We start from the raw sequence: 71,567 nt of genomic DNA on the forward strand, positions 1-71,567 counted from the left end.
TATTTGATCTCAGGTATACATTAATTGCACTAAGATGACTCGAGATTAATAAATCACAAAGAAGATATAAATTTTATATATAATATAAATATATATATATTAATTGAGACCGAGTTGGGTTAAATAAAAAATTTTATATTATATATTATTAATATGGATGGGATAGTCAGAATTGTCGGATTATTTGGATTATTTTATGGGATTTAACTCAAATAGCCTAATTTGGCCTATAATTTTACACAATGGGCCTAATTTGCTTATATATTATACTAAGGTCCTAATTGAGTTAATATTTTATAAAAAAATTTGGCCCAAATTATTATACTACCCATATTAAATGATTTACGAATTAAAAAAAAAAAAAGGTAAGTGATACGTTAATGGCATGAAAATGGGGGATTTTTGAACCACGCAAGGAAAGAGCAACGAATAATTGTGGATCCATTATACTATCTTTCGTGCGCTGAAATTTTTCTTCAACCGATCTTTAAGGTTTTGAAAATGGAAGACGAAACGAGGTGGAATCGAGATGGAAGACGAAACGGTTGTAAAAATGGACGAGATTTTGAAATTTGTATTGATCGATGACGGCAACCACTGGAGAATCCAAATTAGTTGTTGAGTTAATTAATCGATGGTGGAGGGAACTGGAGTCTGACGGCAATGCGACGTTGTTTTCGTACTTGGACACGCTTTTCGATTTTAAAATCGACGGGCGTGGCAGAGGAGGGAATTCGTTGGCGACGGACACAACGGAGACAGTGATAGAGTGGGGGATGGCGGAATTGATAGTGAATGAGGAAGTTCAGAGGAAGATTGTGGAAGAAATTAAAGAGTCGGTTGGTGAGATAAAAGTAGAGGTATATATTAAATAAAATAGTGTATATTACAATAATGCATTTTTCCAGTTATTGAAATTGAAAGCAATGTGATAATATACTTTTCGACTGAGATAGTATATATTAAATAAAATAGTGTATATCAGGATATTATACATTATAATTTGAAGTTAACTGTACAATATTAAATACAATATTGTAACGTTCTGAATTGCAAAGTTTGGCTTAAAAAACTAAGGCAAATAATGTATACATTATGGTTGAAAGAATATCATGTGGTTGAAAAATAGAAAAATAATACATAGTATATTTTCAATATTATGAAATATATACGAACATAAAAAAAATGAAAACTTAGGAAACGTTTATAATTGAAATTAAAATTTTAACAATATTACAATATAAAAATTTTAATTATAAGTAAAAAAACATAATAAATGAAGAATAATATAGTTAAATAAGGAAAACTTGCATCGCTTACGGTTATGACCAACACGTTCACATGTATTATGGTAAATAATAAGAGGTATATATATAATTAAAAATACTGCAATATTGTCCATCCGGACGAATGTACGTACTATGTTAATATGAAGGGGTATATATTTACATACACATAGAGTATAAATAACTATGTAGCAGAACCTCAAAATCTAAAATACAATAGATTGAGTATATATTTACATAAACAGAAAAGATAAATAGCTACTGTAATGAAAATTCTAAATCTAAAAAAACGACGATGAAGTCCTGTAATGTAAAGTAAAGTTTCCGGCGGTTGAGAATTTTCGACGATGGAAGAAAGATCCGGTTGTGTAATAAATTTCTAGCAGAAAAAAAGTATAATAATGGTTGAGGACTTTCGAGGGTGAAGAAATTAAATAGGGAAGAAATATCCTGCGAAAGGTAAAAAAATTGATTGACGAATTGTAATGATGAGTCAGCAAATGTGAGCAGAAGAGGCAGAGGAAAAAATGGGAAAAAGATAAATGAAGATATATATTTTTGAATGATATTTCCATATTAAAACATATATTATTTGATTGTAAGGAAATTACATTTATACAAGAAGAAAAAAATGGAAAATGTTTTTTATTTATTTAATTATTGTATATTAATTAAAAATATAAATAAAAAAATTATAATGTATACAATTATGATAAAAATAATGTTATTAAGAAAATAAATAATTCTTAAATTCGAAAATGACATATATTAAATGTTAATTATAATGATAAAATAATCCTAAATTGAAAATTTAAGATATTTTCGAAATTGAGTTGGGCCGTGAAGTCGGAGTCCTATAACGAGCTAATTGGGCTTGAGGCCCAAATAGCCAACGCGCGCGATTTCGAAATTTGAGGGAAAGAAATTGAAACAGATAGGAAGGCTCTCTTTGTTGTTCTTTTCTTCTGTTTCTTTTTCCTCTCCCGCACGGTGTGGTTTTTCATGGAGTCAATTGCAGCAGCCGTAGCCACAGTCTCTCTAGAAGAAGACGATTGGGAGCTTTGCAACGACGATGGATTCGTCTACAAGCGGAAGAGACGCCGACTCCACCCCGCGGAAGCCGTCGCAGCTCGCTCATCGGCGGCTCAGGCCGTGGACCTTGAGGCGGACGAGAATCGGCGGCGAGAGCGCAGGAGGAAGACGTTGTTGAAGGTTAGAGCGAAGTACCAGAGAGAGATTGAGCAGTGGGAGGTTTTGTCGGGAAACTTGCGGGAGATGGAGGAGAGGGCTCGGAAGCTTCAGGAACAGTACCGACAGCATGGGGAACAAGGAGCGGCGTCGCTACTTGAGGCTTCATCGTTGACTGCTATTCGAGAGAAGGAGCTTTCTTATGCGTCAATGGTGGACGATCTTCTCTCTCAGGTAAATTGGTGTTCTGGTATTGTGTCGTAATGTAGGATAAAGGTTCAAGGAATAGAAATTTTACGGATTCATTCGTTGAGTTGCTTATGAATTTCCTCAAACTGCACATAATTCATCATTCGTTGGTTAGATTTCGTGTCGAGAGGGATGATTTTTGCCGTTCTGTTTCACCTTTGTTTGTGATTGGGTGGAACTGTGTGTCGAACTAATTATTTCTTCACTTGCTTGAGAAATTCATCGGATATATGGCTTTAGTCTTTCAGTGTAAGGTCTAGGCTTGGCAAATAAATCGAAATGCTCACTATTAACAATGTCGAAGATCTTAGTACACAAACCTGATATTGCTATCATTGCATTGTCAAGTTTTCCCCAACTGCTATGCTACTTTACCATCCAATTTGTTACTCTTACCGAGAGATCAGGAGAGAAAATCGTCATTTTCGACAAATGTTAGTATTTCTGAACCATTTTTCTCCAGACTGCTAAAAAATCTCAACCATTCTACTCATGATCCAGAGCCCTATAGTTTCAGTTTCAAGGTAAGGGCTCGAGAGTTGAGGGATGGTAGACATATCCGCAAACTGAAACTATAGGGCTCTAGATTATGAGTAGAAACTTCATAATTAAAAATTTTAGAACCTTGTCTCGAGGAATTGGGCGGTTGAATAGGAAAATTGAAGGTGTCTTGTTGTGGGCAAAACCTCTTTTCAACCTTTTCGCTGGTCAGTGTCTACTTTTTTCGCCTTTGGCTGCTGAAGTGGTAGCAATGTCTGAAGTGTAAACTATGCAGGTGGAAGCTCAGGACGCCCTCATTAGCAACGTTTCAAAGTTTTGTGATATAGCTGAAGCATTGTGCCAGACAGAAGAAGACCAGTTGAAGCAGCGTCTAATCGATCTTCCCATTTGGGGTTCACCCCGTGAGCTGATGGCCTCATTGTGCGATGAGTAATGATACTGGCAATGAAGAGAAACAGGAACTGAGGACCTTCCATTTGTAAGATCTTACTATGTAAAAACTAATGTGAATCTTATGAAATCACCAAAATAGCTTACTCGTGGAGATCACATTCTTTGTTACAATAGATGGTGAACTCTTATGAACTCTTCCTCATCATGCTCGATGACTTAGTTCACTGTTGATATTGCAAGGAATTTAGTCGATGAAAATATTGGCATGTTGTGAATATTTTATTTTGTGGGTGTTATTGGTGTTCCTTGTTCCTCCTTTCTCTGATTCTTGATCTACTTTTAAGTAGGAAATGTAGGGTTTCAGTAGACAGGCATCAAGATTTATTTACAACCATTATGATTAGTGAATTTCTCATTATCTAATTCCCAACAGAATTCATAAATATTACATGCCAAGATTTTCTTGATTATTGGAAAGGTGGGAGCCATCACTCAATGATCCTACACATCTGTTAAAAAAAGCTTAAGATTCTCAAGCTTCTGAGCCGAAAGCAATCCCAAATTCTGTTACATTTCTCGGTTTGGCTTATTGGGTATTCTTATAGAACTACAACTAAAGTTAAAACTGTGCCTTTTAGGATTTTCTTGCATTGGATCAGTAACATTTGTTAAAGCAGAAGAAGGAGCTTGTTGGGGTTTCTTCGATCATGCTGTGCGAGGCTTCCCCTGAGCCATGTCTAACAGCCATCAAGGAATTTGTACCGGGAGATTCAGGTGGCATGACAACGTTTTCAGAAGCACATATCCGAGGTGGGATCACAGGTGATCGTGGTGATATTCTAGAGAGGGACTGCAATAGCATTTGTATAATCTGGCTGAAGTTTGGTCTTGTATTTGGATCTTCTCTCCAGCATGATGTCACTATTAAAGCTAAGTCCTCTGGAAGGTTTTCAGCACTGGGCCTCATGTTCTGAAATAACAAAGCTATTACTCATAACAGGAAAGGCTACAAATTTTGAATCACTTACATGTTTCTAATGGCTACAACTATAAGTACTTGATTAGCCATATGTTTTCTATAGAAAGCCATACGGCATCTCCAAGTTTATTGTCGTTTTTTTGTGGTTTTTTGTTCTAGATGATGCAGTTTTTACATTCAAGAATATGGTTTGAAAAAGTTAGGACTTTAGTTCCTATGGTTTTAGAAGTTGGAATTTAGTTCTTATGGTATGGTATCATAAAAGCTCATAAATAGCCCTTGATAAAATTTTCATACATGAAACCTACTTATGAACTATTCATGGGAGTTCTATCAAATTATAGAAGTTATATTATTCTAACTTTCTTCGAACATTGGTACTGAATGAACAAAAAAAGTTGTTTTAGAAACAGATCTTCAATCATATTACTAGTTTTGTTGGATAGTTGGACGACATTACATTTTATAACTACATGCTTAGCTTACCTTAAAAGCAGCTGCATACGCCGCCTGCAAATTCGACATGCCTTCAAAAGGCAACCTGTTAAGGATGAGCTCCCACAATACAATGGCAAAGCTGTAGGCATCAACTTTGTGATTATAATGCTTCTTATCTCCATGTTTTAAAGTGACCGTACTATAGAGCTGCCAACAAATGAAAATGAAAGTTGTTTAAGACCCAGCAAGGAAATGCTTAAGAACTCTATAATCAATCAAATATTCGGCAATAAAGAAAAGAGGGGTGAGGAATAAAAAAAAAAAAGAACCTCTGGAGCCATCCATCTATATGTTCCTGTTTCTGCAGTCATCATCTCTGTTACTGATTCTTCTCTTGCCAAACCAAAATCAGCAAGCTTAATTGTTTTATGGTCTGCAGTCAATATCAAGTTTTCTGCAATACAAGAGTCTCGTTACCCTAGAAAATTTAAATTTCTTCACTTGCATGTTCAAGGTTCAAAAGGTAAATATATATATATATGTATGTATGTATCGGTAAGTGTCCGGATTAGTTTATGCACACCTCGACTAATCTCACGGGATAACCCACCTAATTCTTATCTCCGCATACATAGATTGGGAGACGATATAAATACTACATTCAATTTTGAACCTCTCATGGAGGTAATAAAGTGCCATGTTGAATCCACACACAACAAATGTTTTAGATTCCTACATTACAAATCCTCGATTGCTTTCTTCAAGGATGTCTCTACTCTCTAATTCAACCCAAACTAGACAAAGAAAGCTAATATACTGATGAATGGCTGGCGACTCTTAAGATGAATCCCATGGAATTATGGGTGAAAAGAACAATTGAAGCTTAAGAACTCATTTCGAACAGCAAAAACCAGTTCAAACTATTATATCAGAAGTTCATTTGTTTTACAGAGGAATAAGGCAGTTTTCAGGGGAAAAGGAAATGAAAATTTTACCAAATGGATTCTATATCATACACAAACAGCGAGTGCCATCTACCAGGATCGAAAGAGTAAAGTATATGCTTGTACCTGGTTTAAGGTCACGATGAATAATTCCATGGGAGTGTAAACACTCCATTGCACGAGCAATATCAAGCGCAAACCCAATTGCCACATCAAGTTCCAAGCTCCTTGGCCTCAAATTCAAGAGAAATTTGCGCAATGTGCCACCTGTGAGTAATTCAGTCACAATAACCATCATAGGTTCCTTGCAAGCGCCAATAAACTGGAAACAAGAACAATACCAACCGAGAATCACAGTTAGAACTTGAGAGACACTATAAAAAGTATCTCAACAACAATTTCCAGAAAAGCATGAAATTCAGATACAGAAGCAAGAGTTCTGAATGTAGAATTGATCATTGCCTTCACTAAGTTCTTGTGTCGCACTTTGGATAACATTGCAACCTCTCTTGCAAACCGGGCTTCTCTTCTGGCCATCCTCTCGGGAGTATCTCCTTTACCCACCATTTTGATAGCCACAATCTGATTTTTGTATCTGAGAAAAGGGGGAAAGAGAGAGAGAGTTTAAAAAGAGAGACAGAGTGACAGAAAGGTCTGATTTGAGACAGACCAAGAAAAAACAGGAAAAAAAAAAAACCAATTGACATCAAAAAAAAGAACGTACTTTCCCTCGTACACCTTGGCATGGGCACCTTCCCCAATCTTTGGCCCAACAAAAAGATGCTTAGGATCAATCAACCATTTGGCATCCAAATTGAATTCACTAGTGGAATAAAAACCATTACCAGAACCCATCTCTTCACTCAGGACTTTTATCAAACACCTTGAGTACACTTCCTTACTTCCTTGTTCTCTCGATTCACACAAAAAAACCCATCAGAGATTCAAAGGGTACGGACGAAGTACTAAACCAAAGACAAAAAACTAAAAAAACCCATGTTTGATACAGAGCAGACCCATCCCTAAAATCCCGGTAGCCGATCCAGAAATTGAACGGATTCTTGTGCTTGGTGGGAAAATAATATACTGCCACCACATGTAGGAAAACGCAAATCCAGCAGCCCCAGAATATAAAAAAAATGGCAACAATATAAAAAAACAATAGAAATCAGAAAAAAAGTTAGTGTCAGAAGCAGAGGAGGCAAATAAATAATTGAATGTATGAAGGGAATGGGAGGAAAGCAATGAAAATGAAAGTGAAGGGACAAAATTGAGGTGTGAAATTGATGCTTCTCCGCGTATGGAAGTGAATGCGGTTGCCATCTGCAATTTAAAGCTGCAAAAGAGAGTTTTTTTTCCCTTTTTTCTTTTTTCCTTTGTGAGTCGTTGTCACTGTACAGCGGCTCGTGATTTGACTTTGAATGCCAAAAGAAAAAAAAGAGAGAGAGAGAGAGAGAGAGAGAGAATAAAAACAAAGAGAGGGAGAGGGGGAGGGAGAGAGAAGAGACGATGGGTTTGAGAATGGGAAATCCAAATGCACGGATAAGGACAAAGTTCGCCATAGCATGAAAATTGGTATTTAAGAAAACAAAAAACCATCCCTTTGTTTTTGTGTAGAGTGAGAGAGACAAGTTTTATAGTGTCTTCTTGGATAATGGAAGGTCAACTTTTTTTGTATTCTCACAATGAATTCATCTAATTCTTTTCTTTGTAAGTGGGGATAAATAGGTTTCTACAATTCCCATTTTCAAATATATGAAAATAAATCTAAATATTTTTAAAAATCTTTCATTTAAAATTATTTCACTTGCATTTACTTAAAATTTGACTAACATAACAATTTTGTCTAATCTTTATTTTTTAAATTTTTTAAGACTTTAGTATGCTAACTTTAATTCTAAGAAATAATGGTTTAGTCTTTGTTTTTTTTGTAATGATGTAATTATCCTATTATAATAAGATATTAGAATTGTTTAACATAATTTCTTACACGAGTAAATACATAAATAGTCGAGAATTAGATTTATTTATAAACTATAAAAATCAAATCATTAACTAACAGAATTTGACACTTAATTTTGATTAAAAAAAAAAAAATTCTATCTTCCAAATGGTAAAATACAAGATATCATTACGTTATCCAACCAATGAATTTAAGAAATTAAGAAGTAAAATTTAGTTGTGTTAATTAGAATATATAATATATATTTAAAAAATAAAACTTAATTTTTTAAAAGATAAAAAGTGAAAGTTGAATATAATTGGTAGATAGTTACTTTATAGTAATATTTTCCATCCCTGCTTAATTAAGGTCTATTTAAGGATAATTATTATAGGTAGTAATTTTAGGAATAACAATGAAATATAGTAGTAAGATTTTTTTTAAAAAAAGTGTAAATATAGTAATGTCTATCGCTAATAGACTTTTATGGTTTATCTGATAAACTAATATTTGTATCATGATTTATGACTTTGACAAATTTTACTATATTTATAATTTTTAAATATGTTGTTATATATTTAATTGTTTTAAATTCGATTATTATATTTACAACTATCCCGGTAATAGACTCTATATATATAAATAAATAAATAAATAAATAAATATAGAGGGAGGGTTTGTGAGACCATGTGATTATGTTTTTTTTTTCTTCTCTTAAATTGTTGAGAGAAGACCTATAAGATTTTGTTTTTTTCTTATGAGGAAAGCATTTAAACCCAATTATGTTTATTATTTATTTATTTATTATTATTATTATTATTTAAAAATACACCAAAACAAATAGGGTGGAGAATTCAAAAACCTAATATGACTTTGACAAACATTTTACTTTTGTTATAGTTAAAATTTTAATGCACAATGTTTATTAGTAGTTCCCACTAAAATACAAAATTTACTGCAATCATTGTAAACATCTTCTCAATTTTTATAATTTTGATATTTTTTTTTAAACGTAAAAAAAATGAATCAAAATATCTATAAATACAATAAAATATCACATTTTTTTTTTTATATTTATTTATTGTATGACGATGTTATAATGTTAAATTATAAGAGAAGAGGAGGTAGGAGGAAAGTGCTTTTTATAAAATAAAAGTATTATAATGTTATGCAATAAAATATTTGTATTTGAATTAAAAGTTAGAATTTAAAAACCGTAATTTTACATAATATTTTTGTGTAGAAATTGGATATTTAATATTCTCTAACTTCCTCTCTCCAATCAGTTTCTTTTCTTTCATTATTTCTTTTTAAAATAAAATTTGGTACACCAAACACTCTCTCTCTCTCTCTCTCTCTTTTATTTAAATTCATAAGAATATATAATACTAATAATCTAAATTGTTTTTATTTACACATATTAGTTTATAATAAAATTCAATCATAATTTATTACAAAGATTATTACTTTGTACTATGTTGAATATTATTGTATGTTTGTATTAATTTATCTGCTTTGTAATAAACGTAAGATATTAGATTTTGATTTAAATACTATTTTGGTTCCTAAACGCTTGTGTTTTATAACATTTTAGTTTCTGATAAAAAGAGTATAACTTGGTTCTTGCCATTGAAGTATTTCATTAACTCTAATAGAATGATCGTGTGACTTCTATATTTGGATGGATGAGTAGGTATCCAAATAAGATAATCATTTTTAATAGTCTAGGGTTTTATTTTTGTTTAAAGGCTAGATGTTAAATTGATGTTTTATCCGATAACTTAACAAGTCACTTTGTCTTAAAAGATTTTGATATCACCATTTACCGTATTATCATTCTATTTCGTATTTTCAACTCATATGCTAGATACAATTTATCCACATACAAACTTTTTAGTACCACAAATTCATATTTTGTGATTCATTGAAACATTTTTTTTCCTTTTCCTCTGAATTTTTTCTTCTTAGTATGAGAGTATTTATTTGCAATTCTATAGAGTTTATTTTATACATGTGTTGAACGTATTTTATTTTTCTAATTTATTTTACCTTGTCGTAGATGTTAAGACCAATATATTAGTTTTGTTTTGTTTTTCTTTTATTCACTCAATGTCATTCTTCTTATTTGCTTCAAAATTTTAATTTTTTTTTTTTAAAAAAGATGAGGAGTAGGAAAGGGGATGTGAGAGATTTAAGTTTCTTGGAGAAAAAAAAATTAGTTTTAAATTTGGGTATTATTTGTTTCAAGTTTGGTGTTGACATAGAAAATTTAGAGAATAAATTAATAAGATTTCTTAGTTATTTAGCAATTTATTTAATAAGATGAATCTAGAGTTTAATCATCAAAATATTGAAGTCACATATTATTATTCCGTTCAAGAGTTAATGGAATTCTAATGACATGAACCAAACTAAACTTTTTTCAAAAGTTCGAAGATCATAACATACACTTTTAAAAGTTTAAGAACCAAAATAGAATAAGATATAATGCTTAGGGACCAAAATAAGATTTTAACCTTAAATTTGTACTTGCATGTTTTTTAGATTGGATGTTGACATGGTAAATGATCATCTCTACTGAATCCTAAAAATTTATAAAAGTTTACAAAAACATAAAAAAAAAATAAGTAATAAAATATTCATTAATATAAATATAGCAAAAATAACAAAGTAGTCTTTTAAAAAATATAACAAAACGGGATAATATTTACACTGTATAGAATAATTCTAAAAACGAAAAAAATCCACAAGCCCACCATGAAAAATACCAAAATTGCCCTGTTAACCACGTTGTCAACAGCGCACACATAATATATTTGGTATACGATTGTTTAAATTTGGTTACTGTTTGGTACACGATCGATTAGATTTAACCACAACTTATTTTTTCAATTTTGTCGTTTAATTTTGTTACACAATCGTTTAGATTTGTCTACACATTTATTTTTTTTTACACTATCGTTTACTTTTTTTACCCGATATATCGTTTACATTTGGCTACTCCAATCTAAATGATTTTTTTCAATATTTTTTATATACGATCTTTTAGATTTTGCTATTTTTTGTACATGGTCATAAAAAAGTAATGGAAAAGAAGAAAGATATGGAAAGAAATCACAGAGGAAAAAAAGGAGGAGGAAGACATGAAAAGAAATTGCAGCGAAAAAAAAGAAGAGGAGGAAACGAGGAAAGAAATCGCGAGAAGAAAGATGAAAGGGAAAATATGGAATATTTAAAAAATGACTAACTTCATACGATTTGTTACACAACCTGTAAATAGTTTGGTGGTTTGTTACATTTATAAAAATTCCTCGACAATAAACCTATTAACATGTTTAAAGCATAAAAGAGTTATCTATTGATTTAAATATTTTATTATTTTTATCATTTTTTCACCATGACTAAATGCAATAATTTTTCATATAATATGGTTTCTATCTCCAACTATGATCATAAAATTAGAACATGTTGCAACTTAAATACTACGAATTTAACACTCTACACTTAAATAATTCTTTTTACTTTCATTTAGCTTAGATTAATTCAAGAATTAAAATTAAATGTGTGTTAATATTCATAAAGTTTATAGTTCAAATCTTCCTATCATCTTATTTTAAGAAAAAATGAAATAATTAAAGGTCGATCGAAAAAAAGAAAATAAAGATCAAAATTGACAAAAGAAAATATAATCAAATCTAATCAAGGCAGAAAATGAACAATTCTCTTAGAACTAAAACAAATTTAGAAACGAAACAATTCTCATATCAAACGTCTGAAGTGAATAAGAATTGAATTGATAAACTTCCAATAAAAAAAAAAATAGAACTTCTATTAATACTATGGTTTTTAAATTGAAAAAATCCAAAAAAAAAAAAAAAGAAAAGAAAAAGGCATTGTTAGGGCACGTGTGATAAAGGGTGGCGTTGGATTGAGGATGTGGGGGCGATGGTAATGTTGACCGGAGACACCGACACGCTTACAACATTGGACGACATATTATCTGAAAATACAACTTCGTTGAACCACATTACGTCATGTCGGTTCTTAAACTTTAGGGCTTCCAAACTAAATTCCAAATTATTACCCATTCTCCTAACCTAACCTTTCTCACCTCTCTCTCCTTAATTTTCTTTTTCCTCTTTCTAAATTTTCCCATTTTTTCAAAATCATCTCATTTTAAAACTCCACTTATTTCAAAGTTTGAGAATGTAGCATTCTCCATGGTCTTTGTAAGATTCAAATTTCTAATATATATATATATATAAATTTGAAACCACCTAAAAATATAAACGGAAAACTTATAGTTTTATCTAAATATATAATTCCAACATGTTTGAATTATTTTAAGTTAAATTATAAGGTAAGGTCTCTCTCATCTTTTTCAATTTTGTGTTAAATAGGTTTTAATTTTACAATCTTAGAAGTGTTTATGGATTTCTTAAAATTGTTTTGAATCCGAAAAATCTTTGAGTTTTCAAATAAAAAACACAAACTTATTTTATGTCTAATGTCTTAAAATGTCCAATTTTGTGTCCAATTTGCTTTGTTTTAAAACAAAGTTGCCAGCTTATTTGACAAAAAATTAAAAATTTAATGTTTTATCGACGACCGAAATATATTCACTAATTAATTTTAAAAAATGTTGAATATATTAGAGATCTATTTGATATAAATTTGAAATCCTAAAAACTTATTTTTATATTTTTAAAGTTTATGAACACATATATATGTATAAAAACTAGTACTAAAGTTATATAAAAACTAGAACTAAAGTTAAAAGAACTAAGGAATATTTTTTAGAAATATTATAAAATTTCAAGAACTAAACTTGTAATTTAATCAAATATTACCGTTTTCTTTTAACTACGTTGAAAGTCCCTAAACTTCGTACCATCTTTCAAAGGGTGTTTAATTTAAGGAGTTTGTATCGTCCGTGACTAAAAGATATCAAATTTTCTCACTTTTGAAAATATATTAGAAATATACTTAACCTATGAAAATTTTGAAAAAATACATTATATTTGTTTTTGTTTGGTCAAAGAAAATTTTATAAAAGTAAAAAAGATCCAAACATAGCTTTGACAACACTCAACTTTTTCCCATTAAATGTAGAATACTATGATTAATGACTTTTGCACTTCAACTTGCCCTTCAATCATTAATAATAACAACAATTATTATTATAATGAACTCCAAAAAATCAAAATTAACATTTTCAACTCTAATATTTTAATCCAATATTAATTATTTAACCACCTCCTCTCTATCTATCTATCCCTCCCTAAGAATTTCAATCTTACACAAACTTTTGTGAAGAATTTCCCTTTTGACTTTTCTTTGTATGGTTTGAGTTTGAAGAAATCAAAATACAATCTCCATGGAGAAGAGAAGAAATTAAATTGATCTCTTCAACCTTGAAATAGTTTATACAGAAGAGTTTTAAAATATTATTTTAGTCCTCCACTATTTATATATTTATTCTTTCATGTTTTTAATAAAATTTATAACACCAAAAAAGATCTCAAAATCTTTTAGAGATAACTATAACGCTACGATAGTATAAACTATCACTGATATATTGTGTTATATTTATAATTTTTTTTTAAAAAAGTTATCTATTACAGTTACTCGTTATTTTATGGTGAACTCATTTAAAAAAGATAGTCTCTATCGACTACCTTCGCTTAAAACTTTTAGAAAGATATTCATATTATCATTATTAATTTGCAAAATATGATAAAATCAAACTTCAAAATTACAAAAAAATAAAATAAAATAAAGGTTTGTATATATATATATATATATATATGTATAATTATATATAATTATATGAATAATTGAATAAAAAGAGAGAGAGGAAAGGGGACCATAAAAATGTTTGAGTACGAAGACTTTAGTGGTTGTGTAAAGGTGACATAGGAATGGAAATGGAAATGGAAAGGAAAAAGGTAGAAATAGTGTTTAGTATTTGTTCTTTTCGTATTGTTTAGTCAAAAAGGAAACAGTTTGCTTTTTGTTATGTGAAAATGAGCGTCGGTGAATTAGTGATTTTGACCATTTTTCTACATTTTCCCAACCCTCACCAATCATCCTAATTATTGTGCTAACACTTCGTCAAACTTTTCAACTTCAACTTTTAGTAATTATTGGAGCATGCAAACCCACGTCGAATCACCCCATCACAAAACTCGTCGTGGATAATTAGTTCGAGCAAGCAATTGTTATAGTATTTACTATTCATTACAGTAATTTATATTTACCATTTTTTAAATTCTTTTTGCTACAGCGTTTACTATTTTCTTCTCAAACTAAAATAATTTTCACTTCAAACTAAAAAATCTACACTCCAAAGTCCAAACACAAACTATAATAACTTAAGTAAATTGAGTTTGTATTTGTCTGTCAACATAATCCTTAACTACAAAACAACGATAAAGGACGCTAACTCATCTTAGACGTATGCAATATCTTCACCCTAGCTTTACTCAATCAACACTTTCTCAATCTACAAGCCGAAGAACATTAATTAGTATAGGTGAAACGATAACTTGAACTAGTAATAAATTTAAGATATGATTCTCATCTTAAATTATCATTAAGAAATTCAAACGTCTTAATCAAATCCACGTGCCTTGACGAAATGAACAATACTCAAAGTTAAATGCTTTTCAATCAAATTGGAGATAATTTCACCACCCATCAGTAATGGCTTTGATCCTCAGAAAAACTTCAAATCAGAACATTACCAACAAAACATTACACCACCAATATCCAACTTCAATTCAATCCCAATGGTTTTTTCACTTAAACTAAGTACAATTTTGGTCACTGTACTCTAGATTTCATTATATTTTTAATCCATATATCTTCGTAGATGGTGTCCCTTTGCAGCTTGTTTAAGCTTCGAACAAACTATATTGTGTGCTCCTTCATAATTTCGAGCCAGAAAGGATAACGCTAACCTGATCGGCCAATCCGTAACGAAGCTTGATAGTTATGCAGCTCACACATCATACACATGAAAAGCGAGTGGCAGCTTGAAATTGTTTGAGAAATGTAGCAATTGCAAAATCTTGGCACAATTGCAATGGCAAACACTCAAAAGCTGGGGAATACACCACTCTCCTGCAAGTACACAAGATGTTAGAAGAAACGTCGAGCCAAACAATACTCTTCCCAGAGCTATTGCAAAGATAATTAGATAAATTGTCAAAAATAAAGCAAACAGTTTAATCTTTCACAATTTACACCATTTTTGGCAATTTTATACTATAGTTTTCCTCGGTACTTCCCGGTCGAGATTGACCTAAAGATTTGAACAAAATTTTAATTTCTTTTCATCATACATCTAAACTATCAGTTTCTTTGGGCTTTCTCGATGAAATTTTGGCTGGGATAAAGACTGGGATCGTATATAATATTTCTCCGATTTTCTTTTTAAACTGCAGCACAATCACTTGAAGGAGGAAACAACAAGAAATTCATAAATCAATTGGGAAATTCCCAATTAGACCATTGTGGAAACAGAAATTGGACATAAGATTTGGAAATTTGATAAGACTTGAGAAATACGTAAGATTTGGAAAAGATTACATAGAATCTCGATCTTCGTCCTAGTAGAGATTCCATCTATAATACCCAAAAAACCGATATTTAGATGTACGATGAGAAGAAATTAAATTTTTGTTCAAATTTTTGAGTCCATCTTGACCAGGAAGTACCGAAAAAAACTATAGCAATAAGTTCTCCAAAAGGGAAAGTTATGAGAGATGAAAAAACATTTTAGGAATATTTCTGACAATTTTCTCGAAAATTAATGGGGACGGATTTTATATCTCTTTGACACGGTAATATGGTATAGTATCTCATGAAATTACAAAGGGGAAACTGGATAATGTCACTGTTTCTATAGTTTTGAAGGTGCAGAGGGTTGTACGCATTTGCATTTGGAAAGACAGTTCATGTGTTCGTAAAGAAAAATGAGAAAACTGACCTTGACACGGTTGTTGAGGCTCTGTTGATCGAACTATACTTGACATGCGGAATAATTGCACGAGCCACTCCATGTTTATTGAGATTTGCTCAACCAGACGTGATTTTGTGGACTTCAATGATAACTGGGTATGAGCTAATAGTGATCATGCATCTAAACCCCGACCCTACCACACCTGATAGCTTAGTATTGTTAGTCAAGTGTCAAATCAAGTGTTAGAAGTAGCATAAATGGTTTTATAACTAGAGGAAATCTAGATTATGACTTAGAATTGGCCAATCCATTGAATCTACATGCTGATATAGGCTCCATAAAGCTGCAGCCAACTAGTTTGACAAAATGCTGGCAAAACATGTAATTTCATGGAGAATTATTAATAGGAAAAGCAAATTAAATCTACCCACAGTGATTGGTGCATAACAGACGTGTGCAATTTCATGTAACTCGGAAAGAAAGAGGATCCATCAACTTGTTACCAGCAAAGGTCTGGAGTTGGATATTTCAATTTCCACAGCTCTGATTAATATGACACAAAATGCTTCACCTGAAGAACTCCTTGACGTGCTTTAGAAAAAGCCCTGGTTACTTGGGCTGCTTTGATGTTGAACAACATAAATCCTGGTGTTGTTCCCTTGGTGAAAAATGAAAATTCTTGCTTCTTGGTCAGCTTTGAGCATTCCCAACAAGCACTTTGCCTCCATGACATGCTATGTTGTCAATACTGGCTTCGCAGATAACGATTTTGTGCAAGCTTCGCTAATATAGCAGTGATCGAAAAGTGGCAGCATAGTTAATCCTATGAAAGTATTTAGAGAACTGAAACTAAAAGAAATAGTTACCTTTGCGAGCATGGCAGGTTGTAGAATCCAGGGACAAGGAAGACAAGATTTGAAACTGTTTGACAAAATGATAGAGACAATGCCCAACCAAGTAACGTTTCTCTTGTTGTTATCAGCTTGTAGCCATGCCGGTTTGATTGAAGAAGGGATAAAGATATTCAATATGATGTTGCATGAATACAGAATAAATCCCAACACAGAGCGTTACAACATCATTGTCGAACTTCTTTGTTGAACAGAAGAACTCAACAGAGCAGTAAATTTCGTTTCAGAAAACTGCAATCCATCAGTTGTCTGTTAGGTGTCGCTCGTGGTCATCACAAATCTGAGAAGGGAGGGCTTGCAGCAAAAATCTCTCCAAGTCAGATCCTAATCATGTTGAGTTCAGTATACTGCTATCCAATCTAACATTTATGCTGTGATGAAAATTGACCAATCTGGCAGAACTTAGAAATATGATAAAGGAAAAAGAGTATGAAGAAGCTGTTTGTGGAAAGTGTGAATGAAGCAGGAACGGAGGTTCACAGTTTCGTAATTATTGACAGATTACACTCAGAATCTGACCACATTAATATGCTGCTAGGAAATTTGAATGTTACTATAAGAGATGAAGATTGTAGCCCAAATTCAAAATCTTATTTGCAGGGCATTGAGGAAATCATATAGTAAACATTCAATTGAAGGTGTCATGCAAGTTAAGGAAACTATGCAGTGGTCAACACCTTTAGCCGGTGATATGATTAGACCATTTACCGAAATATAATCCATTGCTTTAATACAAGATGTGCGCTTAGCTTTGAGAATGTCAAAACCACAACTAACAATCAGCAGTGGAGCAGAAAAAAATAATTCCATTTATTTGCGTTTTCACAATTCATAAATTCCTGGTAGAAGGACAATATCAATATCATTTCCCTAAGGTACCACTATTTTTTTAATTCCCAAATGCCACTATCCGTTCCTAGAGAATATTGGTGCATGGATTGGAAATATAAACATGATCTAAGAATATACTTTTAGTGGACCTCTGTTGCCAGAGCTCATACATTATACAACTACAAGAGCAGCAAGAAATAAGAATATCAAATTGTTCCGAAGTTCTGATCCAGCAGGAGAATGTGCCCTGCCCACTTCTCTAATTGTTAACTTGTCTGCCATCGTCTCAAGGCTTGTTTGTAGTTTCCTTGTAAATTTCAGCGCTAGTAAGTTTACTTTCACCTTCTTTTTTACCTTTCTCATCACAGGTCCTCTCCATTCGACCCCTGCAATTGTCGATCCCAAATCACATAGTTTTCAACTTATAGGATAACGAGAAAAGAAAGGTTCCAAGCTCTACTGTCATGTAACCAAATAATTTTGGTTCCTTTATGTTATCTGGACTTGAAAACTCTATACATCCATCCTGCAGCATGGACTATCCCGTCTAGTCCTGTACATGTTGGAGCTCATGAAAGTTTTTTTTATTCTAATCATATAATATATCGATCATTCTATGTTCAACGCTTGTAATTCACAGGTCTTGATTAGAGACCCAATTTTTTTTTCTATAAGAAACTGAGAATTTCTGTTCCTTTTATGTTATCTAGATTTCAAAACACTATAGATCTACCCTGAAGCATAAATTGTCCCGTCTAATCCCATACACGTTGGAGCTCATGATAGTGTGTTTTTTATTCTAATTATATATTATACTGATCATTCTATGTTTAGTTTGTAATTCTCAGATCATCAACTACGTGATTAGATTTTTTATAAGAAATTGAAAATTTCTATTCCTTTATGTTATCTAGATTTGAAAACTCTATATACAAACTATCCATCTAATCCCATATATGTTGGAGCTCATGATAGTGTCTTTTTTATTATAATTAACATATTATCATTCTATTCTATCATTTATGTTTACACTTGTAATTCAGATCACCTACATGATTAGAAACCCATATTTTTCTGAGAAACTGAGAAGTATACATTCAAAAGGACAAAAAGGAAGACAACCTAAGGCCAAAGGGTAGAGAGAACCCCTTCCAAAAAAAAAGAGCCAACGGAAAAAGGACTTCCAATTTTTAATACTCACGGCAACCATCACGGTTTGGCCCAGTGGTAAAAAGGAAGATTTAGTCTCAATAACTAAGAGGTCATGGGTTCAATCCATGGTGGCCACCTACCTAGGAATTAATTTCCTATGAGTTTCCTTGACACCCAAATGTTGTAGGGTCAGCCTGGACACTCACGGATATAAAAAAAGAAAAAAAGATTTTAATACTCACAACAAGGCTGAGGTACTCCAAAATTCTTTATGACTTGAGCTCCCCCAAGAAGCCAAGTGCTGTATGTTATAAACAAAAGAACTCAACCTACCCTCGAAGATTCTAAACTCAAGTTTCGTTCCTTCCAAGTTATCCATAAGGTTGCTTTCACTTCACCACACCACAGAATCTTTGCTTTGCCTCTAAACAAGTTCCCAACAAAGCCTTGAGCAACCAGTCTTGAACCTTCTTGGGCAAACAAATCGACAGACAGGATTCTTTTAAAAAGAAGGTCCAGCCCTTAGCCACTGAAAAGCAGTAAAGCAGCAGATGATATCATCCCCTTTGAACAAAGACAACATAATGGAGGGGGGAGAGTTCAAAAAGCAAAACATCTTTGTCACCTCTTGCCCATTTTTGACCCAATTTGAAAATAAGGGATGAAGTTAGGACTAGGCCCCTACCTACTGAATGGTTCATCATAGCATTAGGGCTGAAATGTTTATGAATGTTTTTGCAGTAGTTTTAAAAGTTTCATTATTAATACTAGTTCTGTTTTCCACAGGTTCTTGTCATAGACTCACACACTTGTAGCAAAACTTGCACAATTTTTTAAAGAGACAAATATCTTTATTAAATGTATTAATAAAAAGCAAAACTTGCTTATTAAAGCGTTTTGATAACGCTCGAGAAAGATTTGCAAAAAAACTGTTAGAATTAGTGGGCTTAACCCATTGGGAAGATTTACCCTAAATATTCTTTCTTTTTTATCTCTTTGTACTTTTCTATTTATTCCCTCTTGTACCTACTGTATGATCATCAGAAAATAATAAAACTAAAAACATCATGGTTTTTCTCCCGGTTCTCGGGTTTCCACGTAAGTCAATTTCGTGTTTATTGCTTTCAATATGGTATCAGAGCGAAACAACAACGAAACTCTAGGAAAAAATTTAGGAAACACCCAGACCAAAACAGAAGCCGCCGCCGCCGCTGCGTGGACACTACCATGGAAAAACTACTCCAACGGATTCAAACGCCGCCGATCTATCCAATGGGCCAACCCTCGCTGTCGTCCGTGCAACCTTCTGGCCAGAAACCACTTCACACCACCTCTGTCAGGCATGTGGGCCCACGCGCCGCCGTCCGTTAATCTCACCGTCCATTCCATCAGCTTCTACGCGTTGTCGCCTGTCCAACCGTCTCACCCTTCCAATCATCCGCCGCCCATCGCCGCCGAACAGCAACCTTCAAAACTGTCAAATCTGTACAACAGTGCAAATCTGTCCATCGACCCTTAACAACAACCTTTCTTCTATAAGAACAGGGCTGACCAACACCATAACAGATCGGGGATTGAAGCGGGCGAGTCATCGGCACCTTCCGATTATGGACAGCTATATATTTATGGTCTCGGGATTAACCAAACCTACAGGAGAGCTGTTTTTGAAGTTGGTGCATCCTTGGCACAAACCGATCTACTGATGTATTCCAAGAACCTCGTAATTTCACTTCCTAACATGCCTTCAAATTATATAACTAACTCTATTGCCTTTAGTGCTTGATCCTTGACCCATGATAAAGGGAAACCAATTTTCGTTTGTGAGTATTGCAAGAAACAACAACATACCAAGGATCAGTGTTGGGAACTCCACGGTTTGCCCCCAAGAGGTAACAAACGCTCCTCCGACAAGCAATAGAACTCAGGGCGTACCGATGTTAGGGAGACTGTCAGCACCTCTCAGCCAACTGGCCCTACTGCTAGCCAGACCAGCTCTCCTACTCTAAGCGCCATTACTCAGTCAGGTATGTCTCAGTCCCTTGGCCTTATTAGTGTTGATGGGAAGAATCCCTGGATTTTGGACTCGGGAGCCACAGATCACTTGATAGGTTTCTCGGAGCACTTTGTCTCTTATACCCCCTGTGCCAGTAATGAGAAAATCCGGATAGCCGATGGCTCTTTAGCCCCGATTGCTGGGAAAGGACAAATAGTCCTCTTTGACGGTTTCTCCCTCCAAAATGTTTTGCATGTGCCTAAGCTTTCTTACAATTTGTTATCTATCAGTAAGATCACCCGTGAGCTGCACTGTAAAGCTACTTTCTTACTTGAGTCTGTTTGCTTTTAGGACTTGAGTTCAGGGAGGACGATTGGCATTGCTCGACATAGCAAAGGACTTTACATCCTTAATGATGATACCTCCGGTAGTAGTATCTCTACGACTAGTTTACTGTCTTTCTATTTTAGCACCTCTGAACATGACTTTATGTTGTGGCATTTTCGGTTAGGTTACCCGAACTTTACGTATATGAAATATTTGTTTCCCCATCTCTTTCCTAAAATAGATGTCTCCCCGTTATCTAATGATGTGTGCATTTGAGCAAAACAACACCGGGTTTCTTTTCCTTCACAACCATATAAACCCACACAATCGTTTACCCTTATCCATAGTGACGTTTGGGGTCCCTCCAAGGTCACCACCTCATCTGGTTAAAGGTGGTTTGTAACTTTCATTAATGATCATACCCGTCTTACCTGGGTCTACCTTATCACCGATAAATCTGAGGTTCCCGCTATTTTCCTAAACTTCTATCACACCATTGAAACACACTTCCATAAAAAATTGCTATTCTTTAAAGTGATAATGGTCGAGAATTCCAAAACCATAACCTTAGTGAGTTTCTAACCTTCAAGGGGATTGTTCACCAAAACTTGTGCGCCTACACTCCTTAACAAAATGGAGTGGCCGAGCGAAAAAATCGTCACCTTCTGGAAGTAGCTTGTTCCCTTATGCTTTCCACCTCCCTTCCTTCATACCTGTGGGGAGATGCTATTCTTACAACAATTCATTTAATCAATAGAATGTCTTCTCATATCCTCCACCTTTAGACTCCCTTAAAATGTCTTAAGGAGTCCTACCCCTCTATTTGTCTTGTTTCAAAGATTCCTCTTCGTGTGTTTGGATGTATCACTGATGTTCATAATTTTGGCCCTAATCAGACCAAATTTACCCCTCGGGCTCAGGCTTGTGTGTTTGTTGGGTATCCCCTTCACCAACGAGGTTATAAATGTTTTCACCCACCGTCCAAGAAATACTTTGTCACTACGGATGTTACTTTCTGTAAGGACCGACCCTATTTTCCCGTTAGCCATCTTCATGGGGAGAGTGTGAGTGAAGAGTCTAACAACACCTTTGAATTTATTGAACCTACTCCTAGTACCGTGTCTAACATTGATCCTCACCCTATAATCATATCTACAAACCAAGTTCCTTGGAAAAGATATTACAGGAGGAATCTCAGAAAAGAAGTCGGGTCCCCTACTAGTCAGCCGCCGGCTCCAGTCCAAGACTCCGAACCTCCTCAAGATCAAGGTGTGGAAAACCCTACTGAACCTTGTACTAATAATACAATGAATGAGAATGACAGGTTTGATGTTGTTCTTCTTGAAAATGTGGAAGAAAAGAACAGTGGTGATGAGACTGAGGTCAGAACAGAAACTAGTAACAATGAATCTGAACAGGTCATACAGGGAAACTTGATGAGTATGATCCTTCTCTTGATCTTCCTATACACTGAGAAAAGGTACTAGGTCCTGTACAAAGCACTCCATATCTGATTATATGTCATACGAGAATCTCTCACCTCAGTTCAGAGCTTTTACTGTCAGCTTTGACTCTACCACAATATCGAAAAATATTCATATTGCTTTAGAGTGTCCTGAATGAAAGAATGTTGTCATGGAAGAAATGAAAGCTCTTGAAAAGAATAACACTTGGGAGATCTGTGCTCTACCCAAGGGACACAAGCCTGTGGGATGCAAATGGGTGTTCACTCTAAAATACAAAGCAGATGAAACGCTTGACAGACAAGGCAAAGTTAGTTGCAAAAGGATTTACTCAGACTTATGGTGTTGATTATTCAGAAACTTTTTCTCCTGTTGCTAAATTGAATACTGTTAGAGTCCTTCTTTCTATTGTCGTAAACAAATATTGGCCTTTATATCAGCTGGATGTTAAAAATGCTTTTCTGAATGGAGATCTAGTAGAGGAGGTCTACATGAGCCCCCGCCTAACTTTGAAACCCAGTTTAGTCAACATGTTTGTAAACTCCAGAAATCTTTATATGATCTGAAACAGTCACCTAAAGCATGGTTTGACAGATTCACTACTTTTGTCAAGTCCCAAGGATACAGTCAAGGACACTCTGATCATACTTTATTTACAAAAGTTTTCAAGATAGGGAAGATTGTAATTCTGATAGTTTATGTGGATGACATCGTTTTGTCTGGAGATGATCAGGCAGAAATCAGTCAACTTAAGCAGAGAATGGGTAATGAATTTGAAATCAAGAATTTGGAAAATCTGAAATATTTCCTTGGAATAGAGGTGGCCAGATCTAAAGAAGGCATCTCCGTGTCTCAAAGAAAATACACCCTTGATCTGCTAACCGAGACAGATATGTTGGGATGTCGTCTCACTGACACTCCTATTGAATTCAATTGCAAACTAGGAAACTCTGATGATCAAGTTCTAGTTGATAATGAACTATATCAGCACCTTGTAGGTAAATTGATTTACTTATCTCATACTTGTCCTGATATTTCCTTTGTTGTGAGTGTTGTCAACCAGTTTATGCAGGCTCCCTATAGGAACACATGGAAGCTGTCAAAAGAATTCTGAGATACTTAAAAACGACACCTAGTAAAGGGTCGATGTTTATAAAGATGTTAGACCACCAATTATTCATCAATACCAGAGGAGGAATAGAAATGTTAACAAAAAGCAGTAAAGAATATGCAGGAGTCGGTTGTTATAGGAGGACCATATTATGTCAGAATTGTTTGTTATAGGGGGGACCACCTGGAAGTTATAAATAGGGAGAGGAGAGAGGGAGTGGGCAGAGAATGTTTTCATTGAGTAGTGGACACTGTAGCTCCAGAGAGAGTCTTCAACGATAGTCTTTTACGTATATGAATTACATATCGTAATTCATTTAGTTCTTTCTTTCATATTGTAATCAACACTTTTTCATTACAATAAAGTTGCTCATTCTATTCTGAGAATTCTGTGTTGGATTGTGATCCAACATATTGGTATCAGGGCCGACAATCCTGGGGAAACCAAAGAAAATGGAAAAGAAGCATAAGGAACGGTTTGAAGCATTGGAACAGGAAGTTTCAGAGATGAAGAAGGATCTACAGAAGTTGCCGGCGGTAGAAGAAAAGTTGTCGACAATCATGAAGACAATCGAACGTGTGAACGTGCAAAACGAAAAGCAACAACAACAGAATCAAGCACTGATGAAGAACCTGGATAAGTTGAGTTCGAAAGCCGATACACAGCAACAACAATACCAGGTAATTATGAAATATATGGATAGCATTGTTAACGAAAAGTCTGGTACCACTTCCGATATGGAAGGATCGTCGAGTAAAATGAAAGGAATAGTAAGTAGCGAAGAAACAAATGACGAAACCAAGAAAGAAGCGAAAGACGAAGAAGAAGATAAAATTGACGAACGGAATAAATTTAAAAAAGTAGAAATGCCGGTGTTTACGGGAAATGATCCGGACTCGTGGTTATTCCGAGCCGGTCGTTATTTTCAGATCCACAAGTTAACCAATTCTAAGAAGATGACTATTTCGGTTATAAGTTTCGAGGCCCGACATTTTATTGGTTTCGCTCTCAGGAGCAACGAAATAAGTTCACTGATTGGTCGAATTTAAAAAGCAAGTCGTTAGAGAGATTTCGGTCAATTCGTGAGATCTTTATATGGCAGATTTTTCGCCATTAAACAAACGATGACAGTTGAGGAATATCATAACTTATTTGATCGGCTTGTGGCACCACTTTCCGATTTATCCGATAAGGTTTTAGAGGAAACCTTTATGAACGGCCTCTTTCCGTGGATACGAGCAAAAGTTGAGTACTCTGAACCGGTTGGTTTACCTCAGACGATGCGACTGGCATTAAAGGCCGAGATCAGAGAGATTATTCAAAGAGAAGCCAATTTGTATGGGTACGCCGGAGGAAGGTACCTTTATAATCCAGCTTACTACAACAAACCAAATACTGCTGTAACAGGGAACGATGGAAAGAATAATCAATCAACCCCAATGAGAACCATTACTTTGCGAAGCACTGCAAATGGTGAAGCAAGAAAGGAAGGTCTGAACAAACACCTATCTGATGCAAAGAACCTGAAGTAAGAGAGTTGAGAATGTTTGTGGTGCATGAAAACAATGTGGAGGAAGAAATCATAGAAGAAGAATGTGCACAGCCAAAAGAGTTGAATATGTTCGAGATGGAGGGAGAAGTTAACGCAGTGGTAGAGTTATCCATCAACTCAGTAGTCGGCCTAACCAATCTAGGAACTATAAAAGAGGAAAATTGAAAGGAGAAGAAATAGTAGTACTGATTGACTGTGAGGCAACTCACAATTTCATTTCAAAAAAGTTGGTGAATGAGATGAAATTGCATACCAAGGAAACATCCCATTATGGTGTGATCCCCGACTCTGGGACTGCCATTAAAAGGAAGGGAGTCTGTGAGAATGTTGAACGAATGGAAAGTGATAGCAGATTTTTTACCCTTGGAGTTAGGAGGGGTGGATGCAATTTTAGGGATGCAGTGGCTATATTCTCTGGGTGTTAGTGAGACAGATTGAAGGAATTTGACTATGACTTTCTTTCATGAAGATAAGAAAATCATCATCAAGGGAGATCCGAGTTTGACAAAAACTAGAGTTGGGTTGAAGTCACTGATGAAAGCATGGACCGATTTTGATCAGGGTTACTTGGTTGAGTGTAGAGCACTAGAAGGAGGAGTAATGTTGACGGAAGAAAGTGCCGAAACGGAAACTAATGTGGTGCCTACTAACATGCAGAACGTAGTGGGAAAATTCAACGATGTCTTTGAATGGTCAGAATTATTGCCCCCAAGGAGATCAATTGAGCATCAGATTCATTTGAAAACAGGAACAAATCTAGTGAACGTCAGGCCACATAGATATGCTTTTCATCAAAAGGCAGAGATGGAGAAGCTGGTTGATGAGATGTTGTCATCTGGCATCATACAGCCGAGTTCTAGCCCTTATTCCAGCCTAGTACTACTTGTCAAGAAAAAAAATGGAAGCTGGAGATTTTGTGTGGATTACCATGCACTCAATAACGTTACCATACCAGATAAGTTTCCTATTCCAATTATAGAGGAGTTGTTTGATGAATTGAATGGTGCAAATCTGTTTTCTAAAATTGATTTAAAGGCTGGATACCATCAAATTAGAATGCATAAGGAGGATGTAGAAAAAACTGCATTTAGGACACATGAGGGGCATTATGAATTTTTAGTGATGTCTTTCGGTTTAACAAATGCACCAGCCACATTCGAGTCACTTATGAACTCTATTTTTTGAGCTTATCTGAGGAAATTCGTTCGGGTATTTTTTGATGACATTTTGATATATAGTAGAGGTATGGAGGAGCATATATATCATTTAGAATTGGTATTTGAAGTATTACGTGAACATAAGATCTATGCTAATAAGAAGAAGTGCAATTTCGCATTTCAGAGAGTGGAGTACCTTGGCTATATCGTTTCAAGTCAAGGAGTAGGGGCTGACCCGGAGAAGATCAAATCCATTAAACAGTGGCTAGTGCCTTCAAATGTGAGAGAATTTAGGGGATTTTTGGGGCTCACTGGTTACAATCGAAGGTTTGTACAAAATTATGGGTCCGTTACTGCTCCATTAACTCAGTTGTTGAAATTAGGGGCTTTTAGGTGGAGTGAAGAAGCTCAATTGGCTTTTGAAAGACTGAAGGAAGCCATGATGACATTACCGGTGTTGCTTTACCAGATTTTAATCTTCCATTTGAAGTGGAAACTGATGCATTTGGCCATGGTATTGGAGCGGTTTTAATGCAGAAGAAAAGACCGATTGCTTTTTTCAGCCACACTTTGGCTTTGAGGGACCGAGCCAAACCTGTATATGAGAGAGAACTGATGGCGGTAGTCTTGGTTGTCCAGCGTTGGCGACCTTATTTGGAAGACAATTTGTCGTTAAAACTATCAGAGATCCTTAAAATTCTTACTTGAACAGTGGGTAATCCAACCTCAGTACCAGAAATGGATTGCGAAATTGTTAGGATACTCTTTGGAAGTCATATACAAGCCCGGTCTGGAAAATAAAGCAGCTGATGCCTTATCAAAAGTACCTCCTGTGGTGCATCTAAACCAATTAACAGCTCCGTCATTGATTGATTTAAAGATCATCAAAGAAGAGAATGATCACTTGAGTCAGATTATTAAAAGAATTAAAGAAGGGGAAGAAGTACAGAAGTACACATTGCAGCATGATATGCTTTAATATAAGGGAAGGTTAGTTATTGCTAAGAAGTCATCGTTGATTCCCACTATTCTTCATACATACCATGATTCGGTGTTTGGGGGTCACTCCGGCTTCTTGCGAACATATAAACGATTAACAGGTGAGTTATTTTGGCAAGGAATGAAGGGAGATGTACAGAAATATTGCGAAGAATGTGCTGTGTGTCAACTGAATAAATCATTGTCTCTATCACCAGCAGGCTTATTAACACCATTGGAAATTGCCAACAGGATTTGGGATGACATCTCAATGGATTTCATCGAGGGATTACCGAAGGCAGCCGGGTTTGAAGTGATTTTAGTGGTGGTGAATCAGTAAGTATGGTCACTTTCTCACATTGTAACATCCTTTTAATGCCAAGACTGTGGCAGAAGTATTTGTAAAGGAAGTGGTTCGATTGCATGGGTTTCCCCAATCGATTATATCGGATTTGAGCCATTTTTGGAAAGAGTTATTCAGATTAGCCGAAACGAAATTGAATAGAAGCACAGCTTACCATCCCCAAACGGATGGGCAAACTGAGGTCGTCAATCAATCCGTGGAGGCTTACTTGCGTTGTTTTTGTAGAGAGAGACCAAAGGAGTGAACTAAATGGATCCACTAGGCGGAGTACTGGTATAATACAACGTACCAGCGGGCTTTTGGAGTTTCTCCTTTTCAGGCCGTGTATGGCAGAACTCCCCCACCATTGGTATTAATTCCACACTGGATGATTAACTTCAGCAAAGGGATATAGCCTTGGGAGCATTGAAAGAGCATTTGAGTGGCTCAAGAAAAGATGAAGACTTATGCTGATTTAAAGAGAAGACATGTAGAATTTGAAGAATGTGATATGGTTTATTTGAAATTGAGGCCGTATAGACAAGTTTCCATGAGAAAGAGGAGAAATGAGAAGTTGTCGCCTAAATATTTTGGGTCATACAAAGTCTTAAAAAGAATAGGAACTGTGGCATATAAACTGGAACTACCACCATCAGCAACGATTCATAGGGTATTCCACATTTCCTAGTTGAAAAGAGCCTTTGGAGACTGTCAGAATCCGCAAGACTTGGCGACAAAAAACCAGGAATGGCTAGCGGTCCCTGATGAAGCCTACGGTTAACAGAAAAATGCTAAAGGAGAATGAGAGGTATTAATAAATTGAAAAGGATTATCCCATCATGAGGCTAAGTAGGAGAAATATGATGATTTTCAACACTCTTTTCCGGATTACCACCTTGAGGACAAGGTGAAACTGGAGCGAGAATGTAATGTTAAACCACCAATTATTCATCAATGTCAGAAGAGGAATAGAGATGTTAACAAAAAGCAGTAAAGAATATGTAGGAGTCAGTTGTTATAGGGGACCATATTCTGTTAGAATTGTTTGTTACAGGGGGACCACCTGGAAGTTATAAATAGGGAGAGGAGAGAGGGAGTGGGAAGAGAATGTTTTCATTGAGTAGTGGGCACTGTAGCTCTAGAGAGAGAGTTGTTGGATCTCAATACAACACTGAATTTCTTAAGGCAACTAACAATTTAACTGATATGAAAACGGTTGTATACAAGATAAACGAAGAAGCTCAACGATTACGATATGTATTATCCAGAAATGCAAGCGAAGAAGCTCAACGATTACAATATGAAATATCCAAAAGGTAAACGACGGAACTCAACGATTGGAACCGTAAACGAAGGAGCTCAACGATTACAATATGTAATTCATAAACGAAAAAGACTATCACTTAAGACTCTCTCTCTCTAGAGCTACAGTGCCCACTACTTCATGAAAATTTTCCTCCCCTCATCCTTCTCTCCTCAACCTATTTATAACCTTCAGATGGTCCCCCCTTGTAACAAACAATTCTAACTGAAATGTGGTCCCCCTATACAACCGACTTCCACCAATTCTTTACTGTTTTCTATCCCTTATCTGGTATTGATGAATAATTGGGGGTCTAACATTACATTCCCGCTCCAGTTTCACTTTGTCCTCAAGGTGAAAATTGGGAAAAGATTGCTGAAAATAATCATACTTCTCCCACGTAGCTTCATGGCTGGGCAATCCTTTCCAACTCATCAATACCTCCCATTCTCCTTTAGCATTTTTCTGATACCCAAAGGCTTCTTCAGGAACCGCTAGCCATTCATGGTTTTCTGTCATATATGGGGCCAGGTCTTGCGGATTCTGACATTTTCAGAAAGCTCACTGGCAAATGTGAAATACCGGATGAATCATTGCTGATGGTGGCAACTCCAGCTTATATGCCACAGTTCCAATTCTTTTTAAGATTTTATAGAGCCCAAAAAATTTAGGCGACACTTCTCATTTCTCCTTTTTCTTATAGAAACCTGTCTATATGGCCTCAATTTCAAATAAACCATATCCCCTTCATAAGTTTTCATTTTCTCCTGAGCCACTCTCAAATGCTCTTTCAGAGCTCCCAAGGCTATATCCCGTTGCCGCAGCTGATCATCAAGTGTAGAATTAGTGGTGCTAGGGTCTCCATAAAACACCAAAGGAGGAGGAGTTCTGCCATAGACAACCTAGAACGGGGAAACTCCAAGAGCCCGCTAGTATGTTGTATTATACCAATACTCCACCCAATGGATCCAATTATTCCACTCCTTTGGCCTCTCTCCACAGAAACAACGTAAATAAGCCTCCACGGATTGATTGACTAATTCCTTCCAAAAATGGCCCAAGAAGATTTTATCACGATTCGATACAATCGATTAAGGAAACCCATGTAGTCAAACCACTCCTTTCACAAATAATTCTGCCACAATCTTGGCATCAAAAGGGTGTTTCATGAAAAGTGGCCATACTTACTGAAACGATCCACCTGCACGAAAATCACTTCAAAACCAGTTGCCTTTGGTAACCCTTCTATAAAATCCATTGATATGTCATCCCAAATCCTGCTGGGAATGTCCAATGGTGTTAGCAACCCTGCTGGTTATAGAGATAAAGATTTATTTTGCTGACATACCGCACATTCTTCACAATACTTCTGCACACTCCCTTCATTCCTTGCCAAAATAACTCACCTGTTAATCCTTTATAAGTCCGCAAAAATCTTGGGTGACCCACAAACACCGAATCATGGTATGTATGAAGGATAATAGGAATCAACGATGACTTCTTAGCAATAACTAACCGTTCCTTATACAGAAGCATAATGTGCTGCAATGTACATTTCTGGACTTCTTCCCCTTCTTTAATTCGTTGAATAATCTGGCTCAAGTGATCATCCTTCTCTACTTCTTCTTTGATGATCTTTAAATCAATTAATGTCGGAGCTGTAAGTTGGTTCAGATGCACCACATAAGGTACTAGCATCAACTCCCATATTTTCTAGACCAGGCTTGCATTCGGCTTCAAATGAGTATCCTAATAATTTTGTAATCCTGAGGTTGAATTACCCGCTGGTCGAGCAAGAATTTTAAGGATCGCTGATCAGTTTTGACAACAAATGGCCTTCCCAGCAAATACGGCTGCCAACGCTGAATAGCTAGGACTACCGCCAACGCTGAACAGCTAGGACTACCGCCATCAGTTCTCTCTCATATATAGGTTTGACTCGGTCTCGTAATGCCAGTGTGACTGAAATAGGTGATCGGTCTTTTCTTTTGCATTAAAACTGCTCCTATACCATGGCCATCTTTTTTTTGACAAGTAGTACTGGACTGGAATAAAGACTGGAACTCGATTGTATAATTCCAGATGACAACATCTCATCAACCAGCTTCTCCATCTCTGCTTTTTGATGAAAAGCATATCGATATGGCCTGACGTTAACTGGATTCGTTCCTGTTTTCAAATGAATCTGATGCTCTATTGATCGCCTTGGTGGTAATGACTTCGACCATTCAAATACATCGTCGAATTTCCCCAATACATTTTGCACATCAGTGGGCACCACATTATTCCCGATTTCTGCGCTTTCTTCAGTCAACACTCCTCCTTCTAGTGCTCTACATTCAACTAAATAGCCTTGATCAGCTTTTGTCCATGCCTTCATCATTGACTTTAACCCCATTCTGGTTTTTGTCAAATTCGTGTCTCCCTTGATGATTATTTTCTTTCCTTCATGGAAGAAGGTCATGGTCAGATTCCTTCAATCTGTCTCAATAACACCCGGAGAATACAACCACTGCATCCCTAAAATTGCGTCCACCCCTCCTAACTCCAGAGGTAAGAAATCTGCTATCACCTTCCACTCGTTTAAGGTGAGTTCAACATTTTCGCAGACTCCTTTCCCTTTAATGGGAGTCCCAGAACCGAGATCACACCATAGTGGGACGTTTCCTTGGTATGCAGTTTCATCTCCTGACCAACTTTTCTGAGATGAAATTATGGGTTGCCCCACAATCATCAGTACTACTATTTCTTCTCCTTTCAGCTTTCCTCTTACTTTCATAGTTCCTGGAGATAGATAACTCTACCACTGCATTAACTTCTCCCTCTAACTCGAACATATTCAATTCTTTTGGCTGCGCACATTCTTGGTTCAGTAATAGTCTTTTGTGTAAATGAATTACATATCGTAATTCATTTGGTTCTTTCTTTCACATTATAATCAGCACTTTTTCGTTACAATAAAGTTGCTCATTCTATTATGAGAATTCTATGTTCGATTGAGATCCAATAAAAGATAGACAGAAAGACCATTTAGGCATATACTGACTCAGACTGGACAAGATCTATTGTTGACAGAAAGTCTACCTCCGATTATTGTACCTTTGTTTGGAGCAATCTTGTAACTTAGAGGAGTAAAAAGCAAAGTGTTGTGGCCAGGAGTAGCGTTTAGGTTGAATATAGAGCAATGAGTTTGGGAATATGTGAGGAAAGTCGGCTCCAGAAAGTCATATCTGATCTTCATCAGGAATGTGAGACTCCATTGAAGCTCTTTTATGATAATAAAGCTGCTATTAGTATTGCTAACAACCAACCAAGTTTAGCATGATAGAACTAAACATGTTGAGATTGATCGACATTTCATTAAAGAAAGACTTGACAGTGGGAGCCAAATGCATTCCGTACATCCCTTCAAGCCAGATTGTTGATATCCTCACCAAGGGGCTTCTCAGACCAAACTTCGACTTTTGTGTTAGCAAGTTGGCCTCATTGATCTTTACGTCTGAGGAGTGTTAGAATTAGTGGGCTTAGCCCATTGGGAAGATTTACCCTAAGTATTCTTTCCTTTTTTATCTCTTTGTACTTTTCTATTTATTCCCTCTTGTACCTATTGTATGATCATCAGAAAATAATAAAACTAAAAACATCGTGGTTTTTCTCCCGGTTGTCGGGTTTCCATGTAAGCCAATTTCGTGTTTATTGCTTCCAATAAAAACTTTCCAGAAAAAATGCTGGTGAAAGAAAGAATAAGTGTTAAAAATAGGAAAACTAGATTAAATAGGAATTCCTAGACTGCAATTTGATTTAGTTTGTTGCTTCCTTTTAATCAATGTATTTTTAAAACAAATAACAAAATATGCATAGGTTAAACAAGTTTAGTAATTATTGGTAAATAAATAAGGGATAGGTGTAAATATAGCAATTAAATTCAAAGTCTTAGCATATATAGCAGCATTTTAAAAGAATTGCAAATATAACAAAATTTGGCAAAGTCTATCAGTAATAGAAGTCTATTAGCAATAGAAGCCCATAGTTGATAGACTTGGCTGTATATGCAATTTTTCTTTTTAAAACGTTACTATACACTTGATGATTATCCCTAAAATTGCTATCGATTGTAATTACCCAATAAACAAATCTAATAGTAATTTATCACTTGCCCTTGAAAATGATTTGTTGCACTGAATCCATATCTTACTCGCGAATAAACACTTGAATGAAATCAAGCACAAACAAGTGAAAATGATTTGTACTTTATCCAGATCTTAGCAACAAAATAAACACTTGTATGAAATCAAACAAAAACAAGAAGGATGCTGCTGATGGTTATAAACTGCATGGTCAAACTAATAAGCTACTAGCAGCGGCTACTAATGTACAATAGCTTAGGACTCGAGATGAACTATCAGAAAGAATGTGGCAAACCAGAAAAACACTAACCTCCAAAGCCTCTCTATTATCTCTCCCTTTCCAATATGTTTCTCCAGCAATTCAGGCACATCATCTGGAGTAACATAGCCATACCTAAATTTAATATGTACAATTAACTACCAGACCAATTGAAAATATCTCTCACCTGGGGTGAAGTATTTTCTCTATTTAAGACTTGTCTTACCAATGCCCCATGATTCTCCCATCTGAATCTGGGCTATATATAATCAAGTTTCCAGCATACTTGTGTCCACCAATGTGTGAACATGGATGGACATAAGTTTGATCTTTCAGCCCTCTTAGTTCGATCTCCTCTTTAAGTTTTGAAACAAGAACTGGTCCACAGACACCGCATCTCTTATCTCGACTGCCATGGGCACATACAAAAATATAAGAGCCAGCCAAAACATCGTATGCTCCAGACTCCCGCAGTTCACCATTCAAAAGCACATCCTCAACAAACATCTCCACATCTTTATCTTTCAAGCCCCTGTATATTTGGTGGGTGAGATGGGGAGACGGGGTCATTGCTCATCTTGTAACGGAAAAAGATCACGGCAGAAATAGAGACACAATCAAATTAAGATCACGGCAGAAATAGAGACACAGTCAAATTAACTCCTAAGGAATGAAAGTGATATTATATTGGACTGAACAAAAGAACTCATGATCATAATTTGTCTACAATAACAGGTAAACAAGGGAACAACATTAATGATCTTCAAAGGTCCTAAAGATTGGCCGTATAATTGGAATTAATGTATTATAATCTACCGTGATTACAATTCAATTACCTTTGGAACAAATCAGATTCTAGTTTCTATCATAAACAACAAATTGTTAACGCACACTATCATTTAGTTTATGCCAAAATAAGCCAATCGATATGACTATGAGAACTAAATCAATTACATCACCTGTATTTGACCATTTCCGGAAAAATCAATACATCTCCATCCGAATACTCCGTTCCCTCCCCTGCTTCGCATATCGTCAGTTTCGTCTATCAAGCCAAAACGAGGAGGAGAAATATATAAAAGTGATGGGACAGCACTCAAACTCAGTAAACTATAAACAACAAAGCCATCTCATGAACAAAATACGCCACCGTTCAAATTCAATTATCAAAAGTGCATTACTAACCCTAAAAGAGATCTCATTTTTATGAGCTTTGATGGCAGAAGATAGAAGCTTCGGCAGCAGATCAGCGTCCGAGTCTTCAACGCGGGACGGCCAGACCTCAGGACTTCGATAACACAGGAACACATGGCGCTCGTAAGCAGCAACCGTTCCAGCAAGGTTGCTCCGATACATCTCCGGCCGACGGAAGCCATACTTCTCGTCATCGGCAATTGAAAATGTAGAGAAACGGCGAGATTCCGAGAAGTGGAGCAAAATTGGCGACTGGATTCGGTGGGAATAGGAGAGATTGGTAGAACGGAAGAAGAAGAGAGGCTCACGTGGAGTTTTTCGGGAAAATGAGAGGAAACGATGTGGACGCCATAAACGCATAGCTTCGTCTTTGGGGCGGCGCCGCCGTCGCCTGACGCCGAAGGCCGTTGAGAGTACGGGCAAATAAATGCGCGCCTTTGCGTGTGAAAAATGAAAAAAATGAAAAAAAAAATAACATTTTCAAAATTTATAGTAAAAGTGTTAATATATAGGGAAAGAAAATATTAAAAATTAGAACTCATCCCTGCTTTTGTTGTTAGGTGAATAGACTAGTGATCGTCTTTCTCTAATCCTGCAGCTTCTCAATCACATATATGAAAAGCTCTAGCAGGGATCAACTAGTGAGGTTGTTTGAAAAATGTAATAGTAGCAAAATTCTAGCTCAATTGCAATGTCTTACGCTCAAACTTGGCCTTACTCATGACAGTTTCTTTGCCACCAAACTTAGTGCCCTGCATTCAAAATACACTTCTCTTGTGCAAGCACACAAGGTGTTTGATGAAACGCCAACCAAAACAGTACACCTCTGGAATGCTCTTCTCAGAAGCTACTGCAAAGAAAATCAATGGAAACAAACTTTATATCTCTTTCATGATATGGTATCTTATGGAATTACAAAAGGGAAACCCGATAATTACACCATTCCTATAGTTTTGAAGGCCTGTGCAGGGCTGCAAGCTCTTGAATTTGGAAAGATGGTTCATGGGTTTGTCGAGAAAATGGAGAAAACTGATGTTGACATGTTTGTTGGAGCTTCCTTGATTGAATTGTATTCGAAATGTGGAAAAATGGACGAGGCATTTCAAGTTTTCTTGGGATTTTCTCAACCAGATGTGGTTATGTGGACTTCGATGATAACTGGGTATGAGCAGAATGGAAACCCTGAAAAGGCAGTTGATTTTTTCTCTCAAATGGTGATGATCGAGCATTTAAATCCTGATCCTGTCACGCTTGTCAGCTTAGCGTCGGCGTGCACTCAACTATCAGACTCGAAGCTTGGGAGTAGCATACATGGCTTTATGATTAGACGAAATCTAGATTATGATTTATCTTTGGCTAACTCGTTGTTGAATCTATATGGGAAGACGGGATCGGTAAATGCTGCAGCCAAATTGTTTGAGGGAATGCCGACAAAAGATGTAATTTCATGGAGCTCATTAATTGCTTGTTATTCTCAAAATGGTTTAACAGCTGAAGCACTAAATCTTTTCAATGAAATGATTGATAGGAAAATCAAATTCAATTCAGTTACGGCGGTTGGTGTATTACAAGCATGTGCAGTTGCATGTAACTTGGAAGAGGGAAAAAGGATCCATGAACTTGTTACTAGGAAAGGTTTGGAGTTGGACATTTCAGTTTCCACAGCACTAATTGATATGTACATGAAGTGCTTTTCACCTGAAGAAGCCCTTTATGTCTTTGAAAAAATGCCTAAAAAAGATGTGGTTTCTTGTGCTGCCTTGCTAAGTGGTTATTCCACAAATGGAATGTCATTCAAGTCAATGGGAACCTTCAATACCATGCGGTTGAACAACATAAAACCTGATGCTGTTGCCATGGTGAAAATTCTTGTTTCTTGTTCAGATTTGGGCATTCTTCAACAAGCACTTTGCCTCCATGACTATGTTATCAAAACTGGCTTTACTAATAACATTTTTGTCGGAGCTTCACTCATAGAACTGTATTCAAAATGTGGTAACATAGTTAATGCCATGAAAGTATTTGAAGAACTGAAAGTAAAAGACATTGTTACTTGGAGTGCAATCATTGCAGGTTATGGAATCCAGGGACAAGGAAGAGAAGCTTTGAAACTGTTTAACAAAATGATAGAGACATCAGAAGTTATGCCTAATGAAGTAACATTTCTCTCATTGCTATCTGCTTGTAGCCATGCTGGTTTGATTGAAGAAGGGATCAATATATTCAACATGATGTTGCATAAATACAGAATAAAACCCATGATGGAGCATTACAGCATCATTGTCGACCTTCTTGGTCGAACTGGAGAACTCGACAGGGCTCTAAACTTTGTTGAGAAAATGCCAATTCCAGCAGGGCCCCATGTCTGGGGTGCCCTATTAGGCGCTGCTTGTATTCATCACAAATCTGAATTGGGAGAAATTGCAGCAAAGAATCTCTTCAAGTTAGATCCTAATAATGCAGGATATCATATACTGCTATCTAAAATTTATGCTGTGGAGAAGAATTGGGACAATGTGGGAAAACTTAGGGATATGGTCAAGGAGAAGCGTTTGAAGAAGATGTTTGGGGAAAGTGTAATTGAAGCAGGAAATGAGGTCCATAGTTTTGTAGCTAATGATAGATTACACTCAGAATGTGACCAGATTTATAGGCTGCTTAGAAATTTGAATGTTAATATGAGAGATGAAAGTTATAGCTCTAACTCAAAATCTTGTTTACAGGGCACTGTGGAAATTGTATAGTAAACATTCTCTTGTAGGAGGATGTCTTGAAATTGAGTGGGAAACCAAACTATAAGTTATATAATCTATCTCTTCTCACAAGATTGTCACCGTTTCCATCCAAAAGTTTAAGTTTAAGTTATATAAACTAAATCGTAGTCACATCATTTTCGATAGTATGTTTATACTCTAAAAATAATTTTAAATGATTAACATAATATTGTATAATATTGTAAATATAGAAAGAGTATATGTACTTTTTCAACGGGTGGCAATGTTTAAATGTTTGTTTTCTTAATACTTTAGGTTATAGGCTTAATATACATTTTTAAAAATTCATATATCTAATTATTCGATGCTAATTTAGTGGTTTGCAAAACCTAAAAGAAAAAGGAAATCATTTTTTACTCCAAATTGCTTTCTCCCAAAATTTTGTAAAATAAATAAAATGAAACCATTTATTCTATAAGGTCTATAATTGTAATGAAATTGAAAGCATTCAATCATTAATTAACTCATTTGAAAGGTAATTATTTATTTATATTAAATATGTGGATGAATAAATATAGTAATATATAAATTGCAATTTTCTTTCCCTAAAAATTACAATACAAACTCATCATGCAAAAAGTATACAATTAGAAAGAGGGAGCCCCCAACAACCGACAGCTAAAATTGTGACATTTCAATTGCTTTTTCTTCTTCTTCTTCTTCTTTTCTTATCATTTTATTAGTTGACATAATTGTCTATAGAGATTACAAAAAAGAAAAAAAGAAAAAAAAGCTAAAATATATTTTTAATAATATGAGATATTGTAATTAAACCATAGTTTTAAATCCTTAAAGAAAATTGATATTTGACTTTAGTTTCTATTCATTTTTTAAAAATATGGAGTAAAAGGATTTCAACCTCCAATCTCGAGAAAATAAGTAACAAATGATCCATTTAGATTTGATCAATTTTAAATAAAATTAGAACCAAATCGAACTATACTAATGTTTGATATCGTTGTAACCAAAATTGATATCATCAAAATATATGATTTTGTGCAAAAAGTTGGTATGTACAGCAAATACAGTAAATGTAAGTAGAAAAATTCAAACATTTAATCTAATCTTTTTAGATTCAAAACTCTAATCTCTCGCATGAAGTAATAAAATACTACTCTACAGTTCAGAGAATAATTAAAAGAAAAAGTAAATAGACACAATATCAAAAGGCAGATACTTAATAACCTTTAACACACACACACACACACATATATAAACTACTATGAAAAAGCAACTTTTTGAAGTTTATTAAATTAGTTGCAAGTTAAACTTCTTTCCAGGCATAAAAAGTTGAAAACAAAATTGTTATGAAATTGAATCTAATTGTTATTATTATTTTCTCCCTATCTCAAAAGAAATGGAACTTTGTTCACCAACACAGACTGTCTCCTTGCTGTCAACAAGAAAAGCAACAGAATCCTTGTCTAAACAGACTGTTCCAAATATAAATCAAAAAGAGAAGTTAAAATAATGAAAGAATTATGTCAGTATAAGAGGAAATCCAACAATTCCATTCCCCAGTTTTGATTTGATGCATCTTCTTCATATTTTCTCAGACAGGTTTTATTATGCATCACCAGACATCACAGTAGAGTTACAAAGTGATAGTTAAAAAAAGAAAAAAATGAAACCACAACAGGACTTCAGCAACCCCCATTGCAATGGAAAAAACAAGGAAGGCATTGAATTTCAGCACAATACAAATGAGGAGATGAGAAGGGAGATTGGTTGAAAGACAAACTGACAATAAGATTCAAAAGAAGTCGATCTCTAAATAATTACCTGAAGGCTTCACATCGACTCCCGGCATCTTTTCGCCTGCCGGTGTGTGTGGTGTCTCCATTCTTGAAGAGAAATCAATGACATCTACTCTTGGCACTTCAGGAGGATTGGCGCAGCGGATGAGTGCCCAATTTACGCTTTGGAAGAATGGATGTTGCTTGATCTCGGTAGCGCCACGCCTATAAGCGAGACGATGCTGTGGTTCTTTTACAAGCAAACCTCGGATTAAGTCTCTTGCTGCAAAGCTCACAGAAGGAGACTCAGGAAATCTCAATGGCTGACCAACCACATTAAACAAAGTAGCACGGTTCCCAGCCCCCTTGAATGGAGTTCTACCAAACAAAAGTTCGTAAAGAAAGATCCCGAAAGTCCACCAATCCACGGCACTTCCATGGCCTTCACCTTTTATGATTTCAGGTGCTAGGTACTCGTGTGTACCAACGAATGACATTGATCTTGCACTTGTGGGCTCGGCAATGAGCTCCGGTAGAGGGCTCACTTGATGATATACTTCACTCTTTGGTTTTGACTTCTTCTCTTTCTTGTGTCTGCTAAGGAAGCGAGGTGTAAAACATGCTGGCTGGATACAATCTGGCTGCATTATGCAAGTTGGCTCAATGCAAGCAGGCTGAACACAGTACCCCGAGCTTTTAGCTTCTAAACCCGAGTTCGATGATTTAACAAGTGTTGGGGAGACTGCACATCTAAGAGACAGGTCAAAATCAGAGAGCATTATGTGCCCATCGTCTCTCACTAACACATTTTCAGGTTTTAGGTCCCTGTAGATTATCCCAAGCATGTGCAAATACTCCAAAGCAAGGAGAACTTCAGCCACATAGAATCTGAAAAAGCATAAAACATATCAAGTGAAAATCAAGGTGACCAAAAGTAAACAGTCCCTTTTCCGTTTAACTAAAACGGATGTCTACATAAGTCTACGATAATGTGCAAATTGCTAGCTATAAGAGAATGATTTCATAAGCAAACAGAAAGGTAAAAGTTGAAAACTTCAGGAATGTTTTGTAACATGAATAAGGGGTGCTTGGCTTAAAAGAATACAGAGAAATAACCATAAAACTTTACATCTATTCCACCGGGCATTTGAGCAAAGAGGGCGATGAGAGCAGAAGAAATAGAAGTTATTGAAGGTCAAAGTTATATTAGAAAGATATGTGCTCCCTGATATCAAGACTTCATGTTGAAGTTCTATGATAATCTGCGGAAAGGTTGAGGAGAAATCTTTCCACCTAGTCGTATTAGGCTGTTCATATTTGATTTATTCATATATGAACAGCCTAATAGAGATATCAAACGTCCTGTTTGGTTATTAGAGTGAAAGCAATATAGAGCTAAAGGATGAGAAAACAATTCCAGACCTTGCAGCATGTTCTGGAAAAAACTTGCCGGGCTGTCTCTGCCTAAGAGCATGCAAGTCGCCCCCAGGGCAAAACTCCATTACCAAACAAGAGAACTTTTCTGTCTCAAAGTGTGTATACAAAGTTGGCAGGAAAGGATGATCCAGAGATTGCAATATCTCACGTTCGGTTTGAGCCCTCAGAAGCTTCTTCCTACTTGCCAAAGCAGCCTTATCCATAACCTTCATGGCAAAGTAAGTTTTGGTACCAGTTAACTCTGAAAGATAGACACTGCCGATATCGCCACATCCCAGTCTTCGTAGCAATCGGAAATGGTTAAGTCCTAACATCCCATCATGAGATCTCACAACTTGCATTGCTTCCCATCTTGTATCATTTGCCTTATGAGGCTTATACATGGCATTGCTTAAACTACTTGAGTTGCTTTCATCACTGATATCACTGCCGGTGCTCCCTCGGTAAACACTTGTTTTCCTACTCTTGTCAAGATCAAGAGAATTTGTGATGTCAACGCTTTCGCTAGACTTTTCAATGCTACTTGCACATTCACTGACTTCTGTGTTTGAGAAACTTTGCTTGGCCTCTGCATATAAAGTCGTGGAGTATAAGCTGTTCTGAGGACTTGGACAAGATATTTCAGCTGGTTGAGATTTTCGTTGATCAATTATTTGTGTGGAAGCTCCTTTCGATGCGTTCAATACTTGACTTCCAGATTCATCTGAGCCACTTGAGCAACAATCCTTAGAATCATCAATAACATGCTTCACAAGAGGTTCTGCTCCACCTCCCTCCGAAGGAACCTTCCTCTGAAAAGAACTTTCAGTTGATTTATATGAACTATCTGTCAGGTTTACAAGCTCGGATTTCCCCTTATTGGAAACATGTGTATGTTTTGTCACATCAGTTAAACCTTCATTCTGCACGTTCAAATTGGTAGGATGTTTTTTACTACTTACAGAAGAACCATTTGGATGGCGAAGAGGTTTCTTGGCACAATTTTGAGACACAACATAGGACGTTGATGAAGTTGCTTCATTCCTAGATTGTTTAGGAGACGGCTGGCGAGATGAATCGAGATTCCTTGATGTAGATGCCGGGTTCTGAGTTTTCAGTAAAGAACTCATACCATCAACAAGTGGTTCCATCAGCAGCTCCGGCTCAAGCAAACTTTCAGGCCAGATCTTAGGGTGTTCTGAATGGGATGCAACAATTGATAATAACCATTATAGTAATTTCCAAAGCCATTAATTACAAAATCTTCCACTTATTAATGCCTTTCTTGAAAAACGCCAAATGAATATCTATCTGTCCTGGAAGTTAAAGTTCAAATTGATTTAGATGAACTATGAGAGAGATTGAAGATACCATATCCAGCAACCCAAGCAATCAAAGAAAATCCCCAAGATTATGAATAAAATCAAAAATACCTGTTGATAGCTGACCCGAAACTCAAGCAGTGAACCTTGATTCACAATCAAAGCAATATCAAAACCTACAAATTCAAAAGAAAAAAAAGGAAAATCATATAAAGTAAATTATAAATATCTTTGTAATCACACAACGGCAACAGATTCTTTAATCCCCCGTCTAATAATTTTAAAGTTTTCTTCCTCAGAAGCATCAACACCTCATCTAATTTAGCCAAAAACACTTTAAAAAAACAACAACAAAAACAAGCTAGATTTCCAAGAGATTTAGAAGACGAAAACCCCAGTAGCTTCAACTACTGATTTTGATTCTTTGAAAGTGAAACTAAAATAAATTTTTAAAAAAAAAAAAAAACACTCAACCCATAACCCCCAAATCTTTAATGAAAATCAAAAACTAAAAAACACCAAACAATATATCCACGAACCTCAACAACTACACAATGCAGCGGCAAGCAAATCTTTTAAGAGTACAAGAACTAAAAAAAAAAAAAAAAAAAAAGCGATAGAGACCCACCAAAAATGCAAGCACAGAAAGAAAAGTGAAGCAACTTTGCGTGTTTCTTGTTGATTAATTTCCGAGTCTGTGAAGTACACTTTCAGATCCGATCCAACACAAGAAAGAAAGAGTTGAGATTAGAGGAAGAATATAATAATTGCAAACAAAAATCTCTGTAACTTTTTTCTTTCTCTTCCCGTCGATTGAAGAAGCAGAAGAGGAGGGAGGAAGAGGAAGAGGAAGAAGAAGAAGAGAGGGAAAAGGCGAAGGAAAGAAATATGAAGCAAAGTTGAGAAGCAAAGTTACAAATGGCAGTCTTTATCTCTCTGAAAATGTTCCCTCCATGAAAATCTCTTCCTCTTGTTCTTAAGCTCTTGTTTTTCTTTATTAATAAATCATTTTCTTTTCTATTTCTTTCTTCTTCTTTTTTTTAAGTGATTGGACCCATGAAATTGTTATGGGCACTCCTTGGAACTTTTTTTTTTTTTTTTTGGTTATGGCCACCTCTTTTATTTTGACAAAAAAAATATTTTTCAACCTTTTCGAATGTGGTAAAATAAACTAAAATATTATAAAATGTTGTAGACAGATATTCAAAATTTTATATTCTATCATAAATATCGATATAAATCTAAAATTTTCTTAATAAATACTTATAGAAGTGTAGAATGTCAATGATAATAAAATATGAAATGTTGACATATTTTGTAAATATTCTTAGTTAAAAATATTTTAAAATATAGCAAGTTATCACACCATAGATTTCAATAAATTACTATTATGTATAATACTTTGTCCTATGTCAAATTATTTTTATTTATTTTACTATATTTGAATCAAAACCTCAAAATCAAACTTTCACGTTTAATCATTTTTTTACGATTAAACGAATTTTTTAAAAGCTTTAGATTTAGTTAGTGTAGGTATAAGATAATATCATGAGTTTGTATTATCGAGCTGGAGTAAAAAATTTGATTTTCTATTTAGCATTATAAAAAAGAAAAAAAATTGGTCATGTTTGTTTTGTTTTTGATGAGTTAAAAGTAATCTCTTCTTTCCTTCATCGTCGTTTTTTGTTTTGTTTTTTTTTTTTATTTATTTATTCTAATAAAAAGTAATATACTTTCAAATTTATGTCAATGTTTTCTATATAAATTCCACGAAGGTGAAAGGAATGTTATAATAATAATAATAAACAATAAAATAAACTAAAATATTTAAGATATATATTAAATTTTAGATTTTATCAGTAATAAATATTGATAGACTATCTATTATTGTCTATTAATATGATTGATAGAAGTATATCTCAACGTCTATCAATATTTATCGGCAATAGAATATGAAATTTTACTATATTTTAAAAATATTTTGTCAATTTTACCATTTGTTTATAATAATAATAATAATGATAATAATAATAATGTGGTTCGATATCAAATAATAAGATATTTAAATTTGTTTTGAAATGTGACACATTTATTTACTAATTTACATCTTTTTTTTTAGTTTTCAATATTTACAAATTTCTTACGAAAAAGTAAGACATTCACGTTTTGATGGTTATTTGCATAATATCGATTTCGAGATAGTTTATCAATATCAATATTTAAAATATTGATTATCTACTCATAGGTAGAGTATATTACTTCCAACCAACCAAACCCATTAAAGTTTTGAAAATCAATTTAATTTTTAGAAGAAAGAAAAATTCATATTTTCGTCACTTGCATTGCGGAAACATAATTTCTTGTTAATCAACACGTGGAGATAAACTATGCAGTTTTGATCATTAATTTGTTGATCAATGATATATTATCAAACTAGCTATACTCGAGCTTACTTTTGTTTTTGTTTTGAAAATAAAGTTTATAAAATATCTATGCATGTCTGTTTTATTGTTAATTTTTTAAGAAAGAAAATACATTATCAACATTTAAGACCTATTTTAAAAATTGGTATAATTTTTTTATTTGAAAAATATTCTAAGGTTCGAATCAACAACCAATTTACTTTTTAATTTACATATTTTATGTTTAAATTTTAATCGATATTTTAAAACTTAATCTTACGAAAAATTGTTTTAAATAACATAATATATGAAAATATTTACAAATATAACAAAATATCACAATCTATCTTGATAGATCAATATAGACTAAATAGACATAGTTTATATTGATCGTTCATTATAGATAGACGTTAATATTTTATGATATTAAAAAAAATCATTTATTTTGTCATAATCAAAAGTAGTCTTAATTCTATTTTTGAAAAAGGTTACACAATCCATGAAAATTGAAAAATGATTATTTGAGATGTTGGAACATTGTGGATGGTGGTAATTAATCATTTTTATTAAAATTAAATGTGAAACCTTAATTGAATAATTTTATCATAGGCTGAAATATTTAAAAACCAATAAGTAATTACATTAGTATTATGGTGGCCACATGGAATAATTTAAAATATTACCAATATTTTGTTATTGCTCTTACTTTAATATATATGTATATATATATATTGTTTATTTTATTCACTACCAGATGTGAGAGTGAGGATTGATTTTTTTTTTTTTTTTTTTATGTTTTAGAAAACAATTCATATTTTTTTTTTATCTCTTTAATATATTTTTTACTATTTTTACAAACATCGGTTGAATTCTTAGTGGACATTTTTTCTTTCGAAAAAAGTTTTTAAAGTTTGGTTTAAAGCATAAAACAAGTTTACATATAGATCATATAAAACAACTTTACATATCATCGATAAAATTGGTTAAATTATTGTTCACGTCATGTTAAAATTTCAAAAAAATATGTATATATAAAATAAAAATGAATAGTACTATTTCAAACAACGGCTTAAACTGTCGAGCTATGCTTAATAATACAGCCAAACATATCTTAATACATACATTTAAAGTATCAACCACACCATCTATACACGTCAAACAATCCAAGACCGAATAACTATAGCAACTAAAAGAACAGCTTTTTATTTAAAAAATTAGGGAATAAAATGGATTTTTCAATAACCTTTGATTTTTATTATTTTTATTTTATTTTATTTTATTTTATTTTTTGTTAAGATGAATGCATTGTTTGTCAAATGTGGAAATTTCTCTTGAGTTATTTAATAATGAGCAAAACAATCATTTTCAAACTGGCAAAAATAGGCCACACCTCACTTTAATCTATTTATCTATATATTTCTTTTTCCTTCAAAATTATTAATTATTTGAAACTTTATCTTTATTTTTTATTTTATGTGATGTACAATTTGAGTTAATAATGCTGCCCAATAATAATAACCTCTTATCCATAATAAGTATTTAATAAATCTCAAACTATATATGTATGTATGTATATATAATTCAATGCAAAGCTAACTTCTAACTCTGTCAACTCATTAAATGAAAATAAATAAACAAAGCACTTGCGGCCGTAATAATGAAATGTGACATAAAAATTTTGTTTAAATTATATTTTAGTTTTTTTTTTTTTTTGAGATTTTTAAATATATCAAATTGAATCTAAAATATTTATAAAATATAGTAAAATGAATCAATATATTTATGAAATATAGCAAAATTTCATATTTGTAACTGATACATAGTTTATCGATGTTGTGATATTGATAAATACAGATAGAAATCTATCAATATTTTACCATTGCTAGAATATGAAATTTTGTTATAAGTATTTTTAATAGTTTTTCGTTTACAATAGTTCTCTTCGGGTTCTTTTCTTAATACATAACTTTTAAATAAGGAAAACTTATCATTTTGGTTTTCAATTTTTTAGAAAAAAAGGTAGGTTCAAAATGTATCGGTTCTAATTCATGCATTTTGATAAATAAGTTTAAAAATGGAGAATTGTTGTATGAATATCACGCACAAAAAAATGAAAGTAAACAAAATATAACAAAATATTTAAATTGCTTACAGAGAGTTGATGAAATTTGTTATATTTTGTAAATAGTTTCATTATTTTTCTATTTATGAAAATGTCTTTTTACAAATTATATACAATAATTGTAAACGTTAAATTAGTAATAGATAGTGAAAGTTTTCAAAAATACCAAAATGAACTAAAATATTTATAAAATTTTCGATCATATTAATGACAAAAATTGATATACATTGATAGATTTATATCTATATCTATCCGTTTCTATCATCGATAGAATTGAAAATTGTGTTATATTTGATAAATATTTTCTAACATTTTACCTTCTATGATAATTCTCGGATAAATAACTCATCAACTCTCTAATTCCCTCCTTTTGCTTTGAATGCACAATTAGGTTAGCCTTCACTTACAAATATTTTTAAGAAAATCTTAAAAAAAAAAAAAGAAGAAGAGAAATTCGTATTTATAAACTTAATTTTTAGAGAGAAAAGAAAAATCAGGTGTAATTATTTTGAATTTGAATGTATGCTCTTGAAAGTCGTGCATGTTTGCTCCAAATTTTTTAATCACCTTTTTCACCCTCTTTTTAATTTACTTCTAAAATTTGGGAACAAGGTCGAGTTTCAAAAACTTTTTAATGCTTTGTAATTTACCTTCATTTTTAAAACATTTTAAAAAAAGTAGAGTAAAACAGTGTGTGTATATATATATATAGTTGTTGATATTGAAAGAAGTTTTAAATGACAAAACTGGTAAAATGAATATTGACAAATAAAACAAAATAGTTTAGGGTTATAATTATTAACTATTTGATTTATTGCAATATAATTAGTTTATCTCGGTTTATTGATGATAGAGTGTAAAATTTGCTATATTAGTAATTTTGTTCATCTTATTATGTTTCAAAACGATTGTATAAATATAGTGTTAATAAATTTAATTTTTTTTTGAAAAAGGCGATTTTTTAAAAAATATAGAAAATGTTGCTAGAGCCTATTTAACTTAAATTGCAAAACAAGTCGAATTTTTAAGATTTACCTAATTAGTAGGCTCAACCCTAATTAATGGATCATGTACTAATTTTGTTATAATTACTAGGGGTTGAAAGGAAATTATAATTTAGTCCTAATTTAAATTTTAGTTAATATATTGTTTGATGAAATTATTATTAGATTTTAGTTTCTATTAATGAAAATTTAAACAAACTAGAAGGACTATTATTAGATTTAATCAAAAATCACATCAATTAAATTACAACTTTCAAAACTATTAATTTGGATAAAATTATTATTAGTGGCAATTTTAAGAATAATAATTAAGTATGTAACAACATTTTTAAAAAATTACAAATATAGCAAAATCTATCCGTTATAGGCCAATATTTGCAACATGGTCTATCAATGAAAGACTTCTATTACTGCTATCACTAATAGATTTTGACAGATTTTGCTATATTTACAAAATTTTTGAATTGTTGTTATATAGATACTTAATTATTTTGAATCTAATTGTTATATTTGCAATCATCCCTTCTAATTTTCTCTTATTATGTGGATCAAATTAACTTGTAATTTAACTTTGTTGTTGTTGTAGGTCAAATTTAACGAGGGTAAATAAGCCAAAAATCAACCAAATAAATTAAGGGAAATATAATTAACAAGGTATAGTGAACTCGAAATCAAACAAGTCTAAGTGTTTTAACTATCAAACCATAACTTATATAAGATTAAAAAAATCGATATAAAAAAAGAAAGATCGATCTCATCCCTAACATCAAAAGAAAAATGTAATCTTTAAATCATTCTCTCTAAAAATACGTTACATATGAGGTAACTTAAATTAGAACTCGATCATAGTTCTTGAACTTAAACTTCAATTTTTTTAATCCCATTCTAGATTTCCATCTTTGGCCTTTAGCATGAAAATCATTTTTATTTGTTTTGTAGATCATCTTTTATCGTTGTTGTCACATGAAAGTCAAGTCTGTTTTCTTCCCTACGAGATTTGAAACTTGTATATAAAGTAAAGTCCAATTAAATTATATTTTATGTCCTAATTTAAGGATAATTATACTAAAATTAACATATGAGGTTAGTGTTCATACGAGATTTTTGGAGAAATTTGGTTCGTGGAGTTGAACTTGTGTTGATATTGTATTCATATTGATTTGATGCGATGTGGTTTAATCTCTAAAATTTGATTCTCTAAGTCTCTCTCGCCTGGATGCTTATGCTTGATTTGAGGAAGCGAAGCACATGATGTTCTTGAAGTTGGAGCCTTGGAAGAAAACTTGTATCTTCAAATGAGCTTCAATCCTCATCTTTTCCTTTGATAGGCTTAGGCTTCGACATCTTCTTGTTTCTTTTTCCCTTATTTTTATGAGAGATGTTTCCTTTTGAATGTTTTTTTATGGAAGTGCGACTTCATTTGAATGAAATTTGTTTCTCCTTTTTTGACAAACCACGATTATCCATTCTTTGTCATCATCCTCAATAGGCTCTTCTTTGTTTTGAGAGTTCGTTGTTATGATCTTTTATAGGAATCGAACGGTATAGGTTTAAAAGTCCCAAATTGAATCAAACTTTCCCTTTGATCATAAAGCAACATTGATGGCAGAACTTTTGAAGTCATCTTGACTGCAACATGATTCGTTTGAGCTACTTCATCAATATCGAGCTCACTCTTATTTTCACGAGCCAACTTTAGAATTAGCTCCTTCAACACGAAGCACTTTTTAATAGGGTAACTAATGACCCGATGATACTTGTAGTAGTTAGGATCATTTACTTTTCTTGCTTGCTCTAGTCATTTACATTCTGGCAACTGAATAAGTTGTTTCTCTATCAATTGCTCCAACATGTCTGCAACCTCAGAGTCAGGAAAGAGATAAATTTTTTTCTGTCTTTCTCTAAGAGTTGGGCGTCGCTTTTTATCGCCATCATGATTTCTTTCATACTTTGTTTCTTTTCTCTTAGAGAAAGATTTCAATGGAGTCTCTTGAACAACCATAGACTCCTTTAGGACACTATTTGTATTTTTTTTATTATCATTGATTTCATTCTTGTCACTCCTCGTTCTTTGAATCAAGAAATATTTTGCTTCTCTGTTGGCGATACTCCGCTTCATATCATGAGAGCGAGTTGTCAATTCTTCAAACGTGCGAGGTTTTATTCCCTGTAAAATATAGAGAAGTTTCCAGTGCATACCTTGGGTGCACATCTCCGCTGCAGACAGTTTTGTGAGCTTGTCTTTGCAATCCAAACTTAGAGTTCTCCATCGGTTTATGTAGTCGATGACTGGCTCTCCCTTTCGCTGTTTGGTGTTCGTCAACTCCATCATGTTGACAACACGCCTAGTGTTATAAAAGCGGTTAAGAAACTCTGTTTCTAGCTGTTCCAAACTGTCAATTACTTTTGGTTCTAGATCAGTATACCACTCGAAAGCATTTCCTTTTAAGCTTCGATCGAACTGTCTGACTAGTTGGTATTCTCTTGATCCTGCGTTTTTGCATGTTTCAACAAAGTGAGCAATGTGTTGCTTTGGATTGCCCTTTTCGTCGAATTGTTGAAACTTTGGAGGTTGGTACCCAACAGGCATTTGTAAGTCATTAATTCTTTTGGTGTACAGCTTGAAGTACATGAAAGAAGTTTTTTGTGGTCCTCCATACTGAGCTCTTATGGAACTTATGATCATATCTTACAACTGTTGGACTAACAGGGAGGCGATAGAGATGGATTGTTGCATCAGATTTTCCTGCAACACAACTTTTCCTTTATCATTAGCTTTGACAGTAGGAGTTTTGCTCAACTCAGCAGTTTCACAAGCCTTCATTTAATCTTTCAAGGTGGCGATTTCATGATCTCGCTCCTCAACAACTTTCATTAGGAAATTTATTTTCCTTTCCATCTCTGCCATGGTTGCCTCAACTGCCACATTTTCCATCATGATAGACACTACTTCAAGGTGTGATTCTTTGTCTGATAGATTAGAAGCAGACATAGAGTTTTTGAACAAAGGATTCTCTCTGATGATGATTCCGCCTTTAGGAGATTCTATCAGTTGTTCCAAACTTTTCTTCTTGAGGACAGAACCTTATTCTTGTTCTTGCATCTTCTTTAAGTGACTTTGGGTGATAAGTCCAGTGTAAGAGTCACTTGCAGCAAAAGATTTGGATGCAGCCTTATTTGATGTCATTGATTTTCTTGTAGATTTGGATGATGAGAGAAAGATGAGAGGTAGAGATGTCCCACTGGACATGCCAATTTGTTCACACGAGATTTTCGGAGAAATTTGGTTCGTGGAGTTGAACTTGTGTTGATGTTGTATTCATATTGATTTAATACAATGTGGTTTGATAGAATTTAATCCTATGATTCTCTCTCGGCTGGATGCTTACACTTGATTTGAGGAAGCGAAGCACGTGATGTTCTTGAAGTTGGAGCCTTGGAGGAAAGCTTCTATCTTCTCTTCAATCTTCAAGGGTGGTCGACTTCAGTAGTTGGAGAGTTTTGGGAGAATTCTCTCTAGGTCTTCTGAAGTAAAAAATTTCTCATCCCACAACTGAAGAGAACTCCTCTATCTATAGAGTTTCTTGGTGGGCTTTTATAGACTTGGGTATGGTCTGATCCATGGACCATACGCCTGGATTCAATCATATGGATTTGAGTCATATTTAATTTTGGGCTAAATTAAGCTTATTTTTTGGCTCAATTAAATAATTTTATCCTATTGTCATAATAAAAACATGTGATATCATTAGAATTGTTGAATTTGTCTTTAAATTTAATTTGGGACACATGCCCGATTTTTAGTTAATCCCAATACAATTATTTTAGTATTATGTGTAATGAATTTTTGTCTTTTAGTAATTTTTCTACGTAAGGTAAATAGTAATTTACTTATTGTTTTTATTTAAGACCCCTATGTGGACTTTTTTAAGTAATTAATTATTTTTTTATCTCTCAATCAAATTTAAATAAAAGAATATATACACTTTGCATTGAAATTGACAAGTAACTCTTACTAAACAAATAAGACTATCGTATTTTTTTTTTTTTTATAGTCAAATGGTTTTTGAAAAAAAAATGTTACTTTCTTTAGTTAATGAAGGATCAAAACATCACTTTTTAAAATAATAATTGACGTTGGAACGCTTAAAATTAACATATAACTATTTCTTTTTAAATACACGACAAAATTTTATTTAAAAAAATTTATACCATTTGACAAACATGTTACTATTCACTTTCATAACCCAAACTCACAAATTGACGTAAAAGTCTATAACCTAAACTAAAAAGTGGTTGAATGGACCCATTAAATTATATAGGCTTTATAGTGAATTTAATTATATATATGTTGATGATTATTAATTAATTGCTTGAATTGGTGACCAAACCAATGGAAAAGTACACATAACTTATTTGTTTTAAAAGAACATAACCATGTGTGTGTTGAAAAATATAAAGGACTTATCATTTTTCTTTTTCCTTTTCCTTTTTTCTCTTTTTCAATAAGCTTTGCTTTATTATATTTAATTCTTATTTTAGAAAGGGTTTGGTTTTTTTTTCTTTTAAATAAAGAAATATGGTTGGATCTAACATTGTTTGTGATCACAATTTAAATTATATATTTAGAAAGGATGAAGAATTACCTTATAGAAAAATATTATAACTACTTAAAAGTATAAAAAAGGAAATTAATATGTTATTGAAATTTCGATCAATTTTGCTATATTTTGTAAATAGTTGATTTAAAAAATGCTACTTTTTATTTTTTTTTCTATTTTAAAATCTTACACTTTTTAATAAATTCACTTTACAATCATTAAAATCGTCATTCTCACGTCACATCTATATAATTTAATGAAATTATATTCTTTTGGCCTTGATGAAATTATATTTTAAGAAATAATTTGATTCAATTTCATATTTTTTAAACTATAAATATTTTCAATCCATCAGATTGAGTATATTTCAATTGACTTACAGATCTAAAATATAGTTAATTGTTCAATCTTAAAATGATTTATTATTACAATTATTATTATTATAAAGGGATTAAAGAGATTCAAACTATAGACTTTTTAATGGTTAATACAAACTAGAATACAAATTGAGCTACGTTCATTTTGACAACAATTATTATTATTGTTTTGGTTGGATTTTTACCTAGGAAGATAAAAGCAAAAACCAAAATAAGATCATAAATATATATTTTTTATCTTTTCCTTGACATTAGCTTCACATATTACGATGACTTAGTCCATATTCTAAAAATCTCATTTCCAATTTTGACGTTAAAACTTTTTTTCAAGCTCATCACTAATTACAAATTTACCATTGTTTTAAAACGTATATCACTTATTACTAAAAAAATGTATGATTATAAAAATATCAAATATTTAAAGTCAACATAACTCAACGGACATGTACGTATATACGAGTGACCAAAATGTCTATACTTCTCGAAGTCCAAATATAAATTAAATATTGAGCAATTGTATGGACTTTGGACATGTTTAATTATGTGACCTAACATTTAATGCACTCGTAAGTTCTTGAGAGAAAATAATAAATATTGTCACATTACACATTTTACAAATTTTCTTGGCAGATTCATATAAATAAAGGTTTATGGCTTAACAAAAAAGAAACAATAATATAATGAAACAACAGCAACAATAATTCTTAAAATAGTATAAAAAAGGAAACAAATAATTCAATAACTTTTAAATTTGCATCAAATTTTTACCACCATTATTGTCGTTGCTTCTTAATTATTGAATATGTAGCATTATTGGTTTCAACTATATGCAAAAGTAATTTCATTTCTCACATCAACAATTATTATATCATCAAACTCATGTTTTCAAAACTAAATATTATATTTCTATTTAATAACCACTTCAGTTTTTATATAAATTTAATTGAGAATTCAAGTAGATAGATATGGAGGTTATACATCAAATATAACTTGTAACAAAAACAAGTACAGTTTTTAAAAATCATGAATGGAAAATTAAAGTTCGTTTGATAATCTTTTAGTTTTTAAAATTTTTATCTTTTTAAGTTAGGTTTATTTCATCTACATCTTTTATAACGATCGGTCTATTCGTGAAGTACAATGGTTGAATTTTTAGCCAAATTTTACAAACAAAAATAATTTTTTAAAGTCAATTTTTTTGTTCTAAAAAAATGACTTGGTTTCTTTTAAGTCATTAGTGAAAGTAGATAATAGAGAGAAATTTAGACGTGGAAGTAATGTTCATATGTTTAATTTGAAAAGAAGAAAAACCATACCATCTAATTTAGGTCTAGCTTCGTAACAATTTGGCCTTTCATTTTTTGTTTTGAAAAAAACCATTCTATAAACAATCATTCTATATTAATTTTCTTTTCTTTGTTTGTTATTTATTTTTATTTATCGATGTTTTTTAAAATAAAGTTATTTTTTAAAAATTTAAAAAGTAGCTTCCGAACAAATATATATATTTTTTAATTTACCTTAAGAATTGAACTATTATTTTTGAGAAAAAAATGAGAGTCAGTGAAGGTCATAAAAAAACTTAATTTTCAAAAATAAAAAATAAGATAATTACCAAATGAACCTAAAATATAATATTTAAAAATGGATATTTTCCATATAAAAAAGGCTTAGATTTTAGGTAGAAAAGGGAACTACCCAAGACTTGTTAGAAAAAAAAAATACATTCTTAGAACTAAAAAGACAGTACAAAACAACGCTTTTAAGTACACCTATAGAGTGAAGCATTGACCTTTAAAAACGGAGGCCGTGTCGATACTATTGAGTCAAGTTCACTTTGATTATTTATTTTTCTGTCTTTTAAATTGTTATAACTATTTTATCCATAAACATTTTTTAAAAGTAAGGATTATTCAATCTTGTGGAACAATTTTTTTTTTGTTAATATCGAATCCTATATAAAATAACCTAAGCGTTTTTAAGACCATATATATATATATATATATATATATATATATATATATATATATATATATATATATATATATATATATATATATATATATATATATATATATATATATATATATATATATTAAAAGATAAGTTTACAAACACTAATTTCACCAAAATTTTGTTTCGTTACCAAACGACTCTTTTAAAGATGTTTTCAAAATTTGAACGAAAATTATAGAAAAATTAAAAAAAAATATATATATATATTGTAAAATATATTTTAAATTTATTTAATTTGACTAAAAATGCAAATATCTACCTAAAAAATAAAATTAAGATAAAAAAAAAACATGATTTTCTCATAGAATCATTAAGATTTGTATCAAGTTAATTTGTTCATACAATTTATGCATATATTGGGTGCATTTAAAGATTTTGTTTTAACAGCATAATATTATAATTAATTAAAATGAGAGTGAATATTGGAAAACTTTGACCTATACAAAAGGTTACTTAATACATCATTTGACTAATTTCAAGATATTGATGTTAATAAAAAGCTAAGACTTGACTTTAACAGGAGGACATATAGAAAAAGAAAAAGAAAAAGGGCTTAATGATTAAAAATAGTCACAAGCTAAAAGCATTAAGTATGATAAAATCAAAAGTACATAGAGACTAAGGTCTATTTTTAATGATCATAAAATCAAAAGTATATAGACTAAAGGTCTATTTTAACCAATATATACTTTCTAATATTCTTTTTAAAAATTATTATATCATTATAGTTGACATTTAAACTATAATTTTCACTACCAAAATAAATCATTTAGAATCTTAAATAACAATAAATTATAATCTATGTGAATCTTGCAAGTTGGTGTTGTATTTTTCTTCTTTACTTTTCAATTTTATCCCATTATTATATATTTATATTTGACACTGAACTTATACAAGTTGTAATTATGGTTAGATTTTATCATGATCCGTAGGTACTTAGGATCTTGGAGATAGAAGCTTGATTGACATAGATAAAGATTTTAGATGACTAATTAAGTTCGGAGGGACTAACATCCAACGAAGGATCAAATATGGTATTTGCATAGGAACATGAGTAGATTGGTTGGACTCGTGACAGAGATTAAAATTAGCTTGAATGATTTACAAGAAAGCTTAGAGATAGTTCAAAAGATCCGTGATGGAAGCTTATAAAATGGGTTCTTTTCCATACAATTTTGTTTATAAAAAAACACTATAAAATTTCATAATAAATTAAAACAATAATATTTTATATGTAAATATATAATTTCATTATTTTAATAAATATATAAATTTATATGTTATAGTTAAGCTTAACTTTTTAAATCTAAATATTACAACATTTATGATCGTAACAATTAGCGGTTGTTTAGAGTGAGAAATGAGTTATTATAATCATACGTTATTATAATTTGATCAGAATAGTTTGTGTTTTGTTTGACGTTTAAAATATTTTAATTTCGATTATAAAAATATATGTTTGGTGTATGGATTAATAGTTTGATAAGAAAATAGTAAACACTGTACCAAATAATAAAAAAATGATGAATGTCAAATAGTAAAAAGTGTAGAAACTAGTATTAAATATTATAGTAGATTTTGAAATAGTGTTTTACCGTAATTAATTGAAATTTTTTAAATAGTATTTTATGTAGCAAGAGGTAATTATTATAGTTATAAATAATCTTTATCCAAACTGTCTATTAAACAATATATTAAAGTGGAATAATATTAAAATTAGAGGAAACTAATTTGAAATAAATCATAGTCACGTAATGTAAATTTATATATATATATATAGATATTCCATTAGAATGAGGCAAGACGGAGACAAAATCGTAAATGAAATCTCCGTTCCTCGTTTAGTTAATAAAGATAATTCCTATTCGCAATCTTCTATATCAATGTTCTGTCTAATGGAAGATATCCCAATCTCTTAGAATAAAAATGAAATATAAGAGGACATATATTTGGTTAAATTTAGTACGTAAAATGCAGTGGAAATGAAGCAAGGAAATTAAAAATGTATAGTAAATAATAAGGAGAGAGAACATTAGTCCAACTAACAAAATACCATTTTCAAAAACAAACTTAATATTTATTTGTTTCCTTTAACATGTAATCTCTCTCTTTTGTTTTAAATCACAAATTAATGTTAATCACATGGGGATGGAAGAAACGGAAAGTAATTAAAATTAATAACTAATCATTAACTCCTTGGCGGGAATTCACATGCTCGCACGTGAACTGAGCCACCAAGCACGTGGACGGCTGTAATCTCATACGGCGCAATTCACCGTAACTAATAAATATAAATATAAATATAAATATAAATATTATTATCTACTCCTTCAATTCTATTAACCCTATTTTTTTTAATGACGCCCTAATAAATATTTTCCCCTCTCCTTTTCCTCGTTTTATTTATTATTTCTTTCACGGGGCCCACGTCCCAAGGGTAAGCTCGTCTTTTTATACCTTTTTCTATATTTTACACAAACTTGAATAATTACGGTTGAAAATATCTACCCAATACCATAAAATTTGAATTTGAGATTCTATCTATTAATCTTATTTATAGAAGACTAAGTATATATTTGAAAATTAAATCATTTTTGTAGTTTGACAATTTTAATTCTATTTTATGCTTTTAGAATTATTGTGTAAAGAAAAATAATTAAACATAAAGTAATTTTATAAATTAATTATAAGATATCGTAGACTTTTTATTTTTGTGGTTTTAAGAACAACTTTAAATCCATTAAAAATAGATTCTAATTTATAGTTAATTGTTTTTGAAGGTTTTTCAAATATAGAAAAAATTGGTAAGTTATTTACGTTTCTTGAAACAAAATTACTAAAATATAAAATTTAAAACACTTAGAACTAAATAGTAAAAAATTGAGTACGATTTTGTTTTACTGAACCTTTTATTTGATACTAAAAAATGAAAAGTACACAAATATTTAAAACACTGAATTTATTAGATAATTATGAACCATAATTTTGGCATTTAATTATCTTCTAATTTTTGTTGTCATAAACTATTTGGAGGGAAAAAGGTTGAGTGGCTAAGAACAAAATGCCAAAATCACCTTTTGTATTTTGGCTTTAAATATATTTTTATAGGTAGGTTGATCTAAGAAATTGTAATTTAATGTTTAATAAGTCTATGATTTCATAAATCACAGTACATATAGATTTATAGATTTTAAAATGAAACTCCAACCACCTACTACCTATTCAACATTTAATCAAATCTTGTAAATCTATTCCATATGTATACTATCCTACTATAATATATATATGTTATAACGTGATAATTTCATATCAAAGTAAGTTTATCTTTGTTTAACAAATAGAATAACTAATCGTCTAATTTTACGATGTAGTTTCTTATAGTGATTAAGATAATTTTATTTTATTTTTTGTCGCAAACTCTTCTTCTAGCTTTAAAGATGTTGTTGCGTTCCCTCGTAATATCCCAGATTCATTCTCCTCCGTCATCATTGAGGATGCGTGTATATAGTTGTGGTTAGTTTATTGAATTATTCTTTTTTAAAAGACCTTAAATATCAAAATGTCTATGGTGCAAACAATACAACATTAGTGTGTCATTTATGATTGTTTTACCTATGGTGTTTTTTTCTCCAAAATTTAAATTCACTGTTAATAACACGTGAATACCATATTAGTTTTCTTTAATTTAAAAAGTTCTAATAATAATACAAGATTTTTCTTTTCCTCAATATGTCGACATTTTTCATATTTTGTATGTTTGATATCAATATCTTTATTACATCGTTAAAATTCGATGTAACAGTATGTCAAAAAGAGGCTACAAAATAATTATTAAACTACTTATAAGTATTAAAATTTATTTTTTATATATATATTATATAAAAACAATAAAGTTGAAAGGAAAAACATATGCTAAATCTATATGTGTTTAAAGGTCTAAATATATATATATATATATATTTTTTTGAATAATTTACTTTCTTAATATGATCAATTGACATCCACATTTTTAACCTTAATCTAACATATATATATATATAAGTAAATTGTTATAAGAAGAGTAAAATTAACAGATTGTATAATATTGTATACACAAACTTATGGGAAGTTGTGATAAAAATTATTAAAGGGGTAATTATTTAATTTGAAGGTAAATCCTTTTGGAAATACAAGTATGCTAACAACGTGGGACCCACTTGGGAAGGGGGGAGAGGGCAAAATGGTCTTTTTGAAGAGAGGGATGCTCTCTTTAGCAATAATTGTTGTCTTTTTGATAAAGGCGCCTCCCCCAGGTTGCCACGCTGGAGGGTCCCTCGAAGTGGCAGTGAAATATATATAATATATATACACACACACACACATAAAAAAGAAAGCACGAAGGGTCAGAGGGTGGTTGGGGAGTCCTTATGATAGAGGATTTTCTTTTCTTTTCTTTTCTTTTCTTTTTCTCATTTTCATATTTAATATTCATAAATTACAATAGTTTTTGGTCTTTCAATTTTACTATTCCATCTCTACTTTTTTTTTTTCTAAATATTATCATTTTAATCTTTTGAGTTTCAGTTTGATTTCATTTTTAGTTTTTAAGTTTAAAATATTTAAATTTTAATTTAGCTTATAGATTTCATTTTTTATATTTTAAATCTCAATTTTTACTAAATATAGTTTTTTTGCCAAAAAAAAAAAAAAAACTTTAACAACATGCTTACATTTCATAAAAAAAAATCAACGATAAGCAATTTTATCTCTTTAGTAGTTTTTTATTAATAATTTTTTTCGTTTTCTTTTAAAAAATCCTAAATTTCAATATTTTTAATCAAATTTTAAATTAAATTCAAAACTTTAATTCATAATGCTATAAATTAATGAATAAATATTGACAATAACATTTAGAGTATTTAATGTCTATGCATTAAATTGAAACAAAATTCAAATGTTACAAATTTATTTGTAACATTTTAATATTCAGATACTAAATTGAAACTAAAATCAAACCCTAAAAGATTAAATGTCTAACATTTCACTAAATATAAACTAAGTCGAACACATGGTGACAAAAAAAGAAAAAATTCTAATTTTTATTTTTGTAAAATTTTTATAACTAAATCACAAGATAAATAGATATGAATAACACAATAAACGAAAATAACACAAAAGAAAAATAGTGATTAGACCAACTTTAAAGATTATATTTTAATATAAACTATATTTGATATTTGAAATGGAAAATATGAAATTTAAATCACAATTATTTTGATTGATATGACGTTAAGATGTGTTGATGATTTTGAGAGCTCCTTCTAGTGTCTACGTGGACAAATATTTATTTTATTTTAGATTTTTTATGTCGGTTCAACTTCTTAATTTCTTTTATTATTGTTTTAAATATAATACTTGAAGATATATGTATGCAATTTTAGAAAGGGACTATTTAATTATAAAAAAAAAAGTTATTTCAGAATAATATAAATATAATTTTTTTTTAAAAAAATAGGCATACTCCTCTTTTTTCACTAAGAATTTGCATTTTCTGGTTAGTTAAATTCTCAACCAAAATTTGAAACTAATGGAATCTTTTTTTTCAAGCATTAGTAAAAACTACATAACGAGTTAAAGAAAATTGTAGAGATAAAATTGCTGTTTATAAGTAAAAGAAAAAATTATAAATTATTAAAAGGGTATTAATATTTTTTTAAACACTTTCAAAAGTTCATTCATTTGCAAACTTTTGTTTATATTTACGATAGACTAATTTACGTGTTTATCATATATAAATGGTAATCTATTGTAAATAAAATATGATATTTTATTATATTTTATAAATATTTTAATTTATTTTACTATATTTAAAAATAAGTTTCAACCCTCTCTCATATGTCAATTAATTGAATATATCAACTTAACAAATGCCAGAGTGCATTTTTTATTTATCTTTATTTTAATTTAGTTTATATTTTATTTTTTTAAAATCTTGATTTTTCAAACAAAAAAATTGATTATTAACCTTTTAGAATATCAATTGATAAAAATTTACATAGTTATACTCAAACGGACTTACATACTATTTTAACTTTAGAAATTAACTTAGAATAAAGTTGATATGTAACAGCAAAAAAGTGCAATTATTTCTCAAAATAAAAATAAAAATAAAAAAAAATAATAAACAAGAAGTCCAACATAAATTTTGACTTTTTTCAATTACATTATTTATCGTTCTGCTGAACAAATTTTATAATACACAAGTTTATAATTTCCGTTGTCGAATGAATCATGATTAGAGCTAACACATTATCATTTTAAATAGGTGAAATTGTTGACAACAAAAAGATAAACTAATTAAAAAGAAGGCTAAAATATAATTATTCGAAGTAGTGATGAATCCAGAATTCTATCTAAGTGGAACACAAATTCATATAAATATAATTTTAGACACATCGATATAATATTGAAATCATATAATATCACCAAACAAGCGAAATTAATAGATGAGTAGATGATAACCTACATTTTTCTTAAAAAAAACAATACAATTACTCACCATCCAAAATTGAAAATTTAAGGTTCGATTAAAAAGAAAAAAAAAAAAGTTTTTAAAATTTCTGGATACCAAATTACAAGTACGTATATATATATATTAGATATTTTTAAAAGGCCTATTAAGATAAAATTTAAGGTTTAGATACTTGTTATCATATATGCTTTTAAGCAACAAAAATTGGTAAAAGTAAAAAAGGAATTCGCCTCCACCGGTTTTAAACTTTAGTAAAATAAGAATTTTACAATCTTTATTGTATATTTTTTTAAATAAACAATCTCTATTGATATTTTTCTTTTAAAATATTTCACAGCCGACTCTACAAAATAGTAACTATTATCACTTATGACCTGATTTAAAGACGTGAACTTTTTTTTTCCTGAAAAAACTCAATTTCTTTTAATTATCCTAAATTTGCTTCTTTTTTTTCTTAACAAACTTTTTATAAATCATCCATTTGAATTTTGACTCATAAAGTAAAATGAATTTTGAGAATGTATGATATAACAGTTGAAAAGATGAAATGCTCCTACAACTACAATGCCTTAACATTTTGTTAACAAAGTTGATTTTGTTGCTATATATTTTCAAACCATACTCAGAAAATTATATTTAAAATAGAAAAACCGACAAGTCAATAGGAGTTGCATGCCCCCACTGTCTCCTGCATAGATCCATGGTGATTAGAAGCGAAAGGACGCACCCTACATAGATCCATGGTGATTAGAAGCGAAAGAATGCCGACTCAGAGGACATTGAAGGTCGTTGAAGGGAGAGGATGGCAACTCAAAGGAGCAATGCATTGATGAAGAATAAGTGATGTGATGATGGAGAGAAAAGAAAGGAAGAAGATATTGAGACAGTACCCCTAAAAGTGTGGGACCAAACTTCCCCAATGATAGAAACATGTTCTAACAATCATTTTCAATGTACATTGTATGTTACTTCATTCTTCATTCTCTAAAGTTCAAGAGATTAAGAGAGAGAGAGAGAAATTGAAAATTAAAAATAATTATTATTAAAAAAAAAAGCATCTCACCAAATCTGAGTAAAACTAATATCAATCTATATTTGTTTTAATTTTGTCGTTTATTTTTGTATCAATGTTTCAATATATAGATTTGAAATGACAAATTTTGTCGTCTTTAAATCAACTTCAATCCTATTTTGATTGAAATGACGGGATCCTAAACCTCTAATTTTAAGTTGTATTCATTTTATCATCAACAAATTGGTTTAATTCAATTTCAAATATGAAATTAGATATTACTGACGTAAACTTTAAGTGGTACATATGCAATAGAATGCGTTGACAACTGAACGTCTCGATTTTTTCCCACTAAAAAGAGGTTTAAAAAGTCGAGTAGACTTCAGAAAATTACTTTCCGCTTTATGAGATTATGAAAAAGAAAATATTCTTCAAATAGGATTTATAATAAAAGAAAACAATAATTAGAGAAGCATTTGATAAGGGACTCCAACATCAAACTTCTATCTCTCGAAGTGTTGTGTGCAACCTATTACAACATTTAGGATTATCTAAACCTGAGAATGTTTGACCATATCTTTCTTTCATCAAGACAAAATCTAGAACAAAATAATTGCCTACAGCCTGTATCCATACAATGATGTTCGTATTCTATATGTATAATAATCTTCTAATGATCTTAAAGACATTTGATAAACCTATTTTAATGTACTATGATTAAAAAATTTCAGGATGTCTAAATCTGTCTTTCTACTTGTACTCGACCTATTCTATATATATAATAAAAACCCATTGCTTCATTCTGAAAAAAATGGTTAACTTAAAAAGGCATTTTTACTTTTTAAAAAACGGAGAGTAGAGGTTTAGAATGGATAGTTCCAGAACTGACCTCTTTCTGATGTGTGGTTATTTACAGGTGGATTCTGCACAAACAACAACAAAGAAACACAAACAAAAATTGAGAAATCATAAACAGGGAAAAGAATCAAGAAGAATTCAACACAACAAAATTACATTATTACATGCCAAGAAGATAATGTTTGGCCGAAATCTCAAATAGCCTGGAACAAGCCCTACCATACATACTCCCACAGTGATGGTAAAAGAAACAAAAATATGGCAAAAAATATGATGGAATAAGCCTGTTCAAATGGAATGGTCTTGGTTCAAGGAATTTGAGGAGGGGGTATTACCACAAGAACTCTACTTCCAAATATGTCAGGATCATGTGTACTATACCTGAAACTGACTTCTCATATCAACAGACATTTGAAAAAAATTCAATGATTGAAATCTAATTCCAGGTAGAGATCATCAACCTAGCTTTTCTTTTGCCTATTCATTACTTTTAGAAATAAAAATGCAATGTCCAAACTCCATGTTCATAATCTCAAAGTGGATAAGACAGCTCGAACAATTACACGGCCTAAAATTTCCACATCCTTCAACATTACTTTGTTATCATTGAAAAAGTTGAACCACCAACCGAGAAATTATTGGAGGTTGTCACGTTATGGTTTGTTCTTCATTCTCCTATGATCATTATGATGCATAGTCTTAAAAAGCATCTCTCCTTTTAATACTTGGCTATATATATTAAAAAAAAAAAAAAGCGGCAAAGGTCACTAAAAACTGAGTGGACAGCCACTGTGGTTAAATAACAACTCAATGAGAAAAGTACACAATAGCTATGCTCATTGAAGCATTAACGGTGTCATCATACCTGAAGTTAGGTAACTTTTTGTTAGGATACCTTCTAACTAGAATTAAGATTTGAAATATATAAAAAATGAAGATCTACAAGATAACCCAAGTATAAAGGCTTTTGGAACCAACCCTTTGAAGTATTCTAACCCTCTAGATCACTCAACAATCGCATACCTTCCCTTAATCCCCCTCCCTCTATTTAAAACCAAATACACTAACCAACTGCCTAGCTAACCCGTATGCCCCTTACTAACACCATACTAATATCCCTAAATATGGCCCTTACACTTGCATGAGGAAGATGTCAGAGTTCATACCAGACGATTTATGACCATTATATATTATATTGTTGTAAGTTTGTACATGTGAATACCTGGATCTAATCAAAGTTTGTCATACTCCAACTGCCCCAACTACACTCATACTAGCATTAGCAAAGAATATCCAGTCACATTTCGGGGTGATGTTTGGGGCGTGGGTGGGTTCATAAGGTGAGCTTGACTTCCCAAGCCCAAATCACACTCTGAGTGAGGGTTTGCCCTCCTGCATCATTCCGCTTCTCAAACCCATGACTTGAACAAGCTAAGCTATCAATATTCAAAAGCTTCCTGAACCATCAGGCTCAGGTTTACAATGGTGAACCCTCGGCTCACTGTCCTTCCTATTTTGCATGAAGAAAAAGGATCCAGATCCTACATTGGGTTCCCTCCCTTCAAAAAGACTTTTTCCACATGGAAGTCTGCACCCTCCCCAAGACCCAAATTTGGAATAAATCACATAAAACAAAATTACTAAAACTCGCAATTAAATCAAGAGATAGCATTTCAGTTATGCTCCCCGAGTTAAGCCAATTTACAGCAATTACATCAAACAAAAAGCAATCAATTTTTCAGAGCTTTGCTTTCTAGTAAACACCCTTGGAAGTGTAAAAAGGAATTGCAATGAACGAGTAAAGAATTCAGTTGCCAAGAGAGACTTACAGGAAAAAGCATTTGGAGTTTTTGGATAGCAGAATACTGGCAATGACTTTAGAGAAGGATTGCATCTACCATGCCATCTTTTTACTAGGAGTTGCAAGTGCAAACACAACACAGTTGGCAACTGCTGAGTTCCGTAGCCTCCTAGTGCTCTCTGTCGAAACCTTTATCTTTATTTCATAACATCACGATTTTCCCTTTGCTTATGCCATTGGTGGGATCAAAAAAGAATTTTCAGAATAGACATGCAATAGAAGGAAACTGAAAATTTGCAATTCATTAAACATTCTTCAAAATAACCATGTCACTAAAACAACGTAAAAGTTGGTAGCAAAATGGAGAAATTAATGGCATATATAGGTGATACATAATCTTGAGCAAGTTAGTCACAATCAATTGTACAGTCAAATTCTAAATCTCTGAAAATTGTGATCCTGATGAACATGGCAGGAATCTTGTGACGGTAAGAGGCACACATATTTATCATTATTTCGAGGACCAGGGACTCCTCAGCATTGCCGTCCTTGTAGCACATCAATTAACAAAAGCTCCCCCTGCCGCTAGTTACTACCGTCCATAAGGATGATATCGACCACTTGGAGCACTCCCCGCACCATCGTATCCTCCTCCTCCTCCTCTACTACCATAGAAGGAGCCTCTACCACCAGCAGCATATCCAGTCCCCATGCCCATATCATAGCTTGCATACCCACCAGTATTAGGAGCACCACCACTGTTATATGCACCATAACTCTCATCGGGTCCACCATAACCACCTCTAAAATCATAACCCCTACTGAAGCTTGCTCCATAACGAGCAGAGTAACCCATGGAGGGGTCTTCCCGGTAAGCTCCCATGCCACCAGTACCATACATTCCGTAACCACTAAAATCATTTCCACCATATCCACCATATCCACCACCTCTAGCACCGTATGGTCCACCTGCCCTGAAACTGCCACCATACCCACCACCTCCGAACTCCCCATATGCATCCCCACCATAGGCACCACTGTAACTTGGCCTAGACTCATGGTATCTCTTCGAAGGGGCTGGAGGTGGATTTGCTTTCTTTGGCTCCGCCTTCTTGATCTCCACCTTTAGAACAAACAAAGATAGACCTTAAATTGTAGAATGACTTCAACAGAAAAGATATGTTCAGTAAATAACGTTTATTCTGATGTTGTACTTTGACAAATGACCACTACAATATTACAGTTCAAAAAAAAAAAGAAATTCAACGTGTATTTGACTTTGAATAAGCTTGCAGTAAAAGATGGCCTTTTGTAAGACACAGAAGAATTGTTAAGACACGGTTTGATTTGAAAATGATTTTCTATTCAGTTAGTTTAGAATATTCTAATATTTGACTCCATAACCAGGGGGAAAATTCAAACAATATCAAATATCAAAGCACTAATTCCAACAAACCAAATCTTTTTTCCATTTTCTACTAATTTACTTCGCTCAATAAAGTTCTCCAAATATATTTTGTAAAAATAGATTTCAAGATTAAAACATTTTCAAACTTCACTGGATCCAGATCATCCCTGAGCAAATCTCACAAGAAATGCATCCAAGAGCGCATAAAAGTTCAAAAGAGAAGCTTCAGGCCATAATTAAAAGAGTTCCCTAATGCTCACTATATACTTCTCAATAGAACATGGCTGTGCCTAGATAAGTAGAAAAATAATTCAGAACATAGTGACAATAGAGATTTTTGGCTTGCATAATGTAGTTTTAATTCTGTAAAATGTATTCATGCAAGTATAAGCTAATATTGAAGAATTATAACTTCAGTAGACAACGGTTTGAAGTGGCAACTATAAGACATACTAACTACACAGGTTGCAGACTGTCAATGCAAGTTTCAAACTTTTAAAAATCAAACCATTTTTTAGCACCCTGTTCATGTTGCTGTCGAAGGTTCTTACCCCAAATTCAATAAATTGAAAGAAAAGATAAATAATAGATTTGTGCAACAACAAGGGAATGTTCCGTCTAATATTCAAAGATAGTTGAAACAATGAGACCTAGGAACTGGTGGGAAGACACACAAATTATAGCAGCCAGGAAAGAACTCTGCTGACCTGACTGCCTGCCATCTCAAGCCTGTTCCCATTTGCCAAGAGATCATCAACTGCTTGCTCTGTCTCAAATGTAATAAAACCAAACCCACGAGACCGACTGGTGGAGTGGTCGCGCATAATCTGGTGTTCCTTAACCACTCCATATTGCATAAAGAAATCTCTGAACTCGTCTGCTTGACACTTAAAAAAGTGAGTACGCTAAACCTCAAAGTGCCATCTAAACAAACATTGGTGCAATCAACAAGTTACCTTCATCTACAGATGTAGGAATACCACCAACAAAAATCTTCTTAGTCTTGAAATCTCGAGAGCTGGAGGATCCTTTGGGTATTGTTCGCTTGATTTCAACCTAAAATTAACTCAAAGTTTTAAGCACGAAATCATTGAACCCCCTAATGTCTAACTCAAATTCAACACTAAACATAGGCCTACTTGTTTGCCATTAATAATATGTGTGTCCTCAATGACTTTATCTACCACAGAGGGATCAGCATAAGTCACAAACCCGAATCCGCGGGGATGTCCAGTCTTCCGGTCCTTCATTATGACAGAGTCCGTAATCTCCCCATAGTCACCAAAATGCTTAACAAATTGCGCTGCATATAATCAATTAAAATAAAAAACAACAACAAAAGAATTGCATAGCAAGAACCTTGACACCAACACAACACGAAGTGTAAAAAAAAACTAACCAGAAGTCGTTTCCCGCGGTAAACCACCAACGAATATTTTCCTACAAACACCATCCATACAACAAAAAAAGAAAAAACGGATCAGAAACATAAAAACTAAAGAAACTCTACCAACGAAATCACAACCCCACTTCTAGGATTATTCCATCACAAACCCACAAAACAAAACCAACCCAGCAACCAAATATTCGTTTGGAGCAAAAAAAGAAAAGAAACCTACCCAGCACTGGCCCCGTCGCCATGAGGTGGAGGGTCATGTCTACTCCCATCATCTTTATGGTTCAAGGGCTTGGCGTCGTCGTGTTCACCATTAGTGGCAACATCATTTGGCTTGGAATCCATGGAGTTTTCCGACATTAAGGGAAGAAGAAGGAGAAGAAGAGAGAGAGAGGGTAAAGACAAAGGAAGGAGGGAGATGGCTAAGCCCTAGAGGACATGTGTGAGCTGCTGTTGGTTCGCACCGTCGAGTACGGAAAAAATGGCGCCCCCCTTAAACCCTAGAAATCGAAAATTCGCAATTCGCCACAACCTCCAGACCTGACCTCTCTTATTTCAATTCATTGGAGCAATACAATAAATAAATATCTTCGTTCTCGATCTGCTGCGCCCCCTCCTATTTTTCTTCACTACAACCGCATTTTTTCTAGCCGTTGTGATGATCCCATAATCTCACTTAATCAATTAATTAATTAATTACATTCTTTATTTTAAAATTATTTTTTTTTAGCTAATTCCCTTTCTATTTTTTGTTTGTGTTTTTTCTTTTTTAAATTTTGTTTCTTTAGCTTTTGTAAATTTGAGGTTAATTTTGAACATTTTGTACGCAAAAGAAAAATTACATGTATTTTCTTTAAATTGATGTTATAAGTGTAATATTGAGAAATTACGTTGATTGGGTTGTAAATAAGGGTGTAAACGGGTTAGGTTGGGAAATATTTCCAATCCAACCATATTTTTGAGTTGATTGGGTTGCCACTTGAATTGTATTCCAACCAAACCTAACTTAACTCATATTATAAGGGTTTGTCGAGTTGCATTGATTTTTTTTTTTTTTCATTTCTAATGTTTGTAAAGTTTAAAATTGTTTTACATATCATATCGATAAATACATACATCCAAAAATTCAAACTTTTTAACATTTCAAACATTATCCATAAATATTAAATAAATAATATATAATATAAACATATATATTTTTAATTCGGGTTGGGATGGGTTGAACCGAAATTTTTCAACCTCCAATTCGAGACCCAACCCAAGAAAAAAAAAAAAAAATCAACTCAACTCTGTCAGGTTCTCGAACATTCGAATTATTCTTACACTCCAATTAAATACAAAAATCACTCGTAACTGTTTTTGTTTTTTTATTTTTGAAAAATAAAATGTATTTTTTAAAGCTTATTTTTTACTTTTATTCCCTTTTTTTTTATTCATGATTCCAAAAACAAAATTCTCACTTAAAAATAAATTTGTTATGTGACATACTTCTTTTAAAAAAAATAATTTTAGATAAACAAAAAATAGAAAACAAACAAATTATCAAACAGACACTTAATGATAAGGTAACAAATTATAATAAGTTTTTATTGTACAGTAAAAATCAAAGGATTTGAACTGCAAACTAACACTATAATTAATTCTAAGATTAACTAAAAATTTGGAAGATCAGGAACCATAAGATGCATATACCCAAATATAAGAGATAAGGGGCAAAGTTTAAATTTGAGGGTATATCACTATTGATATTATTAAAGCTCCATTAATTACTTGAATTTTAGCCACTTTCAAATAATAATAATGAGTTTTTTCAAAAATATAAAAAAACAACAAATTATTTACCTTGTATAGAGAACAATTTCGAAAATAGAAAGAGCCCAAAATACAAAAAATGCCTCGTCGTTTAGATTTGGCTACAGATCATTTAGATTTGGGGTTCCAAATCTTTTTTTTTTTTTTGAAAATTTGGTATATATATGATCGTTCCAAATCTAAACTATTTTTTTTTTTCAAAATTTGGTATAAACGATTTTTTTCAATATTCTTTATACACGATTTTTTAATTTTGGTTACTCTGATGTCTAACCAATTTTTTCAAGATTCTTTATACATCATCAAAAGAAAAAAAGAAAGACGATCTAATACATGAATGAAAAAAAAAAGGAAAAGAAGAAACAGGTATAAAAAAGAAATAGATTTGATTAACCAAATCTAAAAAAAGAAAGATGGAAGAAATTAAAGAGGAAGAAGATGATAAAAAATCGCAGGGACCAGAATGGAATGACAAATCTGTAATATTTAAAAAATGACTATGTGTTATACGGAGTTTTTGTTATATTTAAAAAAGTTTCCCTTCAAATAATATAAATCAACTAAACTATTTACAAGATATAACAAAATAAACTAATAGATATTAATAGAAGTTTATCATTGATAAAATATGATATTTTATTTTATAAATATTCTCGACAGTTTTGCTATTTACAATAATTTTCATTAATTATTTTATTATTGTTACTAAAAATGTAAAACCTTACGAGTTTAAAAGAGGTTTTTTTAAAGAATAATAAATAAACAATATATTTAACTTTTTAATGATTTAGTTTTAAAAATAAGTCATTTTAGAAATAAGTGAAGGTTCGATAATCATTTCAAATAGATTTTTGAAACACTTTTAAAATGTGTTTAAAACATTTTTTTTTATCAAAAGGATATGAATAAAAACGACTTGTTTGAAAAACGTTTTTTTTTCCTCTAATCAGTCGAACAACTCAATATGTTACTAACATCGTCACAAATTAATATGTTATAACATGAGACTTAAAGTATTTGTTTAGAAAAAATTTATGGTTTAGGTTTTAAATAATGTTAAAGTGATGTAAGAGATGAAAGTATTTGTTTCAAAATTTCATTTATTTTAATATCTTCTCAAGTTTGTATATGTACTCAACAAAGTTGGGTGTAATTGAATCATCAAATGAAATCAAAAGAAATAGAGCAATGGTTATGTCATACTTCCCATTTTTGACATCCTAAAAAGTAATTGAATGTGAAAAAAATCAAAGACTGCAAAATGAGGTTTTCCCATGGGCTGCATAGATACAACACCACTCAACTATTTTCAATAAAGTAAACATTTCACATTTATTTTTAGAAAAATCTATTCCTAAAACACATCATTTTAATCATTGCAATCTTCATTGTGCCACTATTTTAAATTACTAATTAGTAACACGTGCTTTTTGCATGTAAAATTTATCGTTTTATTTTAGTATATAAAAAAGTTAAATTTGTATAAATAGCATAGTATAAATTTGTATATTTAAATATAGTAGAATTTTACATTGTATGATTTCATATTATTAGAATATATATAATTTTGTTGAACATGAAAATAAACACACACAATATAATATTAACCATTAAACCTTCTCGCATTGAACTGTTCATAATTTGTCATAATCGATCACTTTATTATCTTAAACCCTTCTCCATTTTGCTCTTGCCGGAATTGAAAACATAAATTAACAAAATATCATTTTAATTTTTACCTTCCTTACGATGAAAGAGAGAAAAGTTAGGAAAAATTACAGTGCTAATTTTTAATTAATTGTGAAAACAATGATTGGATTAAAAAAATTATAATTGAAGAAGAAAAACAACTTTAAAACAAACATCTTCACAACCAAAATGAGTTTCAAAATTGATAATTTTTTTTTTATTGCAAGATTGGACGTTTGTTTTTCGGAGAACTGTCATTTTAATTCTCTATAATTTGTTAAAAGGCTTCAAATCTCTAATCAAACAATAAGATTCATATATTGACATTTTTCAAATCAATAGACTTCCAAATATAAAAGATTTGAAGAAGATACTCAATAATGTTATTAGAACAAAATCAAATGAGTCTTTTATATAATAGTGAAAGTTAAAAAAGTGTTACAAAAACTTTTGAGATTTCAATACTTTAAATTTATATTGTTAATTAGCATTAATGTATATATTTATATCGTTAATTAGAATTAGTGTAAGATATTTAATTTTAATTAATTTCAAAAATGTAAATTAAAAACCTCCAAACTTTCCACATTCTTCCTACTTATTTTTTAATTAAACTTTTCACATCCTAAAAGAAAACCATATCATTATTACAAATAAAATAGTGGGAAGAGTCCACATGAATTTGTTTTTTAAAAAAGATAAAATAAAAATAAATTTACCACT

The 71,567-nt window shown here is 32.3% G+C and overlaps 6 protein-coding genes across 28 annotated transcripts; 2 read left to right on the forward strand and 4 right to left on the reverse strand.

Annotated features, from left to right (window-relative positions):
- The first annotated feature begins 2,230 nt into the window (after positions 1-2,230).
- Positions 2,231-3,899, forward strand: LOC103502683 (uncharacterized). Its single transcript, XM_008466708.3, has 2 exons — positions 2,231-2,708; positions 3,499-3,899. Exons 1-2 carry the CDS (start codon positions 2,289-2,291, stop codon positions 3,655-3,657), a joined length of 579 nt encoding a protein of 192 aa, XP_008464930.2. The 5' UTR covers positions 2,231-2,288; the 3' UTR covers positions 3,658-3,899.
- Positions 3,900-3,997: 98 nt separating this feature from the next.
- Positions 3,998-7,562, reverse strand: LOC103502682 (serine/threonine-protein kinase STY13-like). Of its 2 annotated transcripts, XM_051083237.1 has the most exons (7): positions 6,824-7,561; positions 6,703-6,740; positions 6,441-6,573; positions 6,105-6,300; positions 5,364-5,488; positions 5,083-5,241; positions 3,998-4,587 (listed from the first exon to the last, which is right to left on the reverse strand). In XM_051083237.1, the coding sequence occupies exons 3-7, from the start codon at positions 6,543-6,545 to the stop codon at positions 4,273-4,275; spliced, it is 900 nt and encodes a 299-aa protein (XP_050939194.1). In that variant the 5' UTR covers positions 6,546-6,573; positions 6,703-6,740; positions 6,824-7,561; the 3' UTR covers positions 3,998-4,272. The 2 variants fall into 2 exon arrangements, with proteins under 2 accessions (XP_050939194.1, XP_008464929.3); XM_008466707.3 differs by having other exon boundaries at positions 6,703-7,562.
- Positions 7,563-14,571: 7,009 nt separating this feature from the next.
- LOC103502680 (altered inheritance of mitochondria protein 32-like) lies at positions 14,572-34,947 on the reverse strand. Of its 20 annotated transcripts, none has more exons than XR_007820014.1 (8): positions 34,579-34,947; positions 34,353-34,438; positions 33,620-33,925; positions 33,445-33,528; positions 16,753-17,168; positions 16,458-16,669; positions 15,914-16,088; positions 14,572-15,045 (listed from the first exon to the last, which is right to left on the reverse strand). XR_007820014.1 is itself a non-coding variant. In XM_008466702.3 (5 exons), exons 1-5 carry the CDS (start codon positions 34,945-34,947, stop codon positions 17,915-17,917), a joined length of 945 nt encoding a protein of 314 aa, XP_008464924.2. In that variant the 3' UTR covers positions 17,584-17,914. The 20 variants fall into 20 exon arrangements, 2 of the variants coding, with proteins under 2 accessions (XP_008464924.2, XP_050939195.1); XR_007820013.1 differs by having other exon boundaries at positions 16,390-16,669; XR_007820012.1 differs by having other exon boundaries at positions 16,318-16,669.
- A 254-nt stretch (positions 34,948-35,201) lies between these two features.
- LOC103502681 (putative pentatricopeptide repeat-containing protein At3g01580) lies at positions 35,202-37,412 on the forward strand. The gene has a single exon (XM_008466706.3). The coding sequence runs from the start codon at positions 35,202-35,204 to the stop codon at positions 37,329-37,331; it is 2,130 nt and encodes a 709-aa protein (XP_008464928.2). The 3' UTR covers positions 37,332-37,412.
- Positions 37,413-38,851: 1,439 nt separating this feature from the next.
- On the reverse strand, positions 38,852-42,853 carry LOC103502679 (protein kinase PVPK-1). Of its 3 annotated transcripts, none has more exons than XM_008466699.3 (4): positions 42,464-42,853; positions 41,947-42,011; positions 40,520-41,829; positions 38,852-39,985 (listed from the first exon to the last, which is right to left on the reverse strand). In XM_008466699.3, exons 3-4 carry the CDS (start codon positions 41,662-41,664, stop codon positions 39,115-39,117), a joined length of 2,016 nt encoding a protein of 671 aa, XP_008464921.1. In that variant the 5' UTR covers positions 41,665-41,829; positions 41,947-42,011; positions 42,464-42,853; the 3' UTR covers positions 38,852-39,114. The 3 variants fall into 3 exon arrangements, with proteins under 3 accessions (XP_008464921.1, XP_008464923.1, XP_008464922.1); XM_008466701.3 differs by having other exon boundaries at positions 40,520-41,711; positions 42,464-42,832; XM_008466700.3 differs by having other exon boundaries at positions 40,520-41,824; positions 42,464-42,826.
- A 21,962-nt stretch (positions 42,854-64,815) lies between these two features.
- Positions 64,816-67,903, reverse strand: LOC107992116 (heterogeneous nuclear ribonucleoprotein 1). The gene is made up of 6 exons (XM_017047798.2): positions 67,567-67,903; positions 67,347-67,387; positions 67,087-67,250; positions 66,904-67,003; positions 66,655-66,824; positions 64,816-65,662 (listed from the first exon to the last, which is right to left on the reverse strand). The coding sequence occupies exons 1-6, from the start codon at positions 67,701-67,703 to the stop codon at positions 65,132-65,134; spliced, it is 1,143 nt and encodes a 380-aa protein (XP_016903287.1). The 5' UTR covers positions 67,704-67,903; the 3' UTR covers positions 64,816-65,131.
- Between the last annotated feature and the right edge of the window lie 3,664 nt (positions 67,904-71,567).

This window comes from Cucumis melo, chromosome 4, assembly GCF_025177605.1.
Source record: "Cucumis melo cultivar AY chromosome 4, USDA_Cmelo_AY_1.0, whole genome shotgun sequence".
Taxonomy (NCBI): Eukaryota; Viridiplantae; Streptophyta; class Magnoliopsida; order Cucurbitales; family Cucurbitaceae; genus Cucumis; species Cucumis melo.

Bases quoted from the DNA above. Each gene is read 5' to 3' on its own strand.
- LOC103502683 (XM_008466708.3), top strand. From the start codon at position 2,289: ATGGAGTCAATTGCAGCAGCCGTAGCCACAGTCTCTCTAGAAGAAGAC. The intron at 2,709-3,498 runs GTAAATTGGTGT...TAAACTATGCAG, and splicing joins TGGACGATCTTCTCTCTCAG to GTGGAAGCTCAGGACGCCCT.
- LOC107992116 (XM_017047798.2), bottom strand. From the start codon at position 67,703: ATGTCGGAAAACTCCATGGATTCCAAGCCAAATGATGTTGCCACTAAT. The intron at 67,388-67,566 runs GTAGGTTTCTTT...TGGTGTTTGTAG, and splicing joins GGCGACGGGGCCAGTGCTGG to GAAAATATTCGTTGGTGGTT. The intron at 66,825-66,903 runs GTAACTTGTTGA...AGTGTCAAGCAG, and splicing joins TCCTACATCTGTAGATGAAG to ACGAGTTCAGAGATTTCTTT.
- LOC103502681 (XM_008466706.3), top strand. From the start codon at position 35,202: ATGAAAAGCTCTAGCAGGGATCAACTAGTGAGGTTGTTTGAAAAATGT.
- LOC103502679 (XM_008466699.3), bottom strand. From the start codon at position 41,664: ATGGAACCACTTGTTGATGGTATGAGTTCTTTACTGAAAACTCAGAAC. The intron at 39,986-40,519 runs GTCTGGAATTGT...ATGCTTTTTCAG, and splicing joins TTTCCAGAACATGCTGCAAG to ATTCTATGTGGCTGAAGTTC.
- LOC103502682 (XM_008466707.3), bottom strand. From the start codon at position 6,833: ATGGGTTCTGGTAATGGTTTTTATTCCACTAGTGAATTCAATTTGGAT. The intron at 6,574-6,702 runs GTACGTTCTTTT...CCCTTTTCTCAG, and splicing joins GCCAAGGTGTACGAGGGAAA to ATACAAAAATCAGATTGTGG. The intron at 5,489-6,104 runs GTACAAGCATAT...CTTGTATTGCAG, and splicing joins TCATCGTGACCTTAAACCAG to AAAACTTGATATTGACTGCA.
- LOC103502680 (XM_008466702.3), bottom strand. From the start codon at position 34,947: ATGCGTTTATGGCGTCCACATCGTTTCCTCTCATTTTCCCGAAAAACT. The intron at 34,439-34,578 runs GTTAGTAATGCA...TTGGCTTGATAG, and splicing joins AAAATGAGATCTCTTTTAGG to ACGAAACTGACGATATGCGA. The intron at 33,926-34,352 runs GTGATGTAATTG...CCAAATATACAG, and splicing joins CCGGAAATGGTCAAATACAG to GGGCTTGAAAGATAAAGATG.